The sequence below is a fragment of the Megascapheus bottae genome, chromosome 6 (assembly GCF_031878675.1).
Source record: "Megascapheus bottae isolate mThoBot1 chromosome 6, mThoBot2.hap1, whole genome shotgun sequence".
NCBI lineage: Eukaryota > Metazoa > Chordata > Mammalia > Rodentia > Geomyidae > Megascapheus > Megascapheus bottae.
In genome coordinates this window covers 74,755,011-74,824,109 of record NC_143514.1, presented here as the reverse complement: position 1 = coordinate 74,824,109, position 69,099 = coordinate 74,755,011, and the positions used below count along the sequence as shown (strand labels likewise).

The 69,099-nt window shown below is 54.2% G+C and overlaps 2 protein-coding genes across 4 annotated transcripts in view; both read right to left on the bottom strand.

Annotated features, from left to right (window-relative positions):
- Fam131c (family with sequence similarity 131 member C) overlaps window positions 1–9,407 on the bottom strand; it is a 12,145-nt gene extending 2,738 nt beyond the window's left edge. The window contains exons 1-4 of one of the 2 annotated variants that reach the window (XM_090333896.1): window positions 9,213–9,407; window positions 2,125–2,240; window positions 1,525–1,560; window positions 1,183–1,276 (exon numbers count right to left, since the gene is read on the bottom strand). In XM_090333896.1, the coding sequence (XP_090190022.1) occupies window positions 1,183–1,276; window positions 1,525–1,560; window positions 2,125–2,240; window positions 9,213–9,234 (268 nt within the window). In that variant the 5' untranslated portion in view covers window positions 9,235–9,407. The remainder of the gene's footprint in view (window positions 1–1,182; window positions 1,277–1,524; window positions 1,561–2,124; window positions 2,241–9,212) is intronic. The other variant, XM_090333897.1, reaches the window with a different exon arrangement.
- A 27,878-nt stretch (window positions 9,408–37,285) lies between these two features.
- Window positions 37,286–65,783, bottom strand: Epha2 (EPH receptor A2). Of its 2 annotated transcripts, XM_090335744.1 has the most exons (18): window positions 64,909–65,192; window positions 62,680–62,701; window positions 61,137–61,204; window positions 58,260–58,929; window positions 49,761–49,916; window positions 49,346–49,678; window positions 48,608–48,723; window positions 48,065–48,218; window positions 47,519–47,618; window positions 46,906–46,961; window positions 46,595–46,720; window positions 46,289–46,477; window positions 46,125–46,186; window positions 45,829–46,038; window positions 45,527–45,676; window positions 44,199–44,392; window positions 42,644–42,799; window positions 37,286–38,266 (listed from the first exon to the last, which is right to left on the bottom strand). In XM_090335744.1, exons 1-18 carry the CDS (start codon window positions 65,008–65,010, stop codon window positions 38,161–38,163), a joined length of 2,970 nt encoding a protein of 989 aa, XP_090191870.1. In that variant the 5' UTR covers window positions 65,011–65,192; the 3' UTR covers window positions 37,286–38,160. The 2 variants fall into 2 exon arrangements, with proteins under 2 accessions (XP_090191870.1, XP_090191869.1); XM_090335743.1 differs by lacking the exons at window positions 62,680–62,701; window positions 64,909–65,192 and adding an exon at window positions 65,624–65,783.
- Window positions 65,784–69,099: the final 3,316 nt, after the last annotated feature.

Genomic DNA, 69,099 nt, shown 5'->3' with positions numbered 1-69,099 from the left:
CCTCTTTCCCCACCTGGGTGCTCACCCCACAGCTGTCTCGGTTGTGCCATTCTCAGCTCCCACCTGCACCCTTCTCTGGAAAAGTACCCCAACTTTGGGTACTACTGCACCAGAAATGCTCTCAAGGTGGCAGGGTCTCCTCAGGGGAAATCAAGGACTGGACAACAGGGCAGTATCAAGTCCAGCCGGCTGTAATACCATGGCCATTGGTTCTGCGTGTGAGTCCTGCTGCAGTGCCAGCTGGGCAGGGGCAGGGAGGTGTCCCTCCACTTGGCTGAGCCATGGACCCCACCCCTGCCCTATGGTCCCCTATGTGGCCCTCAGGCCTGTCCCTGAATGCACAATTCCCTCCTCAGCTTCCAGGGAACATGCCCAAGGTGATGGGGGCGGGGCAGGCAGAGGCGAGGGAGATCAGACAGACAGACAGACCAATTCCCCAGACCCTCAAAGGTTCTTGAGAACCCAGAAATGCAATCCCTGGGAGCAGGAATCCAAGACATTGGTCACACCAGCACCCAGCCTCGAGTCAGGCATTTAGAAAAGGTTGAATCTGGGGAGGGAAGTGTGGTAGAGTGCTTGCCTAGTGTGCAGGAAGAGCTGGGTTTGATTCCTTGGTACAACATACACAGAAAAAGCTGGAAGTGCCAGGCGCAGTGGCTCATGCCTGTAATCTTAGCTACTCAGGAGGCTGATATCTGAGGATCGTGGGTCAAAGCCAGCCTGAGCATTAAAGTCCATGAGACTCTTATCTCCAATAAACCACCAGAAAACTGGAAGTGGTCCTGTGGCTCAAGAGGTAGGATAGTAGCCTTGAGCTGAAGAGCTCAGGGACAGTGCCCAGGCTCTGAAGTTCAAGCCCCATGACCAACAAAAAAAAGAAAGAGAGAGAGAAAGAGAGAGAGAGAGAGAGAGAGAGAGAGAGAGAGAGAGAGAGAGAGAGAGAGAGAGAGAGAGAAAGAAAGAAAGAAAAAGCTGGAAGTGGTACTGTGGGCTCAAGTGGTAGAGCTCTAGCCTTGAGCAAAAAGCACTCAGAGATAGTGCCTAGGCCCTGAGTTCAAGTCCCAGAACCAGCACAAAAATAAATAAATAAATAAATAAATAAAATCAGGTTGAATCTAACTGAGCCAATGTTCTCCTAATTGAGAGTTAGGGTTGGAGTGGAGAGAGACATTTGGAACCCACCCACGAGGGATGAGGTAGCCAGGGCTGCCACACTGTAGTTGCTGGAGCAGGCTCTAGAGCTGGACAGGTAGCCGTTGGTGGTCTGGAAGCACCTCTGTAGGAAAGGAGAGACAGAGTAAGAAGAAGGCCCAGATGGCCCGGGCCCCCCAGCGCACGGCCATTGCCAGCTCCCGGAGCCCTGGGGTGGGGTGGGCAGAAGTAGCCCAGGGAAAGCCAAGAGATCCTAATCACCCCCCAAATCCCCTCCCCCAGGGCAGGCAGGACTATGGGCCTGGGCACAGTGGAGGGAGAAGCAATGGTGCCATCTGGACTGGCCAGAACGGGGACAGTAAGTGCACTGACCTGCCAAGGGTCCCAACAGAATTCCATCTGTTTGTCCTAAAGCAAGAGGAGAAAGGGGGTCAGGCAGGGCCAGCTCACTGTGCCAGCAATGGCTGAGTCCTGGAGGCCGTGTGGGTGGTGTGGGCTTTGGTGCCCTGAAGGGCAGGGTCTACCCACCCACGGCTCATGTCCTGCCGCCCCTGGTGTATGGGGAATCAGGAAGGGCACAGTGATATTGGACACAGGGCTAGACTGAACCCCACTGATGGAGTGCTGGCTTCATTTCCTAGCTGGGTGCCTGGAGATGAGTGAGTTAACCTCTCAGGATGTCAGCTTTGCCCTCTGAGGAGGTGACAGTGACGTTAGCATCACAGGAGGGGTAACACCTAAACTATATATCTCGGGCAGACAGAATGCCCAGCAGAGGGAGCATAGGGCATATTGCTTTACAAGGTATCAAGCTGAGTGCCGTTGGCTCACACCTGTAATCCTGGCTACTCAGGACGCTGAGCCATGAGGATCATGGTTAGTCTGGGCTTTGTTCTTTGTGGGAACTGCTGGAGACAAGCCGGGACCCAGGGGACAGGCGGGAGGAGGAGTGATAAGTAAGTAAGCAGTCACCTTGCTTGCGACATGGTCTGAAGGGAAGGTTGGTGGGCAGCTGGAGGGCAGGTGGGCGTTCAGGAGCTCCGTGCCCTGGGGCATAGGGCAGTCCTTGTGGGCACTTGTGAACAGATCTGGAAATAAGAACCATGGGGGATGGAAAATTCAGATCTAATCAAAGCAACAAGGTAGGAGAAAAAAATAAATAGTGTGTCCAATACAGAAAGGCAGAAATCCACTTATCCCTATTTGCGGATATATTTGATTAAACCACAGATAAACCAGAACATTTATTGAACTGATAAATCCAGTAAGATTGCAGGATATAAAAGCAACATAAACACTGTCCATAAAAAATGTACTTATTATCTGACATGTAACTGCAACCTGTTTGTACATTATTCTTTTTTTTGTACATTCTTTTTTTTTTTTGCCAGTCCTGGGCTTAAGCTCAGGGTCTGAGCACTGTCCTTGGATTTTTCTCAAGGCTAGAGCTCTACCACTTGAGCCTCAGCACCACTTCCGGCTTTTTCTAAGTACGTGGTACCAAGGAATCGAACCCGGGTCTTCATGCATGCTAGGCAAGCATTCTACCACTAGGCCAAACTCATGGCCCTGTACATTGTTCCTATAATGACTTAAGAAAATACTAATCAACAAACAAAAATTAATTGTTTAATAAACCAATTAGTGTATGCCTATAATCCTGGCTATTCAGGAAGGTGAAGCAGTAGGATCACCTGAGCCCAGGAGTCGGAGACCATCAGTCTAGGAGAGAGAGAGAGAGAGAGAGAGAGAGAGAGAGAGAGAGAGAGAGAGAGAGAGAGAGAGAGAGATCTAAATAAGAGGAAGAAGAAGGGTTTGAGAATTGGCAAAGCCTAGCTCAGTGATCTGGTGTATGTCTAGTAATGGAGAAAGTCTTGGGTTCAGCTCCTAGCAAAAAAGAAAGTCAGGTGCCAGTGGCTCTCATCTGTAATCCTATCTACTCAAAGGCTGAGACCTGAGGATAACGATTTGAGGCCAGTCCAGACAGAAATGTCCATGAGACTCTTATCTCTAACCATCAAAAAGCCAGAAGTGGAGGTATGGCTCAAGTGATAGGATACCAAACCTTGAGCAAAAAGCGAAGTGAGAGGATCCTGACCCTGAGTTCAAGCCCTGGGACTGGCTGCCCCACACCTCAAAGATTTTTCTGGGTCATAAAGTATAGATCTTTCTCAAGGCTGGTGCTCTACCACTTGAGCCACAGCTCCACTTCTAGCTTTTTGGTGGTTCATTGGAGATGAGTGTCACCAACTTTTCTGCCCGGGCTGGCTTTGAACCCTGATCCTCAGATCTCAGCCTCCTGAGTAGCTAGGATGACAGGTGAAAGCTACCAGCTGTCTCATGCTCGTCTTCACTTTTAAAGCTTCATAAAATTAGTATGTTGTGCATAACCAGAGTTGGCTTCAGGCTGGGCCAGGGAACTCTGAGAAGGGCTGGCTAGTGTTGCTAGCCGTCCAGGACACCGCAGAGCATTGCAGAGCTGGGTAGGAAAAGGAGCAGAGCCAGCACTGAGGTGGCGGGTGACACAGAGGCCCCCAGGGACCCTACTTGGGCGGGGCCATCCCCTGAGATGGGGCAGGCCCGGCGCCCTGGCTCCCTGCAGTGCCCGGCCTGGGGTACTGGGTTCTCAGCCAGTGTTGCCTTCTCCCTCAGAGGACTTCAGCCCCTTAATGTCACAGACAGGTTGCCATGGAGACGTCAGGTAATGAACCAGCCAGGGTGAACTCACAGGCCGAGCTCAGCCCAGCTGGGACCCAGCCACGTCACCGCCACTGGCAACTGGAAAAACACAGTTTCCTGTAGGGTGGAGGCTGGGGAGAGCGCTAGCTCCTGCCTTAGTTTCAGATCCCCCTCCCAGACACCCTTGTCTTTGGCCTCAAGGACTGAGGCCCCTTTCTGGACCTGATCCCTCTCCCCCTCCCCTGATCGCTGCAGTGATGGGCCTCCAGGTGTCACGACAACAAGAGGAGGGCATCGTGACCCTTCAAGGAGAAGGGTGTCAATTAGGGGTCCCCTCCACCCGTGTCCTCAACCAGGGCATCCCTTCTGTGTGTCAAAGATGCCTTTGGCCTTCTTATGAAAGCTTCTCAGTCAGATTTATGGAGTAATCTTGTCGGTTCCTTCTGAAGTCTAACCTAATCATGTCTTGCTGCAAAAAAGTTTCCATCCTGGTCTTCTATGTTTGTCTCCCAGGTGAGCTTGCAGCACAATACCTGAGGCTGCTCTCACCATCCAGAGCTCCAAGCTGGTCCCTGGGGCTCTGGGTCCCAGCCCATTAGTCACCATAGTTATCGTCTATCCCCAGAGCGACTCCCAGGAGCAAGGGAGCGTGCCGCGGCCAGGTGGGAGCAGAGAGTTCCAGGCAGAGGGAGGGGAGGGAGGACCAGGCCACTCTTCCCCAGAAGCCCGGAGAGGGCAAAGGTCTTAGAACCACACTGCCATGGCAGGTGGGGACCACGCAGGCGGGGACCACTGCCACTGCTGCCCAGGCCGGAGCCACTGAGCCACTGGGTGCCAGGCCTGCATGGGACTTGGTCCACACACATCCTTGTCTGTCGCCAGCTGAGCCTCACTCCCCTCCCCCCACCTCCAGTGGATCTTCCTGGAGGGTGGAACAGACCTGTCAGCCATTACTCTGTCCTTCCCCAGGCTGGAGCTTGCCCTGGTCTCTGTCTGGTGACTCACTGCCCCAGAAGCAGCCCTCAGAACTTGGCAGAGGCCTAGTCTCCAGTGCACCCAGTGTCCTCACACCCTGGACATTCATGTCACCTGAGCCATCGCTGGGTGGGCTCAGCTCAGAGCTGCTCAAGGGAGTCTCTCTCCACATCCAGCTCCTTCCCACTTCCTCCACCATTCTGGGAAGTGTATTCTTTGAATATACTTCTCTAACCTCACTGCTTCCAGGCAGCCTTCCCGGATTGCCCTCAACTGTAGCAGCCCTAATGGTGGCCCTAAATGGACCAAAGCTGGCCTACAGAGGTTTGCTGTCTGTCGTAGGACTGTGCGCCCTCTCATCTCTCACCCTACAGAGTAAGTATGATGATACACACTTTGTAGATAGGGAAATTGAGGCCCAGAAAGTATCTGAGCTTCCAGAAGAAAATCTCAGTCTCCAATTTCTGCTCTCATGAGTCTTCAGTGCCCAGGGCATGACAGGTTCTCAGGGTGGACCTGGTCTGGAAGATAAAACTGGGGCACAGGGCTGGGCGTTTGGCCTAGTGGTAGAGTGCTTGCCTAGCACGCATGACGCTCTGGGTTCGATTCCTCGGTACTGCATACACAAAAAAAGCTGAAAGTGGTGTTGTGGCTCACATGGTAGAGTGCTGGCCTGGAGGAAAGCCTAAGGATAGTGCTCAGGCCCTGAGTTCAAACCCCAGGACTGGCAAAAAAAAAAAAAAAAAAAAAAAAAAAACCTGGGGCAGGACTGGGCAGCAAGTCCTGGAGCTGGAGAGAAGAGGCAGACACTTAGCTCCTCTCTCGTCCATGAAGATTGTTACTTGCTGTGATCACAGAGCCCCAGGCCAAACAAAAGCCACTTGAGAGTGAGACACCAGTGTCTCAACTACTCAGGAGCCTGAGATCTGAGGATCGCACTTCAAAAGTCTGTGGCACTCTTATCTCCAATTAACCACCAAAAAGCCCAAAGTGGAGCTGTAGCTTCATTGGTAGAGGGCTATTCTTCCAGCACAAAAGCTTGGGACAGCACCCAGGCCCTGAGTTGAAGCCCTAGGACAGGTGCCCCCCCCCCAACAACAACAACTTGAATTATTCCAGAAAGTTGTCATGAAGCTCTGGTCATATACAGAGACAGAGTTCCTCTATGTGTATGTGGTGGGGGGATCTAAGAAAGCAAAGGGCAGAGGCTTTCTACCCAAAGACCTGGATTCCAGTCTGCCTCTGCCTGCTCTGGCTGGTGACCTAAGATGAGGCTCTTCCCCTCTCTGAGCCCACTTTCTCCTAGAGTTGAAGCAGAACTAACTAGGTCAGGAGAGCAAAGGCTCAGCCCAGCCTGGCTCGCGGGGTAAGTTCCCAACAAATGACAGCTTAAAAATAGATAATGAACGCAAAATAGCTCCTGGCTATTACAGCCTTCGGTGCCATAATCTGGTCCCAATCACATTTTCTCTGGCCTTGGTACAAGTGCCTGCTGCCCACCCCTTCCATAGGGAGGCAGGAGGGGTCCAAGCTCCCTTTCCAGCCAAGAATGTCTGATCTGGAAGCTAATAAGAATAGCTAATGAATGCTGGTGGTGTGGCAGACACTGGTCCAGATGCTTTGCCTGAATCAAGCCACTGAATTCCCTACCCGCCCCCCCATACATACAACCCCATGACAGTGTGTGTGTGTGTGTGTGTGTGTGTGTGTGTGTGTGTGTGTGTGTGCACTGATATGTGGCTCGAACCAGGACCTTGCTCTCTCTCTCTCTCATTGGGCTTTGTGGCTCAAGGTTGGCACTTTACCACTTGACCCACAGAGCTGTTGCCCACTTTTTGGCAGTTGATTGGAGTTAAGCATCTTATGGACTTTCCAGTCCAAGCTGGCTTCAAGCCCTAATCATCAGATCTCAGCCTCCTAAGTAACTGGAATTACAGGCATGAGCCATTGGTGCCTGGAAATCCTATTGGCATCTTAGAGGTGAGAACAGAGGCCCACGTACAAGGTTAGGAGTTGGTAGACGTCATATAGCTGGGGAATGGTAGAGTAGGGCTTTGAACCTCTGTGGCCAGCTCCTGACAGGCCCAGCCCTCATGATCTCTCAGCCCACCGTGCAGAAGCTAGCTGCTGGATGGAGTAGTTCTCTGTCTTTCTCTCTCTCCTCTCTGGTGTGGCCTGAAGTTGAGGGATGGGACAGTTGGGCTGGGCAGCTCCAGTGAGGGGGCCACAGGCTCCAAGATCCATGTCAAGACAAGGTCCATAGTCCCCGACCTTCCCATCAGATTATGCATGTGGCCCAGGCAAGCCCCTGCCAAGTGGGAGCTGTTAGTAACACCTACTGCAGATGTGGAAAGCAAGTGGGATTCAGGCAGTAGGACTGAGGGCTGCTTTTGTGGTCCTGAGATTAGGAGACCTACGTTATGGAGTCAGCATGCCAGGGTTGAAACTCTGACTTTGCTGTTTCCCGGCTATGTGGCTGAGGAAACGTCACTGAACTGCCTTCTGCCTCTGTTTCCCCATTTTTAAAATGAACACTATGGTAGTATATAATCTGTTAGCTTTCTGCACCTAAACTTCTCAGACTAATACCTGGTAAGCTGTAAGCACTCAGATAGCATTGAGGATAATTAGAAGAGCAGGTAGCCTCTGGTGAGTGGGGCAGCCCCTCCCCCAACTGCTGGAACATTCTTCTCCCTATGTCCATATTAGCTTTTCCTTCCATCCTGCTTGCCTAGGTGCATGCTGGGACTTCAGGGGCTCCATCCTCTTAGGAGAAACAGATGGGAACACACAGCTAGATCTGGGATGGCACTAAAAAAGCCCCAACTGCAGAAGGAAGGGTTAAAAAGGCAGTGCAACCTCAAACAAGCCTGACAGGCTGGACACTGGTGGCACATACTTGCAATCCTAGCTACTCAAGAAGCTGAGATGTGAGGATGGAGGTGTAAAAGCCAGCTTGGGCAGCAAAGTTCATCAGACTCTTACTTTCACAATTAACTACCAAAAGTCCAGAAGTGGCTCAAGTGGTACAGCACTAGGTGTGAAGCGAGCAAAGGACTCGGCCCCGCCTTGCAGTGGGACCTGGCAGTCAGGCCTTTCCCTCTGGCTTGTCTTACGCTTGTTGGGTGGCAGGTGAACCCACTTGGGTGTGGGTCCCCATGGCTCCTGGCATGGCAGGGCCAGGTGAGAGGGAAGGGGCATGGCCCCTCAGGAAGCATCAAGTCACCACAGTCTGAGCTAAGCCCACCAGAGGCCGCCCAAAGCCTTTGGGTGTTTGTGAGGACCCCACAGATGCTGAGCATCTGGGCCTTCCACAGACCCTTGGCACTCTCCACGCTGGACGCTGCCCTGCCCTCTCAAGACAGGATGCTGGGCTGGATTGCTCCTGCTGAACAGGATGAAATGGACACACACAGTATGCACAGCAGTAAGATCAGCTCAGTGAAGAAATGGCCCACCTCACACAGCCTGACCCTCCACCCAGGACCCCCCTGCTGACATGTCCCAGAGAGCCACTTCCCCAAATGCCCTCCTTCCCTTAGGGAGCAGAGCCCCCAGAGTCTCTAGGGGACAGGGAAGGGGAGCTTTCTTCCTCAGCACCCTTACAAATACTGAGGTCCCCGATTCAGTCTGTGCAGTACCCCTGTCCCCTGCCCAGCTGCTTTCATCTGTCCACACCGGGGTTGTTCCAATAGATTTGGCCTCAGGCTTCAGAGCTTGAGCCTAAGATCACACCCCCTCCCCCAGCCCCACCTCCATGTCACAGTGGATGAAGAGATCAAGGTAGAAGGACTGCCACCAGATCTCTTTACCAAAATGTTGCTCAGGTCCACCGTGCCAGGTTCCGCCTCCTGGAAGACCTGACACCCCCTCCCCGCCCCCTGCAGCACTCACACAGAGTCACTGCGGCTCCTTGGTACCACCTTGGTGACAGCCAAGGGTACCAGGTCAGAGACAAAGACAAAGGCCCTGGGATTTGGGGGGCCAACGGTTCTGCTCCTCCCTGTCCCCCAAGGACAGGCGTGGGGATGAGGAGTCGGGGTGAGGGTGGGCAGAGGAGTCCCTTCTTGGTGACCTGTTCCCCACCGTAACCCCTTCTGGCGGTGGCCGGGCGTGGAGAGGGGAAGGCGGGAGGTGGGGCGGGAAGGAGGGTCTGCACGTCCTCCGGTGCCCTGGGCCTGCGGGGACCCAGGAGGAGCGGAAGGGCCCCCACCGCAGGGGGTGTGTGGCGGCCGGGAAGGAGGCCTGGTAGCGGGCCGGCTTCGTGCCACCTGCCGGGGGCGTCGAGGCGAGGCGGGTGCGGAGACCTGCCCACACCACGTCCCCCCGGGCGCACCCCAGCTCCCTCCGCGCCAGCCGGGGTGGTGGGCGGGCCCCGGCCCCCACCCTGCCGCCGCCGCCCTCACCTCGAGACACGCAGGAGCCCATCACGGGGCCGCGGGGCCGGGCCGCTGCGCCTCAAGTGCGTCGGGCCGCCGGGCGCTCATGTCTACGCGGGCCGGGGGCGCGGCGCGGGAGCCGGGGGCGCGTGGGGTCCGCGCAGCTCGGCCTCGGCTCCTCCCCGGGTCGTCCTCTTTTCCGCTGCTGCTGCTGCTGCTGCCACCACCGCCGCGTCCAGATCGCCCAGCTCCGGGCCGCCAAGGGGCGGTGACATCGCAGGGGGCGGAGCCCGGGGCCTGGGGGCGTGGCTCCGAACCACGGGGCGGGGCGAGATCGCGGGGGCGGGGCCTGGGCTGGAGAGGGACGGGGTCTAGCGCCATGGGGGCGGGGCCTGTGTCCTGGGGGAGGAGCTCGGGGCTGTGGGAGGGGGGATCGTGACCTGGGGGTTGGGCCCTGGGCGTGGGGAGGCGGATCCCAGGGAGGCCCCGCCCCCGTAAGCCCCACCCAGAACACCTGAGGAAGGAGGGTGGACCTCTGACCTCAGGCCTCCAGCACCTGAAGGTCAGGGGAAGGGAGCTTAAAGCAAACTAATTTAGAGACGGTGACTGGCGGGGAGCTGTGCACAGGACCAAGGCTCTGCGAGGCAGATGTCTGGTGACAAGAAGTCAGCGGGGCTGGGTGAGGCACCAGTGGCTCACACCTGTAATACCAGCTACTCAGGACGCTGAACCTAAGAATCACAGTGTGAAGTTCTCAGAAACCATGAGAGTGTTTGGTTTGCTTGTTGTTGTTGTTTTGCCAGTCTTGGGCCTGGAATTCTGAGTCTAGGCACATTTCCTCCAGGCCAGCACTTGAGGCTCAAGGCTCTCACTTGAGCCACAGCACCACTTCCAGCTTTTTCTGTAATTAATTGGAGATGAGAGTTTGATGGACTTTCTTGCTACTGCTGGCTTCGAACCTCCATCATCAGATCTCAGCCTCCTGAGCAGCTAAAATTACAGATGCGAGCCACTAGTGTCAGACGTCTCTGAGATTCTTATCTCCAATTGAGCACCAAAAACCCAGAAGTGGAGCTGTGGCTCAAGTGGTAGAGAAAAAAAAGCCTCAGTGTTCAAAGTCAGTAAGAGTACACACACACACACACACACACCCCTGACCTGAGGGTCAGCACCTTGGTCACCATCTCCTCACCTGGGGGACACCTGCTCAGGCCAAGGAAGCAGAGGTCTGGAATACTGCACCAGTGGTCATCTCTAAGGCAGAGCAAACTGAGGCACAAGTCCTTCTGTCTTACCCTGGTGGCCTCTCTCACTCACAGATGCACTAACCAGTCCATATTCTTGTGTTTGCACACACAGTTACATATCAGCTCCTGAGAAGATAAATCAGAGAAACTTATCTTCAATTTACCAGCAAAAATTCAGAACTGGAACTGTGGCTAAAATGTGAGAACACTAGCTTTAAGCACAAAAGCTTAGGGGGGGTGATGTCCAGGTCCTGAGTTCAAATCCCAGTACTCATATACACACATACACACACATACACATACACATATACACACAAACACATCAGCAACAACAACAACAACTTAAGGCTAAAAATAGATAATTGGGTCATGGATTTTTGCATCTCTATGGATTCAACCAATTGTAAATTGAAAGTATTCAAAAAAAACCAAAAAAAAAAAAACCCTTGGGGCCGGGAGTTTGGCCTAGTGGTTAAAGTGCTTGCCTAGCATGCATGAAGACCCGGGTTCGATTCCTCGGTACCACATACCTAGAAAAAAGCCAGAAGTGGTGCTGAGGCTCAAGTGGTAGAGCTCTAGCCTTGAAAAAGTCCAAGGACAGTGCTCAGGCCCTGAGCTCAAGCCCAGGACTGGCAAAAAAAAAAAAACAAAAACAAACAAACAAACAAAAAAACGGTGTCTATACTGATCATATCCAAGCTTTTGTTTTTGTCATTATTTCTGACATAACTCAGAACAACAATTTCACAGCATCTGCACTGAATTAGAAATCAGCTAAAGATGATTTGATTAAAAGTTATCTGAGGGGGCAGGAGTTTGGCCTAGTGGTAAAGTGCTTGCCTAGCATGCAACAAAGATCCAGGTTTGATTCCTTGGCACCACATACATAGAAAAAAGCCAGAAGTGGTACTGTGGCTCAAGTGGTACAGCTCTAACCTTGAGAAAAGTCCAAGGACAGTGCTCAGGCCCTGAGTTCAAGCCCACCAATAGCCAAAAAAAAAAAAATAGTTACCTGGAAGGAAGATGTGGGGTCAAATAGGACACTATTTTATCCAAGGGGCTACAATGTACCCTCCAGTGGTGGAGGTCTTGGCATTATTTTACGCCCCCTAATCCTGAGGAATGACAGCAAGAATGGGGACAACACAAATTGGGTACACTGTTACCTCACCTGTCTACACCCAGGCTGATCACTTTGAAGTGATGGCCATGTATGAAATGCCTATGATGAGCCTGTGAGAGCAAGAGTGCACGCCCCCAAGTGAGTGCTGTGTTTAGTCTCAGCGGCTCGGAGGCCCCATACCCTATCCTCCATTCTTGCCTTGCTGAGGTAGCTCTGAAGGACTGTCCTTTGGTTCCATGGATGCCAGCCTGCTGTACTCTCTCCTTGCCTGTGACCAGGCTCTGGCTCTGTCCTGGGAGGCCTGGGGCTACAGAGAAAGAGATGTCCCTTTTCTTATTCATGTCGTGAGCAAATGAATCTGAGTCATCATGATTTGGGAGCTCTGTCATAGCGGCTGAATCTCCTAGCTGGCAGCCTGCCAGCTCTAGGACAGAGGGGAGGGGACCCCTGCAGAGAGGGCAGGTGGAGGGGAGAGGGGAGAGGATGCCGGAGGACCCCATTATGTTTTCTTCAGCCTGAGGAGGTATGGGCGGGAGGACCAACTCCCAGGCATAGCTGGGGATGGGATGGGGGCTGCCTGGCTAACCCAGCCACTGGAGTTCATGCTGATTCAGTCCCATCATTGTCTGATCACCCACTGGTGATCAGACAGAAGTAGGGGTTTACCCAAAGTCACTCAGCATGATGATGGCAGACCAGAGCCTAGAACTCAGGTCTGACCCTTGGTCATTGCAAGGGCAGGCGGCTCTTCCTGTGCGTCCACAGTCACCTTCCCAGACCTTGGAATGCTGCTGAAGCCAATGATGTCCAGACAGCTCCAGGGGATGTGGCTGCCCTCTCCTAGCTCACCTTCCAGCCCATCTGCCTTGTGACCTTCTACTGTCCGCCCCTGGTGCCCTCCTGTCCTGTCTGCTCATGGCAGAGTGGTGAGGGAGAGGCAGTCTGTGCCCTTTGTGCCTCAGACTGCATTCTCTGGCCATGATCCTGGGGTTCCAGGCAGAGCCCCCCTCCTGCAGCTGCCCCATTTGTTCCAATTCATCAACAGACACTGGCCGCCCCGAGTGCTGTGGGCACTGGAGCATGCAGGGATGCCGCGGGGCCTGCTGGGAGGAGTAATGACAAGAAGCACAAAGGGCGGAATCAGAGCAGTGCTTGCCCTAGCAGTCCTGGAGTGGAGGGGGAGGGGGTCAGGACAAGGTGGAAGCCACAGGCAGCCGCGGGTCAGGTGAATGTGAGGTGTCCCCTGCCACCTGCACATGTGAGCACTGCAGCTTCTGCCCAGGGCTACAGTGAGCCTGAAGCTGGATATGGAAAGTGGGGTGGGCTATTGGCAGGCAGAGCTGGCAGAGCACAAAGGTTTGGAGGCAGGGAGATTGGGGAGGCTGCCCTTGCCTGGACAGCATGAACCCATGGCTCGCATCTGTAATCCTAGCTACTCTGGAGGCTGAGCTGTGAGGACTGCAGTTCAAACCCAGCCCGGTCACATATGAAAGACTCTCATCTCCAATTAACCATGAAATAATCTGGAAATGGAGCTGTGGATCAAGTGGTAGAGCACCAGCCTTGAGTAAAAAAGCTAAGACCACCCAGGCTCTGAGATCAAGCCCCAGTTCAAAAAGTAAAATAAGCCGCAGGTTATCTTTGGGATAAACTCACTCTTAGCACTCAGCTGGAAACTGGGGGCTTCAAGGTGGACTTGCAGGATGAATGGTCTTCCTCTCTTAACCTCAGGCAACAAACAGCTTGACTGAGGAGAGATGGAGAGGAGAGAGAGAAAGGAGAGGGAAAGAGGGGAGAGAGAGGAAGAGGAGAGGGAAGGAGAGAGGGAGAGAGAGGGAGGGAGCGAGAGAGAGAAAGAGAGAGAGAGAGAGCGCCTGAGACTTATGGAACTTATGGAACACAAAATGTGGTGGTGGAGGAGACACATCCCGTGCTGGGCCCTGGGGTACTGGAAAGAGATCAGCCGCACCCTGAAAGAAAGTACCCAGCCTGGGGAAGGAAGGGTGCACTGAGTTCTTCTCTGAATGCCTACCCAGGACCAGCCCACGGCAGCTGCTTCATGCCAGGGCCCCTTCCGCAGGGTTACAGTGGCCCAATTGCCCTGCTCCTCCTTTTCCTTCCTTCCTTCCTTCCTTTCTTCCTTCCTTCCGTCCTTCCTTCTTCTCTCTCTCTGTTTCTTTCTTTTGTCATGGGGCTTGAAATCAGAGCCTAGGTGATGTCCCTGAGCTGAGTGAGCTCTTTTGTACAAGGCTAGCTCTCTACCACTTTGAACCACAGTGCCACTTCCAGCTTTCTGGCAGTTCACTGGAGATAAAGGTCTGACGGAATTTCCTGCCCAGGCTGGCTTTGAACTGTGACCCTCAGATCTCAGCCTTCTGATAAGCTAGGATTACAGGCTTGAGCCACCAGCACCTGGCAGGCCTCAGGTTTTGTGTAAGCTGGAGTGGTCCCAGAGGCTCCACCAGAACGGTGGCCTGCCATGCAGATGGTGGCCATGAGGGGGCAGCAGGAGACAGTACCATTCTAAATGTTTTCTTCCTCCCTTGGCCAATCGACCCAGAATGTACCATGTTGACAACTTGGACCCTGCCAGGGTTCAAGGTTGTGCACACTGTGCCAGGAACAAAGTGCCCAGCCAAGAGGGAGGGGACTGAAACTCTGCCAGAGTTCTGGTCACTAAGTTCTAAACTACCCTAGGGCTGTGAACAAAACACCTTTCTCTCAGCACCGAGGGGTCCTTTCCCCCGTGAGGCTGCATCAGCCCACAAGGATGAAATGTTTCTAACTGGCACAAAAATCTCCATACTAGGCTAGCAGAAATCCTGAACTTGGATATGACAGGTATGGAGACTGAGGCCTGGGAGAAGAAGGCCTCAAGAGCAGAGCTGGGACTAGAACCTACAGCCAGCCCCATGCCCTGTTCTAACTGCCCATGCTAAATGCTACTTATGGACACCTGGCTGTGCCTGGGGTCCCAGTAGCTAGACTCCGAGTCTTGGGGGACTCTGAGAAAGTCACAATGAACATTGTAGGTTACTCTCAGTTGTGGACTTGGGTTGGGGGCTTCTAGGTGGATTAGGATGTCAGGTTAGTGCCCTCCCTAGACAAATGGCCAACCCAGGTGGGACAGGAAGGGGTGGCAGGGAAACTTGGAGGAACAGAGGCTGCAGGGAGCTCTTAAGTCAGATGGAAGAGACACAGCCATTCTTCCAGGCCCTTGTGGTGAACACTGGGAGAGGAAGGGCCCAGCTCTCCAGGCTGAGAATCAATTGATGCTCTAGGACTGTGAACTACACAATCACACACACCCAGCAAGGAAACCTGGATGGCAGAGGGGCGGGGAGTTCAGATGTCTGAGTTAATAACACAATAGCACACAACAGCAGAAACCCTGAGGGATCTTGCACTGTGTCCACATGTGGGCAGAGCCTTCAGTCTTAACCTGCGGGGTAGCTCCAAACCTAGCAACTCCAGGGACCTAAGGACAGGTGGCCCCACTCCTTCCTGCACAGCACCTGTAAGGGGCTCACTGTGCAAACAATGCTATGCATTGGGTACCAACAGGCCCAGCCTGGCTGTCTGAGATCAAAGCTGGTGTACAACAACCATGGCCCACACTTGCTTTTTTTTTTTTTTTTTTTTTTTTTTTTTTTGTCTGTCTGTCATGGGGCTTGAACTCAGGGCTTTAGTGCTGTTCCTAAGCTCTTTCACTCCAGGCTAGTGTTCTAGCACTTGAGCCATAGTGCCATTTCTGGCTTTCTGGTGATTAGTTGAAGATAAGAGACTTAAGGACGTTACTGTCTGGGCTGGCTTTTGAACTGGGATCCTCAGATCTCAGCCTCCTGAGTAGCTAGGATTGACAGGTGTGAGCCACGGTGCCCCACACCGCTTTTATAAATAAAGTTTTATTCAAACACATCCATGTTTATTCATTTACCTTCTTACTATCTGAGGCTACTCTGCCCTACAAGGTGGGCGTTTGGCAAAAATGGTAAGACCACCAAAGCAAAAAGTATTTATTCTCTGGCCCTTTATAGAAAACATTTGGCCAGGTGCTGGTGGCTCATACCTATCAACGTAGCCAGTTAGGAGGCAGAGATCTGAGGATCACAGTTCAAAGCCAGCTTGGGCGGAAAAGTCCTTGAGACTCCAATAAAGTATTCAGAAAAAAGCCAGTAGTGGAGCTGCGGTTCGAGTGGTAGAATACTAGCCTTGAACACAAAGAGGCTCAGATACAGTGCCTAGGGTCTGAGTTCATGCCCCAGAACTATCGTAAAAAAGAAAAAAAAAGAAAATGAAAAAAGAAAACCTTTGCCAGTCCTTAGCTTAGAGTCTGGCAGAAGGGACAGATAAGTGAAATAAATAAGCTGATAAATGGTAAGAATTCTGGAGGTGGCATTACAGGGGAGAGGGATTGAGCCAGAGGAAGGGTGAGATCCGTTGACTCTGTTGGCCATTTCTTCTTACCTCCAACTGGTTAGGGCAGGAAGTGGGCAGTGCTGGGGCTGGCCCCACTGACGGTCCAGCCTGAGCCTAAACTCTCTTTCAGGGCTGAGGGCCCTGCTGCAGTCTACCCGTGGAGCTCATGCCTGAGTCTTCTCTCTGCTCCTCACCTGGCCTCTCGGCCAGTCGTGGGCATTTCCTGGGGCGGGGGGGGGCAGGTAGGCAGGTGCAAGAATTACTTTCCTTTTAAAACGAGGATAACAGGAGCCCTTCGTGTTTGATGAATTGGCCAAGGCCCGGCTCCAGGTCTCTGCAGGCAGAGCTCTGGCTGTCGTGGGAAAGCCCCAGACAGTATTTAGGACACCAGCTTCTAACCCGGGATTCATTCGGGCAAGTCTGTCCCCTCTGGGCCTCAGTGTGTACATCTGTAGCCGAAAAGGTTGGGTAAAACATCTGTAAGAGCTGCCAGCTGCACGCCAGGGCTCGCCCATCCCTCTCCAGGCCTCGGTTTGTCTCTGTGAAATGGGGAGATGAATGCCGGGCCCTCCCATACCCTGCAGCTGCTCCCAGGCCCAGGAGATCACAGGTGGGAAAGCTTTGAGCTGGGTGGAAGAAAGGAGCTCTATAAACCTAGGGGGTTATTATGCTGCTGATCCGAGTGGGATCAGGCACAGGCTGGCACACAGAGGCCCTCACGAAGCATGGTCTGACCAGCAGGGGGCATTGTGGGGAGCCGGGTACAGCCTGAGACTGGAATCCACTGTTCTCTGCTGAGACCTAGACAGGCTTATAGTCAGGAATTCAGGCCTCACCGAGTTCCAGTCTAGCGATGGGGGTGGGCAGACTGGGGACTCAAGCAAAGCATCCTTAACCTAGAGGGAGATGGGGGCTAAGGAGGGCGCTAGACAGTGACTCAGTTGTCCCATTGCTACAGGAAATTGAGAAGAGGCACTCAGCCTGAAGAAATCAGAAGCCCGGGCTAAAAGAATCAAGGGATAAAATGGGAAAATGAAATCTGGCAGCTTCTGGGGTGGCTCTGATGCCTTGGGAAAGTTGCTTTGCCTCTCTGGGCTTTAGTTAAATGAGAAGACTAAAGGCCTTTCCTTCTCATGTTGCTATGAGGCCTGAATGCTCTAGAAAAATGCTCCGAGAGAGTTCTAGAACCGGACCTTCATGTCCTGTGATTGAGAGCCCTTGGTGGAGCCATGACTGATTCAAGCTGTCAGGCACAGTTGAGATTGCAGAGAGGGGAGGAGAGTGAGGGAGGTTGAGTCACATTGCTCCAGCCCCTTCCTCAGCTGGTCTGGCTTTCTCTTAGCCTCATTCTGCTTTCCTGTCAAATGGGTAAAAACAGTTCCTGTGTCCCGGAGCTCAAAAATTCCCTGAAGTGACACTGAAGAGAACAAATGGCCCTCCCACCGTCGTCTTCTGTAGTCCTCTTGACATCCCTCGAGTGGCTGCAGCTGCCTCTGTCTCCACAGCTACCAGGCCTTTGGTCCAGAAAACCAGACTAAGAGGAAAACCCCCAGAAAAAACAGCCCAGTCCTGCCCAGCCCAGCCATGCCAGCTCCTTCCGTCCCAACCAGAGGAAGGGGTAGTAGCCCAGGGCATGCTGGGAACGGAGGTAGTGTCAGGGTGCCAAGAAATCCCTCTGCGGTGGGCTAAACAGCAAATCCCAAAGCACCCCCTCCCACTCCTGCAGAGGAGTCTGAGGCCTCCCAAGGGGGAGAGGACCTAGGGGGTCCCCCAGGCTGGGCTTTGAGACCTGCAGGGAAGTCAGGGGCCTAGTGGGGGGAGCCACATGGTTTCCAGGACTAAGGATGGGGACTTCCACAGCCCCGGTGGTGCGAGGCAGGAAGTCAGAGTGCTCTAGGGATGCAGGTGGAAGCCTGGTTCCTGGTGTTGCATGCCTGTAATCCTAGCTACTCGGGAGGCTGAGATCCGAGGGTGGTGGTTCGAAGCTGGCTGGGGGAAGGGAAGTCCATGAGATGCTTATCTCCAATTTAACAACCCAAAAAACTGGAAGTGGAACTGTGGCTCCAGGGGCAGAACTCTAGCCTTGAGCAAAAAACAAAATAGAAAAACACAAGCTCAGGGACAGTGCCCAAGCCCTGAGTTCAAATCCCAAGACTGGTGCAGAGAAAGGGAGAGGGGAGTTTCAGGGTTCTGCACCTCAGTGGCCAAGGTTCCTCCCGTGTCCCTTGATCTTTTCAACCTCACAACCACCTAGAAACGATGTGGGGGGCCGGGGGGGGGGCACCAGGCTGATGGGGAAACTGAGTGTGCCAGGAGGAGAGAATGGATCACCTGATCAGCCCCTGGGTGTCCCTTCGGGTCTAGGGGCATTCCAGGGCCTTGCTGAGAGGGGCAGGCTGGAGCCTTCCAGTTTTGAGGGGCGAGCATGGTGGGCATCATATCAACACTGGACACAGGGTGAACGGCTCTAGAGACCCTCTCCCTTCCTCTTCCCCACTCAGCCGCTGTTTAAGGAGGGGCTGGGGCTGGGCGTATCAAGTGATTGATTGTCTCCTAACTGAGTCTCTGAAGTTTTAGAGCACTCTCTGTCTCTCCCTACCTCCCCTCACGCTCAGCTCTTCTCTCCTAACTGCTCTCTAACTTTCTTCACCACTGGCTGGGGCCAGCAGTTCTGGGACTATTTCCCCAGCTGGGACACAGCTTGCTGAGCAGGAAGGAAAGAGCCTGGAGGCTGGGAGATGTGTGGGTCACAGGAGTTCCCCTGGGGCTGTTTTGGCCTTTGGGGCGATAGTGGGCTTCATTGGGCCTACATACCTGACTTAGGGAAAGTTTGCTGCTTCTGTTATTGGACAGTGGCCTTCCATGACCCCATCTCTCCCACTCACTTCTCAGGAGGGAAAACCGGGCCCAGAGAGGGTGTGGGACCTCTCCTGGGTCACACAGCACTCCTGTCTAAGATGTTTAGGTTGGCGTCTCCCCAGGGTGGGTCCCTTTGGGGCAGGCTCCACTGTGCTGTCTCCTGAAGGAAACCGCTTGGCTCAGCAGCCTGGGCAGCAGAGAGGAGGAACTCGTTTGGCTACGTGACCGGCAGGCCCTGGAGGCTGAGCCAGGCCCTGTGCCCAGAAAACAACCTGCTGGGGTGGGCACGGGGCGGAGGCCTCCCCGTCTAGAGAAGGAAGCAGCAAGAGGAGTGGACTTCCTTACAACAGAGCAGGCAAGAGGAGGCTGGGCTGCAAACCTGCCTTTGAGGGGGTGGCTGGCTGGCTTGCTCACTGTGTCTCTAACAGGCTGGGGTTCTAGGGAGCACAGGCTCATGGGTGGGCGGTGAGGCCCGTGGGCACATGTGGCCCCAGGGTGATCCATATTGGATTCTGCCCACTCATCGGCTCTGATTTATGGGGATTGGGGCAGACAACCAGATGCGGAGGTGAGCTGGCCCTGCCAATCGGCTGCTTGGCTCCCAGAGGCACGTAGGGGCACAAGGCCCAAGAAAAAGGGGCTGAGCTTCCTGGGGCCTCCCTGAAGCAAGGCAGAGACCCTCTGGGGAGGCTCATGAATCTGTCCCCACAGTCTTACAGGGTCACAGCTTGGCCAGTGATCACAGGGGGACCCTGAGTGCCAGGCTCACCAGGCAAAGGGGAGTGGTGGATGGTACCACTCAGGCAAGGTGGTCAGATGAAGCCAGATTGGAGGCTGGAGGCCAGAGGGAAGTACAGAAGGCCCAGATGAGAGAGGCCACACTTGGGCATCAGATAGGAAGAAGAGGGTCCGGCTGGCTGGAGGCCAAATGGAAGATTGGGAAAGACAGGAAATAGAAGCCAGGCCGGCTGGCTCCAGGCAGGACCTTTCTTCCCAGCTGGGGGCACCGCTCCCTGACAGTGGAAGTGTCCCATTCACCTGTTCTCTGAACAGAAAATGAAGTGAAGTTGGAATTTGGCCAGAACCAGGAGAACCTACTGCTCCTCTTCTGGAGTCCACAGGACTGCCTGCCCTGAGCTGAGGGTGCCCAGCGCCTGGCAGTGAACACACTGAGAAACTGGAGCTGGAGCTGCAGCTGCAGCAAGGAAGCGGGCAGGTCTGGGGCTCTCGGGGCATCCCTGCAAGCTGGGCATGGGGAGGGGGGCAGAGCCTCTGCTGTGGACCAGAAAACGGATGTTTCCACATCATTATCAGCCAGGAGAGGCCACTGGTTATCTGACCCATGGCTTAAGGAAATGAACTTAGGGTGATGACTGGAAGAAAAGGCCTTGCTGGGTTACAAGAACTACCCAAGACTGGGTGACCACGTCACACGTGCATGGGCTGAGGAGAAGGGGGGATGGGGGGTAGCACCAGTATCTCCTGGCTTAGCTGGGTCTCTCTTGACCTCAACTACCTTGTCCATGAGGGTTTCAGTGCTGCCTGCCCCTGAGGATAGCTGGCAGGAATATAAGACAGCCCGGTGCAGGGGCACATGGCACATACAAAGTACCTGGTCCCATCAGCTACCATGAGACACTGGTCTCACCCAATCCCTGAGAGGCCGGGGCAGTACCTATTAGGCAGGGGGAAACTGAGGCTGAGAGGTTACAGGAACTTGTCATAATAATTACCTTGGAATACTAAGCCCAGGTTCTCCATATCGTGGAAGACAGGAGTGCAGGGCCCAGGCTTGAGAGAGGGGGTACAGGTCCATCTCTCCTGCTTTCCCCTCCTGAGTCAGGCCCTGAGGAGTGCCAGACCCCAAAGATCATTCCTTCTTGGTTCTAGGGCTGACCTTCTGGGGGCAGTCTAACCTGAGTCCTTCCTGTCTTAACCACAGCATCCTCTGGTCCTTCTGCCCTCTGATCTGCTTGTGGGATCACCCTCAGCGATACCCCATCCCTGCCCTACTGGTGAGAAAAGAGAGCTCACCAACCCCTTTCTTGAGCCTCCGCCTTTCGGCCCAGGATGCTCTAACTGTGCCAGCCTGTTCCCCCTACCCCCTCTTAGCAGGGCTGCCATGAACTTTCTGGTTCCAATAAGGGACAGAGCCACTCTCCTCCAGGCTGTCCCCTCTGCCCAGAGTTCTCAATGCCAGGCCGAAGCCAGCGAGCCTAACCTGAAGCACCTGGGCCTGGTGAGATGAAGCCAAGAGCCAGCTCATCACTTGGGTGTAAACAGCAGCCTAGTGGGAAGTTGGCAGCGGCCTCCTCTGCCCTTTCCCAAGCCCCCGCCCCAGAGCCCTGCCCCGGGGGACAGAGGGTGTCCCAACTTGTTGGAGGAGTTTACATCCCACACCTGTGCCCACACTGGGTGTGGGGGATGGATGGCAGCCACAGAGCATCTTTGTCCTCCAGACCCGGCTCCTTCCTTCTCCTCTTGGTTGCTGGGGAGGCCCCCATCTCCCCGGCCCACCCCGATGCCGAAGCCCTAGACACTCATTCCAGGCCCCACCAGCAGATAGACTGGCAGGGAATTGTGGGAGCCGGAGCATGGCCTTAGGGACCTCTTGATTCCCTGTTTCCTGCAGCTGAGAGGGTTGTGCCTTGGGAGAAGAGTAGAGCTGAAAGGTCTCCTGAAGGGCATAGAAAACAGGCCTCCACAAGCCCTGGCTTGAAAGATGGGGACTCGGAGGCTAGAGCGCCAGTGGCAGGAGGCCTTGGGCCCCCGCTGCCTTGTTTGCCGCTGTGAGATCTCATGGTAGAACGGTGGAATGGATGAATCAGAGAGGGTAAGTGAGCTGGCCAAGGCCACCCAGTCAGGAAACAGATCAACCGGAAGCCGACTCAGGTCACTTTGAATCCTAGACCTGGACCCATCATTACATGCATATCTAGACCCCTGTGTGACTTCAGGGCTCTGTCCCCCCTCAACGCATCTCCACCCACGTGGAACACAATACACACCACAGCCCAGCTGCCTGCCTGTCCACACTCAAGTCCCCTTACTGAACGAGGTGCCCAGCCCCCACCCCTGGCAGATACACACCCTTCCTCCTGTGCTAGCCTCACACCCACCTCCGTCACCAGCCCTCCTCCAGGGCTGCAGGAGGCAGGATGGCACATGTCTTCCCCCACCCCCTCAGCCCCGTGCCCTCTCTGCCTCCCCAGGCCTGACAACTACACTGGGATTGGGTGCTGTGGAAGAACTGGAGAACCATAGAACATCAGCCCCCAGGGGAGCCCCCGGGGCCCCCGAAGGTGGAACAGGCCCAGAAGCACAGGCATCCTGGCCCAGGGTTGGGGGAGGGGCTTGTGCCCAGGCACAAGTTGGGGGCCAGCTGTATCCAGCCTGGGCATCTCCTGCTTCTCTCCCAATAGGAAGTCTGTGAGGCAGAGGCAACCCCGGCTGCTGAGAGCCCTGGAGTGCAGACAGCACCTGCCCCTCTCCACTCCAGACTTGACGGACTACTTTTCATCTGACCTCATGAGAATCCTTAAACGTGCATATCTTTGGGATGATTTTCTTTTTCTAGAAGGATAAACTGAGTCCCAGAGAGTTAAAACAGTAGTATTTGATCTTTAGTATATGGTAGGGTTTTGTTTGTTTTCTTTTTTAGTGTTGGTCCTAGGCCTTGAACTCAGGGGCTATTCCAGAGCTTTTTTTCCCAAGGCCAACCATTCTACCACCTAAACCCCTGGGGACTGTGAGAGAGCTAGACCAGAAATAATACCACATCACAACCGGGCACCGTGGCTCAGGCTGTCATCCTCCACAGGAGGCTGAGACTGAGGATCGTGGTTCAAAGCCAGCCCAACACTAAGGTCCATTTAGAGTCTTATCTCCGGTTAACCACTAGAAAACCTGAAGTGGCAGAGTAGCTCCGTTGTTCCAGGGGTAGGGCAATAGCCTTGAGTTGAAGAACTCACGGACAATGCCTAGGCCCAGAGTTCAAGCCCCACGACGGACAGAAACAAACAAAAATGACCACAATTATGTCTCAGTGCTGACCAAAAGAAAATAAATGCTGTGCAAGTCGCAAAAAATGACCAAACCATCCTTTATTTTGTGAGATGAGTGTTTTTCTTCCCTTCCAGATAAAAATCACTAAGATTGACAGTCAAAATATCTCCCCCCACCCCACCCCTTTACCAGGCGCCAGCAGCTCACACCTGTAATATTAGCTAGTCAAGAGGCTGAAATCTGAGGATCTGCATTTGAAGCCATTCTGGGCAGGAAAACTTGGGAGACTCTTATCTCCAATCAATCACCAAAAGAGCTGGAAATAGAGATGTGTTCAGTGGTATAGAATGCTAGCCTTGAATGAAAACGCTCAGGGACAGTGCCTAGGCACTGAGTTCAAGCCCCATACTGGACAAAAAAAATTAAACCAAATCATCACCCCCACCCTGTGACAGCATAGCAAAGCGCCATATCCTCGTACCCCAAAAGCATCCATTATAAACCCTGGTGGTGTAAAGTCTTCTGAAACCCTCATGCACAGAAGCCCTGGTTTCTGCAGGGGTGTATCTTCCTTTGTTCCAACCCAACATTTAGCCCCAGCATCCAGGTGTGCTTCTGGTGGTCCTGGGCTGAAGGACAGGACAGGATTCTACAGTTGAACAAGTCCTGTCTTGTTGATGTCTGTAGAAACAGAGCCAGGAAAGCATCAGCTTCCCATGACACTCTGCAGGGCCAAAGAAGAGCCTTAATCTCCTTCTGCTCCCAGGAGCCTGCTTCCAGTTTCCTGGATGGTGGCTGGAGAAAGTTAACTCATTGCTGGCCCAGTAGCACCACCACCACAGCCTGTGTGTTCCCTTGACTCCTTGCCCTGTGCCAGCAAGGGCACCAGACACCTGTGTGGAAAGGCTGGAAGGCAGTAACAAGGAGCAAAGCTGGAGACGGGCATGGGTGGCTCATGACTATAATCCTAGCTACTCAGGAGGCTGAGATCTGAGGATCACAGTTCAAAGCCAGCCTGGGTAGGAAAGGCTTGGAGTCTCTTATCTCCAGTTAACCACTAGAAAATCAGAAGTGGAGCTGTGGCTCAAAGTGGTACAGTACTAACCTTGAGCAAAACAAATCTTTCAGGGACAGCATCCAGGCCCAGAGTTTAAGCTCCTTGAGTTCAAGCCCTCACCCACGCTCACTCTCCCCCACACAAAAAATAAATGCATAAATAAATCATTGAAGGGACCTGTTCCCACTTGAGACTATTGCCACATTTTTTTTTTTGCTAGTCCCGGGGCTTGAGCTCAGGGCCTGAGCATTGTCCTTGGGCTTTCTCAAGGCTAGAGCTCTACCACTGGAGCCTCAGCACCACTTCCGGTTTTTTCTCTCTATGTGGTAATGAGGAATTGAACCCTGATCTTTGTGCATGCTATGCAAGCACTCTACTACTAGGCCAAACTCCCAGCCCCTATCACTACATTTTTGCTATAAACCTTTCAGTAGATAGAGCAGCTCTCCAACCTTCCTTTTTGGACCCTGTTCTTTCGAATGGACATTGGCTGACCTGGGAGTGCAGGTGAGGGCCAGAGGGAGCCCCAAACCTGTCCCCAGTCTCCAGATCCCTGGCCGGGCAGGATGAAGCACTGTGTTTGCCCATGGCCTAGAGTCTGGGGTTCTAGGACTCTGTGTCCTTCACCTTGCTCTTCCTCACTCTCTGGATCAGGGACTGCATCCAAGCCAAACAGGATGGTCAGGACAGGAGCCGGAGGTGGCACAGGAAGGCCCAGCAGAGCCTCGGGCCATCTCTGGAGGATCCCTGTTGGGAAGGTGAGGAAGAGTCTCTGTGGCTTTCTTCAACTCTAATCCCCCTCTCTCAGACGAGGGGAGGTGGCACCCCCTACTCTGCCCCAGGCAGGAGAGGAGGAAGGAACAAAGCCTGGGACGGACCTTTCCAGAAAGAAAGCGCTTGGCATGGAGATCAAGGAGCATAGAGGCCCTAGCTCCTTCCGTCCCCTCCTGCTTCTTTCATAGTCTACTTGCAGTCCCCCCACGACACTGTTACCTGTGTTTGGTGCCTGAGACAGTAGAGGTGAAAAGTCTAGGCAAAGGTGAGAAGGTGCTGCCAGATACCAGCGGCTCATATCTGTGGTCTTAGCTACCCAGGAGCCTGAGATCTGAGGATCAAGGTTCAAAGCCAACCCAAGGAAGAAAAGTCTGTGAGACTCTCATCTCCAATTAGTCAGCAAAAAGCTGGGAGGGAGTCTAGATAGGGCCGGGAGTGTGACCTACTTGTAGAGTGCTTGTCTAGCATGAACGAAGCCCTGGATTCGAGTCCTTGGTACCACATACATAGAAAAAGCCAGAAGTGGCACTGTGGCTTAAGTGGCAGAGCTCTAGCCTTGAGCAAAAATGCTCAAGGACAGTGCCTAGGCCCTAAGTTCAATCCCCAGGACTGGCAAAACAAAAAACAACAACATAGAAACAACTGAAAGTAGAGTTGTAACTCAAATGGTAGAGCATTAGCCTTGAGAGAAAAAGCCAAGCAAGAACACAAGGTTCTAAGTTTAAGCCCCAGTACCAGCACACACACACACACACACACACACACACACAGATGACAATATAAGGGTTTTCTCCTCAAGTAATAGAATAGGCAAATTGACTAAGTCTTTCGTGTGTGTGTGTGTGTGTGTGTGTGTGTGTGTGTGTGTGTGTGTGTGTGTGTGTGTGTTTTGGGGCTTGAACTCAGTGCCTGGATGCTGACCCTGAGCCTGTGATTAAAGCTTCTCTACCACTTAAGCCACAGGGTCACTTCTAGTTTTCAAGTGGTTACTTAGAGATGAGTCTTTTGAGTCTGGGCTGGCTTTGAAACATGATCCTCATATCTCAGCCTTGTGAGTAGAAAAGACTATGAGCCTCTGGTGCCTAGCAGCTAATTTTTTTTTGGTGCCAGTCTTGGGGCTTGAACTTAGGACCTGAGCATTATCCCTGTTTTTTTTTTTTTTTTTTTTGTGCCAGTCCTGGGCTTGAGCTCAGGGCCTGAGCACTGTCCTTGGACTTTCTCAAGGCTAGAGCTCTACCACTAGAGCCTCAGCACCACTTCCAGCTTTTTTCTATGTATGTGGTACCAAGGAATCGAACCCGGGTCTTCGTGCATGCTAGGCAAGCACTTTAACCACTAGGCCAAACTCCCGGCCCCATCCCTGTTCTTTTTTGCTCAAAGCACACTCTACCACTTTACCACTTCAGCTTCTACTTCTGGCTTTTTTTTTTTTTTGGTGGGTCAGGGGGCTTGAACTTGGCCTGGGTGCTGTCTCCAAGCTCTTCAGCTCAAGGCTATCCTTGAGCCAACCCCCACTTCCCATTTTCTAGAAGTTAACTGGAGATACGTCTCAGGTCCTTTTGTGCCCAGGCTGGCTTTTGGCTTTGAACCTTGATCCACAGATCTCAGCATCCTGAGTAGCTAGGATTATAGGTGTGAGCTACCACGCCTGGCTCTGGCTTTTTTTTTTTTTTACCAATCCTGGGCTTGATCTCAGGGTCTGAGCACTGTCCTTGGATTTTCTCAAGGCTAGAACTCTACCATTTGAGCTTCACTTCGAGCTTTTTTCTATGTATGTGGCACCGAGGAATTGAACCCAGGTCTTCTTGCATGTTAGGCAAGCACTCTACCACTAGGCCAAACTCCTGGCCCCTGGCTTTTTGCTTTTTAATTAGAGATAAGTCTCATGGAATTTCCTATCTAGGCTGGCTTTGAATTGTGGATCTTCTCTAAGTAGCAAGCAATTTGACTCTGTGTGTGTGTGTCTCTCTGTGTGTGTGTGTGTGTGTGTGTGTGCACGCACATGCGCTCATACTGGACCTTGAACGTACTTGCTTGGCTTGCTCATGGCTGGTACTTGAGCCATACCTACAAGCTGGCTTTGAACCTTGATCCTCTGAATCTCAGCCTCTTGAGTAGCAAGGAGTTAAAGTGCCTTATGCCTCTAACGTCAGCACTCAGGAGTCTGCAGCAGATAGATCCTGAGTTCCAGGCTAGACTGGTCTACATAGCAAGACCCTATTCTCCAAAACAAAAGAAAAATGAACTACATACTACATTGTGAATAAACTTGAAAACTTTAAGTGAAAGAAGCCACACATTGTATATTTCTCTTATTCAAAAGGTCCAGAAAAGGTAAATCTTAGACACAGAAAGTAGATTCATGGCTGCTGGTGGAGTGGGGGAGATGATAAATGACTAGCAGGCAGAGTTTCACTTTGGGGTGACGACATTGCTTTGGAATTAGACCGTGGTGGTGGTTGCACAATTTCTGACTGTGATAACTGAAGCACGTTATATCATTTGTGGGATTTTTTTCTCCTTCTGTCATAATGGGGACTGAACTCAAGGCCTCAATATGCTAGGCAATTGCTCTATATTATAGTATGAGAATTATATCTCAATTTCCATTTTGGGTGGTGGTACTTGAGTTGAGGCTCTTGCTAGGGCAGGTGTTCTACCCCTTGAGCCACGTCTCCTACAGTTCAAGCCACACCCTCTACCGCTTGAGTCGCCCCCTTTGGCATCTGAGCTGCCCCTCCGCTTCCTCAGAGCCTAATTTTCTATACCTGACAGGTTGATCCTCCAGGTTTCCCATGGGGCCCTCGGGAAGTTTTCCTCAGGGAATAAAATAAAAATGGCTGCCACACAGCCAGGCTATGATGGCTCATGCCTGTAATTCTAGCTACTTGTGAGGAGGCTGGTTCAAAGCCAGCCTGGGCAGAAAAGTCCATGAGACTCTTATCTCCAAAGAACCACCAGAAACTGGGAAGTGGAGCTGTGGCTCAAAGTGGTAGAGCACTGGCCTTGGGGTTAAGTGCTCAGGGATGGGACAGCCCTTAGCCCCAAGTACGGACCCCATGTCCAGATCCCCCCTCAAAAGGCTGCCACAATTGAGCCCCAAGCTAGACACTGTGAGGAGGACTCCAAAGCCCTTGATTATCTTGCCCCCCCTTTTTTTGGTGGGGTTTGAATAACTGGGGTTTGAACTGTAGACTTGGTGCTAACTTGGCTGGCTTGCTGGGTTGGAGCTTTACTCATTGACCAGCCCAGCCTTTTTTTGCTGGGTAATTGAAGATGGAATCTCACCAACTTTTCTGCCCATGCTAGCCTTGAATCATGATCCTCTAGATCTCAGCTTCCTGAATAGGAAGGCGTGAACCATCATGGATATTCAGCATATTTTTACGGTTACAAAATTACAGACCCAGAGGGAGGATGGACTTTGTCCAGGGTCACATAGCTAGGAAGAGGCAAAAAAAAAAAAAAAATCATGAATCACAGTGCTAAGCCTGCCTCCTCCCTGCTGTATACCTGGGTTTCTCCAGCAGCCCCAAGCCTTTCTGGAGGCTGCAGCTGTAGTGACAGCAGCTCCTGAAGGTCCCCTGTACATTCAGCTCCTACTTAGAGCTGGGTGTGTGGGAGTTCATGGAGGACAGTGGAGACAGCCTGCCTGGGCTTAGCCACACTCACTTCCCCATCTGTGAAATGGGCACAGCAAAAATGAGCTGATGTAACTGGGTGCTGGTGGCTTATGCCTGTAATCCTAGCTACTTAGCAAGCCAGCGCTGGCAGACAAATCTGTGAGTCTCCTATCTCCACTTAACCAGCAAAAAGCTGGAGGTGGAGGTAGAGCTCAAATGGTAAAGAGCCAGCTTGAGTAAGAAAGCTTAAGCCAGAGTTCAAGCTCTGAGTTCAAGATCCAGCACTGACACATACTCACACACGACGTCTCCAGACAGTCAAATGTCTCCTGGTAGCAGAGGGACAAAATTATACATGGTTAAAAACCACTAAGTCGACCGGGAGTTTGGCCTAGTGGTTAAAGTGCTTGCCTAGCATGCACGAAGACCCGGGTTCGATTCCTTGGTACCACATATATAGAAAAAAGTCGGAAGTGGTGCTGAGGCTCAAGTGATAGAGCTCTAGCCTTGAGAAAGTCCAAGGACAGTGCTCAGGCCCTGAGCTCAAGCCCAGGACTGGCAAAAAAAAAAAAAAAAAAAAAAAAGCCACTAAGTCAAGGAGATGAGGAGGTGGAAAGACTACAGGGCCAGAAGGCCTCTGTAGGCCACTTCCAGGAGTTAGAGGATTGGAGGATTCAATGGGGGGCATGATGAGAGGGAATCGGACCCCTGGCCCCAGGCCCAGGCAAGCCCAGGCTGGCCCAGGAGTGGATCTGACCCAACTCTGTACCACTTTCCCCCACGGCTGCCTCTGAAGCCCCTCCTGTGCTCCCCAGGGCCTCCCTCTTCCCCAAGGCCTGGGCTACCCCAGGATCCACCCTTGGACCCCATCCAGACTTAGCTCCCAGAGGGACTCATCCTGGTGCACCGCAAAATGTTCCTTCAGAATGGTCTCCGGGGTGGGTGATCTCAGAGCCACTGACCAGAATCAAAACCAGCCATAGTGTTCTTCCTCCCCCTGTCCCTCACTAAGGACGGGAGCCCCTGAGATTGAACCATCCCTCCCTGTTCCGGAGGCTTGCCTGTTCCATCTCTGTGCTCTGGGTCTCTTGGTCCCTCCATTTCTTGGGAGTCTCCTGGGCTTCTGACTTGTCTCCCCACATAACCCCAATGTCCTCCATTTAGTCTGCCTGTCTGCCACGGCCCTCTGCCCTCATCTCCTCCCCCCTCTCAGCCTCATGCTCTAGCTCTCTAGCCTCTCCACCATTATCCCCAACCCCCCTTCTGAGACTGTCTCTTCTTCCCCAGTGGCTCCAGTGGTTTGGACGAGCTCAGTTATAACTGCCACATGACCTCCCTTCCCTGCCACAGGCACACGCACACCCCCACGGTCACACACCAACTCACAGGGATACACACACACACACACACATGGGGCCATGCCTCCTCAGGCATGCACAGACTCGTATATAATCTCAGCTGGGTTTCTTTGAACCTGAGGAGGTTCTGCCTCTCTCTTTCCCCACCCTCCCTCCCCACCCCAGCACCAGGTCCCAAGGGTGCAATATGCAAAGCCCTATGGGGGGGCGGGACTTACAGAAGGCCTGCTCTGCCTAGTCTCTGAAGAGACACCCCCCCTCCCGCCCCAGTCAGGAGGCTGGTTCCCTCTGGGATCGAGGGGCTGAGGAATGGGGCCAGGACCCCTCTCTACCTTCCCAAAGGGGACTGGCCGTCTCCTTCCTCCCCTCACCCCTCTGTGTTCTTGAAAGATAGCCAGGACCCCCTTGGAACTGGGAACCTGGATCCAGCCAACTCAGTCACCATCGCCCTGGGAGACCTTGGCATGTGCCTCAGTTTCCTCCCGTTAACCAGAATCCTGATGTCATTCTGGCAATGTTGCTGGACCACAGTGGGCACTGGGCAATGACCGGTATGAAGAGTCTGTGGACGGCCTCCTACCTTCCTCTGGACTCTCAGCCCCCCACCCCCACCCCAGACAGAGCCCTGGGCACCTCTGTAGTTAGCCCCTACTGGCGGCCTGTCTGCAGGAGAGCTTCCCAGCAGACTTGGGGGGTCGGAGGGAAGGGGGAGCAGGCCCTCTGCCTTCTAATTTAGATTCTTGGGTTTATGGCAGGAAGCACGCAAGGCTAATGCTGTAATTAAGGCGATTCCTGAGGCTGCAGGGAGGAGGCAAGGAGAGGAGTCCGCTAAGAGGCTGTCCCCCCTCCCACCCCTGACACAAGTCCCAGCCTGGAGTTTCAACAGCCCTAGCTCCCAGCTCTGAAACTCCATTTTGCCTCCTAGGAAACCAGAGATGGGCAGTTGCATGAGAAAGTCACACAGCACCTGGACTGTCCTGCGGGCCCCTTCTGCTAGACTAGGGGGAGGGGGAGAAGGTACAGGGACATCCAGACATGTAGCCACACATCTCTTTCTGTCTTTCTCTGTCTCTGTCTGGTTTGTCTGTCTGCCCCCCTCCTCCCACCCCCTCTGACAGTACTCAGGCTTGAACTTAGGGCTTGGGTGCTGTCCTTTGATTTTATTTTTTTCTTTGCTCAAATTAGCTTGTACATTCAAGGCTAGCATTTGAGTGACAATTCTACATCTGGCTTTTTTGTTGGCTAATTGGAGTATAATCAAGGACTTTCCTGCCTAGGCTGGTTTTGAACTGGGATCCTCAGATGTCAGCCTCCTGAATAGCTAGGATTGTAGGCGTGAGCCACCAGTGCCCAGCTAGACCTGTGGCTTTCTAGTTCTAATGACTCAGGCTCCCTCTCTCCTCCCTTTACATCCCACAGGAAGGGTCTGGCCAAGGCTCTGTCAGAAGGAGCAGATCTCAACCCAGGGTCAAAACCAAGGCATCAGCCTGGGCCCCCAGTTGTAGCCTAAGTGACGTCCAGAACTGTGCTGGGTCCATCCATCTGTGGTAGCCAGAGGAGACCTTAGGGTTCAATAGCTCCATTGTCCCTCCCATCCATGGGGTGGGGTCACAGGTCTGGAGTTTAGATTCTGGCTGTGCTGGTCCCAGTGTAAGATCTTTTACCAAAACTCGGGCTGTCACCGGGGAGACGGATCCTGTCCCTGCTCCGGGCTAGGCTGGAGGAGGCCCCACCAGAGGACGGGTGGCCTTCATGAGCCCTGCTTCTTACCGATGACCAGCCTGGCTTTGAGGCCTTAGGCCTCCCCTGCCCTCTCTGGGCTTCTGCCTCCTCCATGGTATCAACAGGGAGCTGGACAGTCAGGGTCTCTCGGGGGTATTTCACAGCCAATACGGAATTCCAAAGCACAGGGCAGGCAGGGCACTGAGCTGTTTTACTTAGCCAATTTGGGACTTAAAAAAAACATGGTCAAGCACAAAGACTCAGAAGCAGCTGAGTGAGGCAGGGAGCGAGGCACGTGGCATTCTGTGTTCTCCTTCCTTCAGCTGGGACATCCTTGTGGTAGCCGGCTTTGGGCTGCACATCAAGGTCGACAGGGGGCGTTGCTGAGGAAGCGAGGGCGCCTCACCTCACAAGGGGCCCAGGACTGCCTTGAGCGCCAAATGAGCCTCACCAAGAGAGCCCTGGGGTCTGGGTCTGGGTGGCAGATAGGAATCAAGGCAGGGCAGGAATGGGTGCCAGATGTCCCTCAAGCTGGGGAGAATGGTGGCTTTGTTTTACGAAACTGAGCTGCCCTGGACTCTTTGCATGATCAGGCCATGTGCCAAGGACAGAGAAGCCCACACAGTGGGGGCAGGGGCTGAACCGCCACTTGCTCCATTAGACTGTGGGGTCTCTGGTGAGCTATGTCCTCGTCCCAGCTTGGGGTCAGACAGGTAAGCCGATGATGCCAGCCTGGAGCTGGAGGGCAAGACAGTGGTTGGGTCAATGCTGAGGCTAGCAGAAGTGCCCCACCATGAGCTGAGAGGGCGTGGGGATCATCAAGAGGCTCAGAGCTGTGTGGGGGGTCCATGCATCTTGTCAGTCTCCCCACCACTTCAGGAGAGGCCCTATGAGAACTCAGTAGCAGAGGAGAAATGACAAGTCAAGCCTCAGACCCTAAAACCCCCCTTTTCCCTCCTCCCAGCTGAGGGGAGAAAAGGGGGTGATCTTGAACAACTGTCTCCAAGCGAGGCCTCCTTCTGAGGACCTGCCCAGGCTCAGGTCTGGGCTTGATCCTGGCTGACAGGCATTGCACTCAGCAGGTGTTTAATAAATGCTCCCTGATGGGTAGGGACTCCCAGCCTCTCCCTGGGACTTTCATCTGGCTCCTGCTAACATTGTCTCCTGCTGGGGGGGAGGGGGATTGTCCATGGTCCCTTAGTCCCCAGGTCTCCCTCTCCTGATCCCGTTGGTAGAGTGGGTCACCTGAGACCCTGTGCAGGTTCTGCCCACAGCCTCTTCTCAGATGCGAGTGGGGTGAGAAGGGAAGCCTGAAATGTCTTCATCTCTTTATCTCTGTCTTCCTGGCCCCAGCTGGGGACAGGGGAAGGGCCTCTGGGAGTTGTGTCAGGGCCTCCTACAGACCTGGAGGCCAGGCTGGGGTGGCAGGCTCTGGAATGCACACCCTCTGGCCCGCCCCTCCCTCCCACAGACACTGTTCCACACAAAGCCTGGGCCCCTGTCAGAGCTGGGCTTAATAGGATTGGATAGGGGGTGGGGAGTGGGCCTCTCTGGTGCGGGCCCTGCTCCGCACACACACAATGGGGCCCTGTGACGTCACGAGGCTCCCCGCTGTGATGTCAGGAGCTGCCACAATAGCTCTTCCCAGACATCTTGCCTGGGGGCGGGGCAGATGGCTGGGGACAGGGCAGTGGGGCGGGGCGGGACACCTGGTTCAGGCCTAGGAGAGGTTGCAAGGGGCTGGCCCACCCTGAGCCACAAACCAACCCCTTCTTTCTTAGGGGAGAGGGTCAGAGGTCACCTGTGTGTCAGCCCAGGCCCCCACTCTCCAACAGGCTGCTGTGATGGGAACAGGAGAACAGTGGGAGAGGTGGCTGTCCCCACTGTCTGCTGAGATTCGTGAGAGGACCTGGGCCCTGGAGGGAGGAGCACAGGGAAAGTAGGGAACTGGGAGGACTGGCGTCTGGATGAGTCAGAGCACAACGGGGGAAGGAGGCAATGGTGCTCAGTTCATGGCTGGGGTTGGCCAGGGTTGGGGCTGGGGGGTGGGAGCCAGCCCCTCTCTATCCGCCAGCACAGTCCCTCTGCTGCCTGGCTCTGCCAGACCAGTGTGGAAACAGCACCAGCCGGCCCGGGGCTGCTGACGCCGCCACGGAATGTGATGAAGTTGCTGAACCTGGCTGCGCCCAGCGGGGAGAGAGGGGGCCCCAGCCCCGGCTGGGTGGGATGCGGCTGCAGCTTCCCAGAAACTCGGCCTGATTCTGGCTGAGCCTGGCCATCAGATCTTGGGTTGGAAAGCCAGAGACAGAGGACTGGAGTGGGGCCTGCTTGCCTGTGCCAGGGCGGGGAGGACAAGCCTGGGTGGCTGGCCCTAGCAAGGACTCGGTTCCTAGAGCCCTGGGGCCACAGGCAGACATTCAAGAGATGGGGCCACTTGAGGGACATGCCTTTCCTTTCCAATTACCAAGGTTGCCAAGTGTCCTTCAGCCGTGGGTGTGGTGGAATGAGCTGGCCCTGGCCTTATGGCGCACTCTGTCAACTGCTGCCTGTGGTATCTCCTGGTCACTGGAACCTGGCAGAGAACTTCAGGTTCCCTGTCTGTAAAATCTGATAAAGCCAGGCCCTGCGGGCCTGAGATCCACCCTCACATACAGAACAGAGGGCTCCAGTTGGGCTCAGTAACTCACATGCAATACTCCATTGATTCTCCAGTGTCAGGTTCCAGCCACAGAGGGGGACTACTCGCTATCCACTCCTGTCTCCCAAATCCATGTTAAGATATGGAATCGTCTGTCTCCTCAGCACTCTCTAGGCCCGGCCTAGGCACTGTCTCTCAGCTTTCTTCCCCTCAAGGCTGGCACTCTACCACTTGAGCCACAGTTCTACTCTTGATTTTTTGAAGTGGAAATGAGTGTCTCTGACTTTCCTGTCCTATTTGGCTTCAACCCAAAATCTTTAGCTCTCAAACGCCTGAGTAGCTAAGATTACAGGTCTGAGCCACCAGCAACCAACTTCATTTACCTGTCTGTTGGACAAATATTTACAAAAGACCCACTAGGGGCCGGGCAGCATTCTGGAGAGAAGTGATCCATGGCAAATGTTCCATGCACGCATTCATTGAGCTCAGCTCCAGCAACATCTACTGCATCTCAGACCCAACTCAGGCTAGAATTTGCCAAGGGCAAGGTGTTTGGTGAAACCATTCAAACTTCCTCCTACCCAGACCCTCACGGGCTGAGGTCTGTAGGGTGCTGGTGAGGTCTGTAGGGTGCTGGCCTCAGTGTTCAAATCTGTAAAAATGGACTGGCAACAGGACTCACCAGGAAGGGCTGTGGGAAGGATTAAGTAACACAAGCAAGGTACTCCTGTAACCCCGAGTTGTTGGCTAAGGTACTCCTGTAACCCCGAGTTGTTGGCTAACGCCTGTTCTGCTCATGTGCAGTAGATTGGTGTGTTTTCTTTTTTTTTTTTTTTTTTTTTTTTTGCCAGTCCTGGGCTTGAGCTCAGGGCCTGAGCAGTGTCCTTGGATTTTCTCAAGGCTAGAGCTCTACCACTTGAGCCTCAGCACCACTTCCGGCTTTTTTGTATGTATGTGGTACCGAGGAATCGAACCCGGGTCTTCGTGCATGTTAGGCAAGCCCTTTAACCACTAGGCCAAACTCCAGGCCCGATTGGTGTGTTTTCTTTCCACTCCTGATGTTAACTTCCCATTGCTCAGGGACTCTTCCCTCCTTTCTCTTCAGCATAGACCTGTATGGATTTGTTTACTAATACTTTGCATTATAATAGATGTCATGTGGTTCATTTCAGACATTTGTATTTAGGAACCAACATCTGGGGTGGGTGTGCTCAGTTACAGGGGTGTCCTTACCATCCAGGCCTTTTCAGGGGACAAATCTGGGTTTTCATTATTTAAAATTTTCATCCAGACACAGATGGCTCGTATTTGTAATCCTAGCTACTCAAGAGGCTAAGATCTGAGGATCCCAGTTCAAAAACCAGCCCGGACAGACAAATCTGCGAGATGAAATCTGTGAAATTCTTATCTTCAATACACCAGAAAAAAAAAGCTGGAAACATGGGCCGGGAGGTTGACCTAGTGGTTAAAGTGCTTGCCTAGCATGCATGAAGACCCGGGTTCGATTCCTTGGTACCACATACATAGAAAAAAGCCAGAAGTGGTGCTGAGGCTCAAGTGGTAGAGCTCTAGCTTTGAGAAAGCCCAAGGACAGTGCTCAGGCCCTGAGCTCAAGCCCAGGACTGGCAAAAAAAAAAAAAAAAAAAAAAACAGAAACTAGGTGTGGCTCAGGTGGTGGAGCGGCAGGCTTTGATGAAGAAGCTGAATGAGAAAGCAAGGCCCTGAGTTCAAGCTCCAGTAACTGCACAAAAATAAATTTAGAAAGTTTCCAATCCCCAACCTGGACTATATAGTCAGAGCTTATCTCAAAATAAACAGCAAACTTGAAGTTTCTCTCTGTTCATAGTGGGATGCTTCCCAAACCGGAGGCAAGTGTATACTGACTGGACCATAGAGGGGCATCAGCTGTCCTGGCAGAGGGTCTGGGCACTGCAGGTTAGCCTTAACACCCCAGGGCAAGCCAAGCACTTTCCTGGCTTTGCCAGTGTCACCCCACAAGTCTCATCAGTCTCCGGAGGACACATTCCAAGCCTGCTTCCACCAGTGACAATGATCACGTCACACTGTGCCACCCTATGCTTAAAACCTTTGGTGGAGCCAGCACTGGTGGCACACATGTGTAGTCCTGGCTACCGAGGAAGCCGAGATCTAAGGATCGTGGTTCAAAAGCTAGCCCACGAAGGAAAATCCTCGAGACTCTTACCTTCAGATAACCAACAAAGAGCCAGCCAGTTAGCCTTGGGCAAAAACAACACCAAGGGCAGCACCCAGGCCCTGAGTTCAAGCCCCAGGACGGGTACCAACAAACCAAAACAAAACCACCCAATTATGGGGCTTTTGCACAACCCTGTGGTTTCACACCCCTGTTCCTACTGTGCCTGGCTCACCCCTCCACTGCCTTACTAATTACTTCCTCTTGAGGCCTTGGCCCTCCTGTCTCCTCCTCCAGGAAGCCTTCCTCCTGGGCCCCATACTCACTGATCATTCCCTGGTTGCTTGTGTCCCTCACCTTTCCTAAGCCTCTGGCATGCAGGGCAGTGACCTGGAAAAGCAGAAGATGCCTGAAATTGCAACTCAGACTTCCCTTGAGGCCTTTGCTTTGTGACTTTGGGCAAGTCACTGTCCATTTCAGCCATGAGAAAAGTATCTGGCTTGGGTTTCCCTTCTGGCTTCTCTGTTCCTAACTTGCTGTGTGGCCTGGGACAAGCCTGGTCGCTAGATCCAGCCTCGGTTTTTCTCTTCTGTAAAATGGATCTGCTCACGCAGTGCTTAACAGTGCTGAGGTGTCAATAGACAAGAACCCATAAGCCGCACCCAGTGGTTCACGCCTGTAAGCCTAGCTACTCAGGAGGCTGAGATCTGTGGATCACAGCTCAAAGCCAGCTCAGGTGTTAAAGTCCATGAGACTTATCTCCAATTAACCACTATAAAACTGGAAGTGGCCCTGTGGCTCAAGGGGTAGAGCACTAGCCTTGAGCTGAAGAGCCCAGGCTCAGAGTTCAAGCCCCATGACAAACAACAACAAAAAGAACCCATGAGAATCTTTTGTAATCAACAGAGCCTACCTGGAAGGGGGCGGAGGGAGGCTGACAGCTGTTGGGGGGGGGGTAGCTTACCTCCCAGCCCCTGCCCCGCCCCCCACTCCACTCTCAGGTGACAGCAGCTTGCGAAAGCAGCTCTGTTTAAATAAATACTCCAGGAAGCCCTCCTTTCTGGCACCCCACAAGAGAACCCTCTTAGACCCCATCACACATCCAAGACTGAAAGCCAGAATCAGTTTGAACCATCTGCAACTTTATTCCAGAGCAGAAATAAGTCATTTTCTAACAATAAATATAAAAAAAATAATAATAAATTAAGGTTCCAAAAAAAAAAAAAAAGCCCAACAAAACCAGTCATTAACACTGACAAAGTAGTGAACAGTCATCTGGATGGGTGAGAGAGGGGCGGTCTGGGTGGCGCTTCCTGCAGCCAGGGCCCCCACCCAGCCCAGGAATGTCTGACACAGGGCCTGCTCTGCTCCCCCAGCTCTGGTGGGGCCCTGTCACTCACTCATTCTCTCCACAAAGTACAAAATATATATTTTTAAAAAACCTCAACACAACCAAGCGTCCCAAGAGGGCCCAGGAGAGCAAGACAGCCCATGAGAGCCGAGGACTGGGGCGTGGGGCGTCTGAAGAAGGCACTAGTGGGGGTTAGGGAGGCACAGCACCACTGTGAATCTCACCCAACCAAGTTCATGATCTGCCCTCCAAGAGCAAGACGTGGGGCTTGAGGTACCCTATTCACACGACCTTGGGCTGACCCCCAGCGCCTAAGTGGCTTCCTGTGACAGGAGGCAAAGGAGAGACCATTTAGGAGATGCCCCATGCCACAGAGCATGCTGGGAAGTCAACGTGTGTCTGCTAAGTGCTTGGCTGGGTCCCTTGTAGAGGAAGAGGCCCTGGCCCGGCACCCCTAAGAGTCTCCTCAGTTCATTTCAGGGTGTTGTCCAAGGCCCCCAGCAGAGGCCTGCGGATGGCATCAGAAAGGAACGACTGGAAATAAATAAAGTCTCTGTGACCCAGCTCAGAGCTGGTCAGCGGACCTCTTCGTTTCTTCAAGTATTCTTGGCGAAGAAGGAGTGGGGGCTCTAAGGTCCCGTTGGGGTTCAGATAGGGATCCCCACTGTGTTCACCTGGTCCTTGAGTCCCAACAGGCTATAGGCGATGCGCTTCTGATGGCCAGGCAACCGTACCCCAATTCTCTTGATGTCACTGAGGGTAGGGAGGGAAAGAGAGTTAGGGCCAGAGCAGGGACAGGGACTGGGCTGGCTGGGGTGTGGGTGGCATGGGTGGTGTGGGCAGCTGTGGAGGGGAGGAGGATCAAGGCGGGAAAGTGTGATCAGAAGGGAGCTGTGGGGTAAGAGAGCTCTAGTCAGGCCAGTGAGATTTCACACCCTAGACAAGATTTCACACCCTAGATGTGCCACCACTGGTCAGGTTAGGAAAATAATAAAAGCGCCCATTCTGAGTCTGCTCTCGCTCCTTCTCTCTCTGGTATTGGGACTGGAATTCAATGTCTCACACCCTCATTTGGCTTTTGAAATTTTTTTTTTCCGTCAGTGTCTGGGTCTGGGCACTGTCCCTGAGTTCTTCAGCTCAAGGCTATCGCCCTACCCCTTGAACCACAGCACCACTTTTGGTTTTCTGGTGGTTCATTGGAGATAAGAGTCTCCAGGACTTCGGTGCCCAGGCTAGCTTTGGACACCATGATCCTCAGATCTCAGTCTCCTGAGTAGCTAGGATGACTGTGAGCCACCAGCACCTGGCTTGCCCACAAAGTTTAAGGTCCCTAGTGAGAGGGGCAGTGGGTCACTCAATCCAGCACCAGGTCACCTGAAGGTGACTTCTGCATGGAGGTTTTCCCTCAAGGAATCCTCCATTGATAAGATGGGGTAACAGGTGGAAAGAAGAAAGTGGTGTTTGACAAGGAAGGGTTCTCAGACAGACAGACAGACAGACAGGCCCAGGAACCACAGCCTCCTCTCCCATCCCCCAGTGCAGGCTACCCCTGCCCCTTCTCCTCCACTTCATCCCCTTCAGACCTCCCAGAAACCAGCCTGCAACCACGACAATATTTACTGCTAACTTTGGGAGTTTTCTCTCCACTGTCCTCACCACCAGCCCCAACCCATGAAAACACCCAGGTTTTTATGGGCCGGCTCTTGGCTGTAAATGCCATTAATTATATGGTATGAGCTCCTATTTGCAATTCCCGAGACATGACTTTCCCACAGGCTCCGGAACCCTGCGGGAAGTGCTGAGTGCACAACAGGGAAGAACAGATGCAGGTGAGGCCCCCCGTCTTGCTCCCACAGCAACAGGAAAGCCGGAAGTTAGCTTTGGAAAGAACTTCCTATCCAGTCACCTGAGGATATTTGCAACCTATAGAGCTGCATGCAGGGGTCACAATGTGGAGCCTGGATAAGCCTTTGGGAGCTGGGAGGTGGACTGTGGGCAGGGAGAGGGCAGGGCTGGCAGAGAGAGAGGGGTGGGGAGAGTGAAATTGGAAGACTGAGGTTCAAATTTAGCCTGAGCTGAAAAGTTTGTGACACTCTACCCAAAAAAGCCAGAAGTGGAGGTGTGGCTCAAGTGGTAAAGCATCAACCTTAGGTGAAAAAAGCTAAGTGATCCCGTGCTGGTAATCCTAGGATTACACCTGTAATCCTAGCTGTGCAGGAGACTGAGATTGGGAGACTGCAGTTCAAAGTCGGCCCAAGCAGGAAAGTCCATGGGACTCTTAGCTCCAATTAACTATGGGCAGGACCCAGGCCCTGAGTTCTGCGTTCAAGTGCTAGGACCAGCATGAGAGGACAAAAAAAAAAGAAGTTTGGCCTAGTGCTAGAGTGCTTGCCTAGCATGTACGAAGACCCAGGTTCGAGTCCTCAGTACCACATACATAGAAAAAGCCAGAAGTGGTGCTGAGGCTCAAGCCTTGAGAAAGCCCAAGGACAGTGCTCAGGCTCAAGTTCAAGACTGGCAAAAAAAAAAAAAAAAAAAGATGAGAAATGGGGGTGGAGAGCATGGGGAGGGGCTTTGGTGGGATTCTCCTGAGCAGCCTGCTCCTGCCCTCTCTTTCAATGCAAAAAGCACCCCATGGCTGTGACCTACTGCCTGGATCGATGCAAGGCCACCATCCTGTTAACCCTTATACAAGAGCAGCGAGACCTAGGACTGAGGGCACTTGCGTACTGCCTGGTCTTTTCCATGGGTACACATGGTACCAGCCCTGGCAATGGAAAATTCAAGGCCACACACCCAGTGAACAGGCACTGTGCACTGGTTCCAGGTACAAGGAGAGGAGTGGAGGGTGCGGGTCCCAGAGACGCTTCAATCAGACCATTCAGTCAGTCAGCAAGTGTCCTTCTGGAATAGTGTGCAGGACTTGAAGAACCACCAGCCCCTGCCCACAGAACGCTGCATGCTAGATAGCCTTGACATTGGACAGTCTGTACTATGGGGTTGGCTGTCAGCTCCTCACCAAACATTTAGAATTACTAGTCTAGCTAGAACCCTATCGAAGCCCAGAAAAGCATGGGAAAGCAAGTTGGGGAGAGATGCTGTCCTCACAACCACAGAGGAGCCAGCACTCCATCCCATGGGGAGAGGTCAAAGAACTGGGGTCCATGGCGAATAGGCAACACAGATTTCAGGTTTAAAAGGACATTGAGGGCCGGGAGTTTGGCCTAGTGGTTAAAGTGCTTGCCTAGCATGCATGAAGACCCGGGTTCGATTCCTCGGTACCACATATAGAAAAAAGCTGGAAGTGGTGCTGAGGCTCAGGTGGTAGAGCTCTAGCCTTGAGAAAGTCCAAGGACAGTGCTTAGGCCCTGAGCTCAAGCCCAGGACTGGCAAAAAAAAAAAAAAAAAAAAAAAAAAAAAAAAAAAGGACATTGAGCAGGGCACCACGGGTGGCTCATATCTGTAATCCTAGCTCCTCAGGGGCCTGAGGTTTAAGAATTACAGCTCCAAATGAGCCTAGACAGAAAAATCACTGAGATTCTCCTCTCCAATTAAGCACCAAATTAAAAAAAAAAAAGCCAAAAGAGGAGCTATGGCTCAAGTGGTAAAGTGCCAGCCAAGTGAAAAAGCTAAGAGACAGTTCCCAGGCCCTGAATTCAAGCCCTAGTATCAGCTCCCTGCCAAAAAAAATTGTTTTGAGATCCAACTTATTGGGAAGGAGTGAGAGGAAGAGGGAAGAGGAGGAGGGAGCCATGAATGACTTCCTGGCTTTATCCAGCCATGTTAAAAACAAACCCCACATGCACATACAGCTTGGGTCTATGCAACAGCCGGGCCCTGGGCCCCAGGTCCCTGCTCGTGGGAAAGGAATTGGCAAGGAGCACCCCGGGCTATTTTGGGATGCCTCTAAGAACATGTGTTTCCTGTAAGCACTCTTCCTTGCCCTCAGCTCTGGTCACCAGAAGAAAAGCTATGCTGTCCTGAGAGGGAGGGAGGGCGAACCTGGAGGGGGCCAAGGAGGCTGGCTTAGATTCCCAGGGAGAGGAGGGGAGGGTGACCATAGTCTGTGGACCATGGAAAAGATGAGAGACTCAGATTAAGGCTGGACAGGTCATCTGCACTGCACTCAGCCAACCCCCACCACGAGAGCAGGCACCTGCTAGCAAGTGACACAAGAAAACCTTGGACCCAGGGCTGTGCCTAAGATTCCCTGGGACCCATCTCTCCTCTTCCTGTCTCCTCTGATTAGTTGTCCCTGTGTGATCTCCATCACTGGCCATCCCCTGGGGCAGGCCGTGGCTCAGGCCAGCAGATCGAAAGCCCCCCCTCTCCTCAGTGCTTTGCTGAGGGACACTGGAACAGACTTAGGCACAGACCCAAATCCCAGAACCTCTATGACCCAGAATTTTGGGAGGTCCAGGTCAGCCCTCCACATGGTTCCCAAAACCTCCCCACCCCCAGCCCATTTCAGCTATGACCTGAGACCCTGCTCACACTGCACCACGGGGACACATAGCTATTTTTAGAGGCACAAAAGGCTAAAAGGATGATGCCTTTTCCCTCCGGGACGGGAGGGTGTCCTTGCCAAGGCTGTACTGGGAAAGGGTCACATTGCCCGCGCTGGGGAGGGAGAAGAGCGCCGAGGGACAATCCAGGGCTGCCAGGGGCAAGCTGCAGGGCTGGGTCAACTTGGTGAGGACAAGTGCCAGGAGTGGCTGCCCCTTGGCTCCTGGGAATCTACCAGGAATCCTGGAAAGACACTGCCCAGAGTTGGCCATGAGACCTCAGGCAATGACTCTGATGACTGGAGCTGGAATCTCCCATGCTGCCCCTGGATTGTCACTAGCCCTCACCTGCCCAGAGGGGTCACTCCCAGGCCCTCTGCCACTCCCGCACAGGGATGGTCCATGGCTGGCGTCCCTGTATGGCCACCATGTTGTTATAGTTACTCTTATTCTCTCTCTGGAGACAGAGGCAGAAAGGGGAAGGAATCCAAAAGCACAGGCTGCTGGTCTGCATCTGCCCTTCCTATAGAGGTCTATGGAAAGCTGGAGAAAGGGAGGGAGAGATGGAGAATTGGGGGTGGGATGATGCAGGACTCAGGGCGGCCCCCAGAGCCAGACTACTCACTCATTGGTCATCTGCACCACCTTCTCGATGGCTGTGTAGCCAGCCGTCATGAAATGCTCTGTGTACTGTTGCATCTTAATGGATTCCAGCCACTCAGACACAGTGCGGAAGGGCACTCCCTCTGAGCCGCTGGTACTAGGTAGCCGGATGGACACCCTGTAACAGAGACAACCAGCCGTCGGGTGAGGGGCTGCAGTGCCCAGCCCACCTGGGCCCCCATCCTGCTAATGTGGGCATGATAAGGAAGCCAGTCCTCACCCGGGGCTTGTCAGAAGCACCTGCTCTCGTTCCTGTTCTCCATTCCTATCGAGGCCACCTCCAGGAACCCCAAATCATAGAACCCCGTTACAAGCACAAATTCTAGACACTAATCAAGACCCAGCCCAGCTATTCCACAGCCCTGAGATATTTAATCATCCTGTGTCTTGGTCTCTTTATCTATAGAAAGGGAATAATTAAGCTGGGCGTGGTGACTCATGCCTATAATCCTGGTTTTTCAGGAAGCCAAGATCAGAAGGATTTCAGCTAAGGATAAGCCTGGGTAACAAAAGCTAGCAAGACCCCTATCTCAACAAATAAGCAAAGCATGATGGTTCATGCCTATAATTCCAGATCTCTGAAGACCAATTGAGGGTTCAGGTCAGCCCCAGGCAAAAACAAAAAAACAAACAAACAAACAAAAAATACCACAATGGGCCCAGATCATGGCCTAGGTGGCCTAGCATGCACACAGCCCTGAGTTCAATTCCTCAGTACCACATACATAGAAAAAACTAGAAGTGGTACTGTGGCAGAATGCTAGCCTTGAGAAAGCCCAGGGACAGTGCCCAGGCCTCAAGTTCAAGCCCCACAATTGGCCAAAAAAAAAAAAAGCAAGCTAGGTTCAGTAGCTCATGCCTATCTGTAATCCTAGCTACTCAGGAGGCTCAGATCTGAGGATCTGAGGATCAAGGTTCAAAGCCAGTCCGGGCACAAAAGGACTCTTATCTCTAATTAACCTCTAAAAAATGGGAAGTGGAGCTTGATTCAAGGGTAGGGTGGTAGCCTTGAGCTGAAAAGCTCAGGGACAACTACCAGGCCCAGGGGTAGGGTACCCAGGGGTAGGGCAGTAGCCTTTGGCTGAAGAGCTCAGGGATAGTGCCCAGGCTGAGTTCAAGCCCCATGACCGCCCCCCCCCACACAATCACAAGATACTATCTGAAAGGAAAAAATATATCTAAACCAAAAAGGGACTGGATACCTGGCTCAAGTGACGGAATGTCTTCCTAGCAAGGGTAAGGCCCTGTTTCAATCCTAATACTGTAACAAGAAGTAAATAAAGAGAAAGGAGCTAATCCTGGTGGATATGCAAATGAGCTAGACGGTACAAAGTGCTGACCACAGAAGGCTGCCTTCTTGTGCTGAGTCTACCCAGCGTCCCTTCCCTGTCCACGCACAGCTTGTACGTCAAGGCTCTGGCTACCCCCATTTCCCCAGCTGTTCCCTCCGCTCAGGAGCTTGGGAGTACACAGCAGGAAATGTGGGGGTCACCACGGGCACAGGGCATGGGACTCACCGGGGATCAAAGTCAGCCAGAGTCTTGAGGGAGTCAGGGGCTCGGATGAGCTTGTCAAGGATGCTGACGATGTCGGCAAACTTGGGGCGGCGGGCACGCTCCTGCTGCCAGCACTGCATCATGAGCTGGTAGATGGCGGAGGGGCAGTCCATGGGCGTGGGGAGCCGGAAGCCATCGTTGATGGCCTTCATCACCTGGCGGTGGGGGGAGCATGTCAGGAAAACCTTGGCAGAAGCCAGGGAGAACTGGCGCTCGGACCCTGGGGGACACTCAGTGCAGGGAGATGGGAAGGGACAGGGAGGTCCAAAAACAGACAGGATGGGCCTCTTAAAAATCTGACATGGGCCTAGCACCAGTGGCTGACGCCTATAAATCCTAGTTACTTGGGAGGCTGAGATCTGAGGGTCCCAGTGCAAAGCCAGAGTAGTGAGAAAAGTCCATGACATGCTTATCTCCAATTTTCTCCAATTAAGCACCAGAAAAGCTGGAAGCAGAGCAGTGGCTCCAGCGGTAGAGCCCAGCACTAGCCTTGAACAAAACTCAGATATGGGGCCAAGAGTTTGGCCTCGTGGTAGAGTGCTTGCCTCGCATGCACAAGACCTGGGTTTGATTCCTTGGTACCATATACATAGAAAAAGCTGGAAATGGTGCTGTGGCTCAAGTGGTAGAGCTCTAGTCTTGAGAAAGCCCAAGGGCAGTGCTCAGGCCTTGAGTTCAAGCCCCAGGACTGGTCAAAAAAAAAAATCTCAGTCAGAGGTGAGGCCCTGAATTCAAGCCCTACGACTATCACAAAAAGAAAAAAAAAAGTCTGACATAGGACTTTAGAATTGTCCATAGGGGAGGGGGCCAGGAGTTTGGCTTGCCTAGCATGCATGAAGAAAGCCCAAAGACTGTGGATCAGGCCCTGAGTTCAAGCCCCAGGGCAGACAAAAAAAAAATTGCCTATGGGCCAGTGCTGGTGAGGGAGGCTGTTTCCTGGGTTCTTCTGCTCCCCAGAGCCCCCCGGGAAGTCCTGCCACACCTCTTGGCTCAGCCTCTCTCTGGTCTCTGGATGCCTCTTAGCTAGGGCTCTCTTTTCTGCCTTCTCTTCACCCCACTGCTTTACCACATCCTGAGACATGCTCTGGGTAGCCTCCTAGGTTCCAGGCTGGGTGAGGCACGAGGTACACACACACACGTGCACACATGCATGCACTCGGGCACTAAAGGAATCTAAGAGCAGTCTCTGCCCGATGAAGGTCAGCGTCCCACATTCTTCTGCTGGGGCCTCGGGCCTGGACTTGAGGACAGGGGTTTTCACTTGGGTCCCTGTGACTGAGGGGACCTACCTCGTGGTTCGACAGCTCCCAGTAGGGCCGTTCACCGTAAGTCATCACCTCCCACATGACGATGCCAAAACTCCACACGTCACTGGCGGATGTGAACTTGCGGTAGGAAATGGCCTCCGGAGCTGTCCAGCGAATCGGGATCTTGCCACCCTGTAGGGAGGAACCAGGTCCAGTTACCACTGTCCCTTCTAGCCAGCCCCCCCTCATTGTGGCAGCCAGGCCTCTGCCCCTCTGAAGTCCCACCCTGCCTCCCCCAGTCCCCATCCCTGTGCCCAGCAGGGGCAGCCCCTCCCCCAACTCACGCTGGTGGTGTAGGTGGCCTCGGGGTCGTCCTCCAGCACTCGGGACAGGCCGAAGTCGGACACCTTGCACACCAGGTTGCTGTTGACCAGGATGTTGCGTGCGGCCAGGTCTCGGTGCACGTAGTTCATATTGGCCAGGTACTTCATGCCTGCAGCGATACCCCGCAGCATGCCCACCAGCTGCAGCACGCTGAAGTCACCATCCTTCTCCTGCAGAGCACAGACCCTCAGCTCCAGCCAGCCCTGGACGGCCCAGGCCCCCGGCCACCAGCCTCCACCACTGCCTGCTTCCTTACCCGGAGGAACTTGTCCAGGGCCCCGTTCTCCATGTACTCTGTGATGATCATCATGGGTTTGTCTGTAGGGTGGGGGCACAGGTGAGAGGTGGGCGGGCCTAACACAGGACCACCTCCCCTCCTCTACCAATCACATGATCACCCAAGGGTCTTTCAGGACTCACATTTGGAGATCACGCCCTCCAGGCGGATGATGTTGTGGTGGCTAAACTGCCCCATGATGCTGGCTTCGCTTAGGAAGTCTATCCGCTGCTTCTCCGTGTAGCCTGCTTTCAGTGTCTTGATGGCCACAGGCACCTCTTTCTTCCCCGAGGACGCCTTCAGTGTCCCCTTGTACACCTCCCCAAATTCTCCTGCGGACAGGCAAAGTAGAGGAGTTGCCCTTGTGAGTCCAGGCTTCAAGCAGGCCCAGCCTGGACCCCCCTCCCCATCACCAGCCTTCTGCTGTACCACAGGTACGCCTGCCTCACCTGCTCCAATCACCTTCTGCCGGGTGACACAGGATGGGTGGATCTCGGTGGTGAACTTGAGCACAGCCTGGTTGGGGTCTTCATAGGTGTGGGGGTCCACGTAGGTTTTCAGGGGCTTCAGTTGCTCTGGGGGAAGGAGGAGGGGTGGGGTCACAGACAGCTTGGGAAGAGGACCCCAGGAGACATGGGCCAGGATGTGAAGCAAGGACCTTCCAGCTTAGCCCCAGGAGCCCTGGAACGCCCTGGCTGCCCCCATCTCCACCGCCAATCTGGGGGAGTCCTTGGGAAGAGGGGAAGGGGCTGCCTCTCACCTGACTTGGAGAAGTAGACATCCTCCGAGGACTGACGAGCTCGCAGCTTCCTCCTCCTAGAAGGACCACATGGGAACACACACAGGGAGGTCAGCACAGATCGTGCTCATGCACACATGCGTACACACGCGTGCACATCCCACTCCCATCTCCCACTCTGTGTGCTCTCTGGCCAGAGGAGCCAATGGAGCCTGGTCCTGAGAGGACTCTGTACCCAGCACTCTGCCCGCCTCTGTCTATCAGCAGAGGGCGTGGGGAAGGCTGCGGAAGTGAGCAAGCCAGGACTCACGCTGGAGGATCTACGCCCCATAATAGCCCCTTAAGTAGCCATAATGAAGGCTTTGCTCATTAGAGCTTCCTCCCCATGCAGTGTCCAGAGCGAGTGTGGACAGAGTTAACAACAAACACAGACACCACGACCATCGCCTACCGAGCCTCCGGACACACCCAGCTCTTCCCAATCACACAGTGGTATGTCCACACATCGCCCTGGAGACAGGGATCTGATAGGATCCAACTGGACCAATGTGATCCATTTCTCAGATCAGGAACTGGCCTTGGCCTTCCCAGTCCTACCTAAGCCCCTGGGAGCCCAGGTTCAGCTCCGACCAACCTGCGGTGGATGAAAAAGCCGACTCCTGCCAGCACCAGAAGCATGGCGATGCCAACAGCCAAACCACCGATCAGTGCCATGTTGCCAGATCCTTCGATGGCTATTGGAAAAGAACAGCTGATCACAGGGAGCCGCTCCCCCAAATCATAGTAACACCCCCTGCTAAGCCTAGCTAGGGTCCTCTTAAGGTATCAAAGACACCTGGGCATCTACAGCTACTGGAGTGCTTTTAGTGAGAGTCTGGGGATAATTATTCCTGCAGTCCTGAAGGTTTCACACAGCTATCCCAGGTGTGGGGGGGATGGGGGGAGACACTGGCTCTGCAATGCATGATTCAAACTCAGACCAGCCAGTTCCTCCCACAGCCTGTCTCCCTTACAACTCTGTCCTTACAGGCAGACATCCCAGAGCCTCCGTACTGACCCTCCCTTCCAGGATGACCAAGGAAAGAGAGGTATGTAACACATTTGTGAGCTTCCTCCCTGGGTATGCCATTGCTCCGTTTCAGGGCCAGGGTTTGACCCAGGTTCCAATCCCCCAACTCACACAGCGTCTGGAACTCATGCAATTTGCTGCCGGCCCCCTGGCCCTCCTGTGTCAGTGCCTGCACCTGCACCAGGTAGACGGTGTCGGGAGTCAGGTCCTCCAGGGTCACAGAGAAGCCCTCGGTGCGACGCACGTTGTAGCTGTTGGCGTCTCCCTGTGGTGGTGCAGGCAGAGGAGTGGTGAAGGCAGGGCAGGGGCCTCCAAGCCACCTCATCTCCCCTCCAAAAAAAGTCTAGCAAGCAAGTGGCTCCCCAGGGTTGGCTAACTGCATGCTCTTCTTACAAAAGAAGACACTGAGGCCCTGAGAGGCCAAATGGCTCACCTGAGATCAGATACCAGCAAATGCCCAACTCAAGACCCAGCCCCAGGGCTTCTGATCCCCAAGAAGCCAAGTCCCCCCTTCCCCTGAGGAGGAGAAATTCTTTCACTTCATATCTCCTTAGCACTGCCCTGGCAGACCCCAGACCCATTTCCTCAGGTGGCCGTGTGGTATGGCAAACACTTCTGTGGCCCGCCACGGTCAGCACTGTCCCCATGAGTTACCTTCTTGCGGTAGGTCACCTCGTACTTCCACACCCGGCTCTGCTGGGGTGCAGGGATTGTCCAGGTGACACTCAGCGAAGTGGTACTGCGGCCCTCCAGCCTCACTTTGGGGGGCTCTGGGTAAGATGAAGGGGAGAGGAGGAGCATAAGGAGCCGGCAGGGGATGCAGGGTGTGAACTTCCGGCTCCAGAATGCCCCCCACCCCTGCCTCATCCCTCCAGGGACTGGCCATGACATTCACTCGCACAGGTAATAAGACTGAAGTAACAGCTGGTGCCACTGTGCTCCATGAGAGGCCCTGCTCTAGGAGCCTTAACACCGATACCCTGCCCAGCCCCCAACAGCTCTGGTATGACCTGTGGACACCCAGAAAGGAACCTGGAATTTGTCCACAGTCCTAGAGCTCAGAGGTAGCTCCGGAGCCGAGTACATGTCCCACAATGTCCCCCCCATCCCATCCCGTTTTGCTTTAATGTTTGGGGTAGGGCCTCATCGTTTTGAACCTTGACAGTATCTATATTTCCCATGTACCACCCGCCATACCTGGCTTACTTTTTGCCTGGGCTGGATGCCCTCAAACCACCATGCTCCTGAGCTCTGCCTCCTGAGTAGCTCTGCTGCTTCTCTTTGGGTGCAGCCAGGCCCTGACTGCCTGTTCTTCCTCACGTCCTACGTGGACAGCCTCCACTCCTTCCCTTGCCAGCAAGGCACCGTCACTGCCGCCGTCCTGGGCCTCACCTGTCTGGTTGATGCTGACGCTGGCAGTGCGGAAGCTGCGGCTTGTTACCAGGCCCGAGACACCATTGCGGGCCTCCACGGCAAAGGTGTAGTTCATGTGCGGCTCCAGGTCGCTGACGGTCACACTGGTGTGGGTCAGGGCGTGTGGGGGCTCCGAGTAGCGCACGCTGGCCTCGCAGGGCCCACAATCTCCAGACTCTGGCCAGCACTGCTCGCAGGTTACCCGGTACACAATGTCCTCGCGGCCCCCGGTGTCCTGGGGGGGTGTCCAGCGCAGCTCCACCTTGGCACCCATGCCCACAGCTGTGAGGTAGTGAGGGGCAGAGGGTGGGCCTGGAGGGGACAGAGGACAAGCATCAGCTACCCAGTCACAATCTCACTGGCCACCCCCCTGCCTGGACTCAGCGAGACTCACGGGTACAGGGCATGGACAGCGGGTCCTTTGGTGCCCGGAAGTAGCCCTCTTCACAGTCACAGGAGGTGGCACCCTCCGGGGACGGCAGTGTGTGCTCGGGGCATGCCAGGCAGGAGCTCTCAGACGCCTCGGACTTGAAGAATCCCGGAGAACAGGCTGCCAGATGCAAGGGTACAAGGTCAACTCGACCTGTGCCTCCCTGCTGGCTGTCAGTGGCTCACTCCTAGCCTCTTAGGAGGTTGAGATCTGAGAATCATGCTTTGAGGCCAACCAGAGAATGCTATGGAGAGTCTTATCTCCAATCAACCACCCAAAGGCTGGAGGGCAGGTGCAGCTCAAGTGGGAGAGTGCCAGCTTTGAGTGAAAAAGCTAATAGGCAAGAGTGCAATGCTTGGAGATCAGATTTGGAATTAAAAAAAAAAATACCCCATTGTGGGGACCCCTGCCAAGTGAGGGAGTCCATCTCTGTGTACCTGGTTTCTCACCTAGCCAAGGAGAACATGCATGGCCAGCAGCCAGCACACGCTGGGCACCAGAAGAGCCTCCCCCATGTCCACGCCACTGGGCCTCACTCCTCACAGCCTCCCACAGGAAGCCTACGCCCCTGAGTTTGCCACTTGAGATCCACGCCTCTTTTTTCAGCTTCCTAAGAATCTTACCACCCACCCTGTCAGCTCAGCGCCTGAGTGACTGAGCAGAGTATTTGCCTGGCTTATCACCTTTGATCTGTGCACTTCAGGGTAGGGACAGTCCGCTGAGCTACTGCTGTTTGTTGATTGACCAACGAATTGATCAGCCAACTTTCCTAGTTCAGGATGTCTCCTGCCACCTTCCCCCCACCCCCCGCCCTACCATGGGTTCCTTCAGCCCAGACCCGACCGGGCTTCCTGTTCCGGGGCTGGTCCACCAGGAAGCAGGAAAGGCCAAACCTCCAGCATTTTCCCTGGACCTGTTTCCACCACCCACAGGACAGCAGGAAGTGGCTCTCTTTCCCCAGGTCCAGCTCAGCCCAGCTGGCCAGGAGTGCAGGCACCTGACTCCAAAGACTTTTTCTTCCTACCATCCGTCCTATCCTGCCCCTGCCCCCAGCCCCTTCCTGGCTCCACAGACAGGAAACTGCTCAGACACAGGCTCCCTGTGCAGGACTATCCACAGCTTGGTAGCTGTGGAAATGGCCAGAGTGGGGACACCCTGGGGTCCTCCCTTCCAAAGTTTATAACTACTCCCTCTAGTTTTTTATTTGCTGCTCCCAGGGTTTGAACTCAGGACAGAGAACTTAATCCATGCCTCCAGCCCTGCTTTTTCTTTCTTTTTTTTTTTGGTGGGTCATGGGGCTTGGGCACTGTCTCTGAGCTGTTTAGCTCACGGCTGCAGCCCTACCCCTGGGCCTGGGCATTGTCCCTGAGGTCTACAGCTCAAGGCTACCACCCTCCTTTGAGCCAAGCCTCACTTCCCAGTTTTTTTCTAGAGGTTAATTGGAGATAAGAGTCTCAGGTCCTTTTGTGCTGGAGCTGGCTTTGAACCTTGGCCCTCAGATCTCAGCCTCCTGAATAGCTAGGGTTACAGGCGTGAGCCACCGCACCCAGCTTTCCAGCCCTGCTTTTTGCTGGTTATTTTGGAGATGGAGCCTTTGAGGACTTTTCTGCCTGGGCTGCCCTTGAACTGTCGTCCTCTAGATCTCAGCTCCCTATAGCTCGGATTGCAGGTACGAACCACCAGTGTCCAGCTTTCCTTAGCTTAATCTTAAGAGCATCCTCAGCCACCTCCAAGCTCAGTGCCACATTTATGGGTGTTTGTTCTCTGAGCCTCTCTTCTGCCTGGTCCCCGCACAGACCCTGAGATGAAACCAAAGCCCTTAAATCACAGGGAGCAATCCCTACCCAAAGAGCTGGGCAAAGTGGGTGGAGATGGGAAATGAACTTAAGACAGGAATCTGAGGAGTCACCCCTGGGGCTTAGCAGAGCTGTAAGAGTTCAACAGGGTTCAGATTCTGAAGGAGAGAGGGGTAAGGAAAGTCACGGCCTACAGTAAGCGAGGAGCCATCTGTGCACAGGGCAGTAGGATGAGGCAGGGAGTGTGGCAGTGGAGAAGGACCCTGAACGCCAGGCCTACAAGTCTGGATTTCGTCCTGTGGGCCATGGGAGCCATGGAAGGTCTAACATTAGGGACACTGACAATTAGATCTGCACACAGGGTGCCTGAGAGGTGAGGCAGTCGGTCTCCTGACAGCCCTCCAGGGGAGCCCAAGTACCTTGACCCAAAGACCATGACAGAGCCAGGCCTGTTCACCCTGAGGCTGGAGTGCAGGGCAGGGAGTTCCTTTCAGCGAGCAGAGGTAGGAGAGATGACAGTGAGGGGGGCTGGCTTCAAAGACAGCCAGTCTGTAAGGTGTTAGGTAATGAGTCAGGCAGCCGCCACTTTGTGGCCTCTCAAGGTGGTACATGCACACAAAAACACATCCTGCCTCAGCCTGAGAGATCAGACACAGGCAGACAGGAGGACTGCTGAGGAGGACCCCTGAGCACGACAGCAGAGGCCCAGGGTGAGCTCCTGATCTGCACGGGAGAAGGGCAGGGGCGGGGGGGGGGGGAGCCTGGAGCACAAGCACAATGAGCACCTTCTGTGTGCATCCATCTATTTCCCATCATGCACCAGTTACACATAGGAACTGCTGGCATTCACTCTACATTGCCAGTGAGACGAAGGCCCAGAAGGGCCGAACAACCGCTCCGTGACGAGACACAAGCAGGATGCCTGACATCGTCTCTCCTTTCCCACATCAGTCTGGAGCAAAGAGACATGGAAGCTCTGCGAGAGACTGGAGAAGTCCTGACCTGCTTCAACCACCAGAACCATCTGAAGACTCATTTCAGAGCTGTGGGAGGGGGAGGTGCCCCACCCCAGGTTTCTTCCAGCCAGGCATGCCTGCATCGGCCTGGGAGAAGTGTAGACCCCAGCCCAGGAGGCTGTGGGATTAGCTAAAGTGGTCTCCCAAAGCCTCAGATGTCTTTCAAGTCTGCTGGCGGATTTAAGAAATCCATGTGTGTGTTTGCATATCTGCGATAATACAAAAATAGCTCTCTCCTCCTCGCAGATTTTCAAGTGAAAATGACATTCCAGGAAGCTGGGCCATGTTTATTCTGGGGTCCCCACTCCCCCCTCAGCTTGTTGGCTGAGATGCCTGCACCCTAGCTGAACTGTTGAGGGGTTTAAGGGCAGTAAGCTTGACCCCAAGAACCATAGGGGTACCCTCCCATCCCAGGCAAGGGCTTAAGACACCTGCCATCCCCTGTGTGCCCTCCTCCCAGGGGAGAGGGCGCCCATGCCCCTCAGCCCCATGCCAGGAGGAAGTGGGGGAAGAGATGGGTTCCATTCTTGTGCCCCAGAGCCCGGGGGTGGCCCACCCGCTGCAGGCAGGAAAGAGGGAATTTGGAGATTTCCGCAGCGGATGCACAAGATAATGCATGGAGAGTCAGCATCAACCAGGCATGCGCTAGCCTGCCAAGAATGTGCTGCCCCAACTGCTGGGAGGCTGGGGGGGCTCCCCCAGGTACTGCCAGAGTTTAAAGTGCTCAAGGGGGGCCCAGAATCCCTGAAGGGGACTCCAGCAATCCTCCAATCTGGACAGATTTCCTGGCATTCTGGGCAAGCAAGTAGAGACAGGAGTTAAACACACAAACACATCCATGTACACAGAACACCACTGTCCCTTTGTCAACAAGCAAACTCCTATGCATCCTTCAGTGCCCAGCTTATTAAGTTCCTCTAGGTAGTCCTTCCAGGCTTCCCAATTCTGTCAACCCACTAGGTATCAGTTACTCAAGTTCATGTTTACCAAACACAAGTGAGTGCATCCTACGTGTCTGGCACCATGTTGGGAGCTGGGTGGTGAGACAGATAAACACCTTTTCAGCTCCAGGGGAGAGCACAGCCTGACGTGGCATTCATGCTTCATTTGAAACTATCTCTGTGAGGAGATATGAGGAGCCTGCATGAGACTGACAGTCCCCGGGAGCAGAGATGGGTATGACTTATCTGTGTACCATGGCCCAGCACAGGGTCTGGTAGGAAGCAGTTGCTCAGTTAATGTTGCCTGAACCAAGGTGTGTGAAGAAATGAAGGAAGGAAAGAGGGAATGGGAGTGAACTGGGAGTCCCTGGATACCATCCACTTGTACACCCACCTAGGTGGCCTGAGCCTGGCCCCAGGTCTCTGGACTCAGCTGCCTGGCAGGCCTGAGCCACTTCAGCAGAACTGGGGCACCGTGGCTGCACCTAGGGCTGTACCCCGGTTTTTCCAGTTCCCGATGCCTGCCCCTCAGGTGGCAGCGTGGGGTGACTCAGGGACAGACGCCCTCTGCTTGACGCAAGTCCAGCACCCCAGCACCCGTGGGGCCCCTCCCTGAAGTCCCAGTCACCTGCTGGGCCGTGAGGTTAAGAGGTCACGGTGACAATTCCGCAAGCCAGGCCCAGTGGGTGGCCACAGGCCCCACCTCAGCCTAAGGATGCCTGGACTTTGTCTCCAAGCCCTGACAGACAGTGGGCGGGCGCAACTTATCAAGGAAGCCAAGGAGGGCAGCTGATAACTTTAGGCCCAGTGATTTCTTGTTGCCTAGCAGGTTTGGGGGTCCCTGCAGAAGGAGGGACTTCACACACATACACACAATCCTCTACCATGTCAGGGAGCACTTCCCCTCCCCCTCCTGCTCTGCTCTACCTCCCCCCACCACACCACCACCTTTTCCCACCACCAGCTTTTATCTCCTGTTTGTTCTCCCTGCCTCCTTCCTTCCGTTCTGGGGACCCATTTACCTTCCGGTGGCAGTGGAGGGAGGAGCCCGCCTGGTGGAGCTCAGGGTCTAGAGCCAAAGGTGGGGCAGGTGAGCCAAGGAGGTCATATCTACCACCTGAACCAGGGTAGGGGTCAGAGTGGGAAGGCACCTGGCCCCTGAGGATAACAGAGAAGGCCTCCTCAGGGGGGCTTGAGAGTCATAGCCCTCTATGTGTAATAATACAATAGTATTCAGGCAGACCTGCTATAGACCAAGAACACCTGCCAGAGGACTCTTCTGGCCAGAGCCACCCCTGCTTAGGGGAAGGGTCACCTGGCAGCTGGGGACCTTGGGCTAGGCCTGGGCCAGGGGCTGGGCTCTGTCACTTTCCAGAGGGGAAGAATGAGGCTCAGAGGGGACTTCCCATGGTTACACACACCAGGAATGACTATGCCTGGGCACTGGAGGCTCACACCTGAAATCCTAGCTACTCACGAAGCTAAGATCTGATAACTGCAGTTCAAAGCCAGCCTGGACAGACAAATCCATGAGACTCTGATCTCCAATGAACCAGCAACAAGCTGGGTGTGGAGCTGTGGTTCGAGGGCTAAGAGCGTCATCCTTGAATAGAAAAAGCTAACCTAGAGTTCAAGTCCCACGACAGGCGTGCACACACACAAAGCCAAGTAAGAGTGTGAAACCTAGAGTTCAAATCCCAGTACCAGCACACACACGGGGGACAGTGTATTGTCATGCTTTCATCCTGTTTTCCTCTTAGTCTGTTTCCTCATCTGTAAAATGAGATAGTGCCCTCCCCCGTTCTGAATACGGTACTCTGGGATGGGGTACCCCGACACACGGAAGGGTGGTGAAACTGGAGTCCTGAGGGGACATTCCCCCAAAGGGAGAGAGGTCCCAGACGCTGGACTGAGCTTCCCAGATGAGGCCGCCAGCCACCTGCTTACCTGGCCAGTGCACTCCCTGGGCCAAGGCGCCAGCCGGGGCCCTGCCAGCTCAGCTGCCAGCGGCAGGAAGCAGAGACAAAGCAACCTCAGGGGAGGGACGGCGGTCAGCCTGAGTGACTCCACTGTCCACTGAGCTGAGCTGGGAGTGCTGGAAGCTGGCTCATTCCTGACATAGCTCTCAGAGTGCGGCTGGGCAGTGTGCCCACCTGGCGGCACCTGGGAGGTGCCTCCCTTCCACAGCCCATTTATTTAACTCTTTGCTGAGCTCTTCTAGGCTTCCTCACCACTGCCCAGGGGGTGATCTTGATCAAATGCTGGGGGCCCGCAGGGTGCCATGCCCCCTCTCTGGGCTCTGTGAGGAATCTGGAGCTATATCTTGGAGAAGGCTGAGCAAGGAGGAATGATGCCTTCCTCTGTGCCAGCTTTTTTGCCCAACCATCACCCCTGCCACTGATGGATGCCCCTGCCCTCCGCTAGGACCCACCCTCCCGAGGCTGCCCTGGGTCTTGGGGCCAGGAGCTGAGTCAGGGATTCCAAAGGAACTGCTCATTTCCCGCTCCATTTCCTGACCTGCCACAGCCTCGTGCAGCCAAGGTACAAACCCTGATACAGCCACCTCCTAGCTGAGCCTGTTTCCACCTTTCTGAGCCTCGGTTTCCTCTTCTGTTCACTGAGGCTAGCAGCAGAGTGTCCAGATAAAGCACTGGGAGAAAAAGCAAATCACCCATGCTCTCCCCACCCCTGTTGTGGACAAGAGTTCCTGAGTGTGGAGCAAGCCTAGGGGTTCTCAAACAGGGGAGCCCCAAAGAGGAAAATCCAGAGCAATAGGCAGCTGGCCACTGAGAGGGCCCTGACAGCTTGGGAATGCTTCCTCCCACTGGCCTGAGTCCTCCTCATGCCAGGCCTGCCAGAACCCCCAGACAGAAGGGGCTGCCCGCTGCCTGGAGACACCCCCTCACCCCCCCTTATCTCTTCAGGGCCCGAATCACATGTGGAAGGCTTCCACTGTTCCCCCCGCCTCGCATTCTTGTGGAAGGATGTCATGCTGGAAAGGCTGCTGGACAGACTGACGCACCCCTCACCCCCGCCCCAAAGCCACTGTCTGAGGTCACTTAAACACGGGCTGCCTGGGAAGGGGCTCACTCAGCAGAGGGAAACGGGAACATGGGCGATGATGTGGAGGCCACATCAGCATCCATCTCATGGCCAGAAAGGCTTAGAGGTCTTGTAGGGCTCACGGTCTGCAGTAATGAAGTGGTGACCATCAGAAAGGACTCTGAGCAAGGTCTTAAGAAAGGACTTTGGTAGACCAACTCCAGTGACTCACACCTGTAATCTTCACTACTCAGGAGGCTTAAGATCTAGAGGATCATAGTTCAAAGCCAGCCCAAGCAGGAATTTAAAAAAAAAAAAAAAGCCAGACGAGAGTTGTTGTTTAAAGAGTGGAGTGCTAGCCAAGCAAGCAAATCAAGGGAGCACGAGGCTCTGAGTTCAAACCCCAGTACACTGAGTTTGTCACGGCTGGAAATCACAATGGAATCTGTTGGTAAAGGTGGATTTTTTCCATTTTACTCATCAGAGGCCAAAGATGAGGAAGGACTTGCCCAGTGTCTCTCGGCAGGTATGTACCTGGGGGGCCCCCAGCCCCCAATTTCTCCATACCCACTTTTTTTTCTGATTCTGGTGCTTTAACTCTGGGCTGGGGCACCGTCCCTGAGCAATTCAGCTCAAGGCTATTGCTCTACCACTTGAGTCACAGCACTACTTCCTGTTTTCTGGTGGTTAACTGGAGATGTCTCACAGACTTTCCTGCCCAGGCTGGCTTTGAACTGTAATCCTCAGATCTCAGTCTCCTGGGTAGCTAGGATTACAGGTGTGAGCCACTAGTGCCTGGCTCTCCACACCCACTTTTTATCTCAGCCTAGAAGCTCCCAGTAGAGAGGGGACAGGTCCCTGCATTCCTCCGAGGTCCCGCCCCCACAGACTCCAAGAGTCACCACTGCTGTCATTCCTAAGTGTCCTTAGCCCCCTCAGAGGGAGCTCCAAATGCCTACGCCTCTTCCACTCCCTTTCTGGGGCTCAATTTGTCACCCATCAAGCCCCCAGAGAGAGTGTGGATTTGTGGGCACCCTGGATATAGAGGGGCTGATTCTAACCTCAATCTCTGGGTCTGATTCAATTAACTCTTCATTAACCAAGAGGAGTCTGGGGCCCAGAGAGTTTGTGGCTTGCCTAGGGTCACCCAGTGGGTAAATAAGGGGAACTGAGTTGGTTCCCAGGACCAGATCACAGTTGTTGGCACAGAGCAGATACGGAGAAACTGTTTGTGGGATGAATTAAAAATAACAGCTCCACTTAAAAGTATTTATGTGTCAGGCACTGACCTAAACACTTTACGAGTATGAAGTCATTTGATTATATCATAACCACCCTACAGACAGATACTATGTTCAGCTCCATTTTACAGTGGGTGAAACCTGGGCACAGTTAAAGGAGATGGCCATAAATTAACAGTTACGTAGCTAGGGCTGGAATTGAACCCAGGCAGTCCTACTATATCACTTCTTCATTCATTCATTCATTCTCAATGAATGAATTGGTCTTCACTAAGGAGACTCATATCCACAGTCTGTAGCTTTAACCATCAGAGCCACAGTGCCTATCAGAGCTGAGGGGGAAAATGAGGCTCAACCAGAGTTACACTCTCCCCTCACCTCAGCACTCTTTCCCTGCCATCCCAAGAACCCCCCACCACTCACTCACCCTGGCAGGCATCCTCCACCTTCTCATAGCCCTCCTGGCACAGGCACTGCCCAATGGGTACCAGCCACTCGCCATCCACTGCACAGTGCATACGAGGCTCCTCGCCCCCAGGGGGCACGACAGCATGGTCCACGCAGGTGCCAGCCACGGTGGCCAGGGAGGGTGCATCGGAGCCCGCAATGGTCTCAGGGAAGCGAGCCAGGCTCTTCAGCAGCTCAGGGCATTTCTTATAGTAGACACGGACAGACAGCAGTGCCACGCAGGCACCCAGGTCCTGGAAGGCCAGGTAGAAGCCCTTGCGGCTGAGAGGCCCCACAGAACGCTCCTCCACGTTCAGCTTCACATGGCGTGCCTCGAAGTCACTGCTGACCGTGATCTCGTCAGGGGCAATGGTGTCGATTTTGGTGAACTGGCGCTTCTGGAAGTTGGTGCCATAGTCCACATCTGACTCGGCGTAGTAGAGGTTGAAGGTCTCCTTACAGGAGCTGGCACCGCCTGGGAAGCTGTTGCAATCACGCACCGTAAACTTGAGCTCGATGAAGATGCGCTCGGCCTCCTCCCGGTACACCCAGTTGGTGCGTAACCAATTGTCCTGGTCACCGGCCACCACATTGCACACCGAGTACATGTAGATGGGCACGTCGTTCATGATATTCTGCATCAAGTCCCACTGTGCGGGGTGGGGAAGGGGACAGAGATTACTGTGGGTAGACACCTGGGGGAAACTGAGGCCCAGCTAGCCAAACCAGGCACCAGGAAGAAGATATTTCACAGTTTTTCCCATTCTACAGAGACCTGGAGAGGGACAACTGGAAGCAGGCAAGCCAGGATCTACCCTTGGGGTTTCTGGTCCTATCTGCATATCTCTATTAGACTAGGCTACAGGGAGTGACCTCTACCTGGTCACTAAAGCTCTCTGAGCTTCAAGGTCCCTATCTTACAGTGGAAACAGATTTATCTCACAGGACTCTGGGTGGGGGCTCAAAGGCAGAATGTCTGCAAGATACTAAGCACAGTACCCAGAGGGGGGGACAGCCATGGAAGGTGGTTGGTATTACATTCTTTTTGGGGGGGGGGCTGTGGAGCTTGAGCTTGGGGGCTTGGGCACTGCCCCTGAGCTCTTTTTCTGCTCAAGACTACTAGTACTCTCCCACCTTGAGCCATGGCTCCACTTCCCATTTTCTGATGATTCATTGGAGATAAGAGTCTCATGGACTTTCTGCCTGGGCTGGCTTTGAATTGGGATCCTCGGATCTAGGCCTCCCGAGTAGCTAGGATGAGAGACGTGAGCCACCAGAGCCCGGCTTGCATTCTTATATCATTGACATTTCTGATCACCATGTATCATGTGCGTCCATGTATGTATGAAACCAAAGCAACCGATGATCTTCTCACATGTGGGCTTTGGAACAGATCGATGGTCATTTAGCCGCCCCCCTCCACCTCCTGCAGAATATAGCTCAGCTGCCAGGAAGGTTCCCCCCTCCCTTCCCATTTCCATGTCCCCTCTGGCACAGCACTTGGCACAGACAATGCCTACCCTAGCTCCAATAAAACACGCTGACTTCCTCCATCTCATTCAATCTGCATCTCCCACACACACACCCCAGGGCCTCCCTGACACACAGTAAGAGCTCAGAAAGTCTCCACTAAATCAAAGAGCAAAACTAGAGAGGATGAGGAAAGTGGCCTGGCCTGCTGGTATGACATTGGCTGGGACTCATGTTCCTACTCTGTACTAGAACTGGCAGAGTCACATAGCTGCCTCCCAGTGGGAGACTCTGGGGTCTTGGAAGTCAGCTTAGCTGGGCACTGGTAGCTCATACCTGTAATCCTCGCTACACAGAAATCTGAGATCTGAAGATCAAAGTTCAAGTCAGCCCGGGCACAAAAGTTGATGAGACTTTTTTTTTTTTTTTTTTTGCCAGTCCCGGGGCTTGAACTCAGGCCCTGGGCACTGTCCTTGAACACTTTTTGTTCAAGGCTAGCTCCCTGCCACTTTAGCCACATTACCACTTGCAGTTTTTTCTGTGTATGTGATACCAAGGAATCGAACCCAGGGCTTTATGCTTGCTAGGCAGGCACTCTACCACTAGGCTACACTCCCGGCCCCTGCTGAGACTCTTATCTCCAATTAACCACTAGAAAACTGGAAGTGGTGCAGTGGCTCAACGTCGTAGAACATTAGCCTGGAGCTGAAGACCTCAGTGACAATGCCCAGGCCTCGAGTTTAAGCCCCAGGACCGACCCCCCCCCAAAAAAGAAGTCAGTTCAGAGCACACCCCAGGCCCCATGCAGTGGTGAACAGTGACAGGCTACCACACATCTCAAGGACACAGGTCCAGGATTAAGTCAGCATTGTCTGGGGGAAGGATTGAGGCCTAGAAATCATAGTATCTTCTCTAAGACCACATATGAGTCATATGCAAAGTCAGGGAAAGGATCCAGCCTCCAGTCTAGGGTACCAGTTACGGCATGGCAGCTGGAAGGTGGGTACTAGGTGGAGGTGATGCAGATGGGCACCACCAGCCAGAAGGAACAGCAGTAGCTGAGGGGCAGGCAGAAAGGGATTCACTGCTCCTTATCTCTCCTTCCCCCTTACTTCCTGGGATGAGACCTCTAAGAGAAGGGGCCTTTGACCTCTTCCCTTCCAAGAAGCCTAAACAGGGGTCCATAGGTTCCTCAGGGCACCAAAGCTCCCCTTCTGCTAGGGCCTCCCCAGCTAAGCCACCTCTGGGCCATTTCTCCACTGTGCAGCTCCAGCCAGCCCTGGCCTCGGCTGCTGACTTCTAGCTGGAGGTGGGAGGCTGAGCTTTTGATCTAAGGGGACCAGCTGCCCCATACCCATGCCTTTCCCTGCTCCCAAGGCTGACTTACCCCTTTGCCATAGGGGTGCGTGAGCCAGCCAAGTTCCCCTTTCGCTGCAGCAAAATCCAACAGGACAACTGTGGAGAGACAGAGAGAGACAAGTGAGCCAGGAGGGACCGTCTTCCCCCCTCCCCAGCTTCCCTGGAGCCTCAAGTGGCCATGTCCTGAGAAGGGAGAAGATTTAGCCTGGCACGGGTACTCACACCTGTACTCCTAGCTACACAGGAGGCTGAGATCAGAGGATCACAGTTCAAAGCCAGGGCCTCTTATCTCCAGTGAAGCACCAAAAAAAGTGTCCCAAGTGGAGGTGTGACTTGAGTGGTAAAAAGGCCAGCCTTGAGACAAGTGATGGTAAGGAGTTCAAGCTCCAGTTGGCTCGGGTCCGGCCTGGGCCTCTTGTCTGCAAGCCAGGACTCCACTACACACGCCCACCGGCAGCACCCAGCAGGAAAGATGGGGACAGGATTCAGCCCAGTGAGAGAAAAGCAGCTGGGCAGAGCCGCAAAGCCAGCAGGGAGTGTGTGTGTATGGGGGGGGGAGGTGGAGGTATTATGTGACAGGCTGCCTCATCTGCTTCCTCGAAAAGGCCCCTTGGGAGCACTTTCACACACACGTGGGCCCTGGAGACTCCGGTGTCTCCTTTTTACACATCCCCTAGCATCAAACACCTTGACTCCACATGGGCCACATCCCCCCCCATATGTACACACACGAGTCCTGGCACTGAATTTAACAGGCAAAATGGCTGAGGGGGAGGGGCACCTAGGAAGCGACTTTCCCATCATAAAAACCACCCAGCAGGGTAGGGTGAAGCCTGAATCCACAGGGGCCTCTATAGGAGGGGCCTGAAAGTACACACAGCTGGTAAGGTTCCCTTTTAACCTGGGAAAGTTGCACCCCATGGTCCTGCCAAGACTGCCTGATGGAAACCCTCTTAGGGAGGGGACTTCCCAAGCCCAGAGGGACCAGGTGCCAGGACGTCCTGCCCCCCCCAGTGAGGAGGCATGAGAGCCAGGCAGAGGGACCCACTTCCAGGAAGGGCTTCCCTAGACCTGGCCCAGCCCCCAAACACCTCCCATGGGTCCTGCCCTGCTTCTCTGCCAAGCTCAACAGCTGCAGCCAAGACTCCAAACTCTGTTCTACCTCCATTTTCAATTCAACACTCTTGTGGACTCCACAGGGAACACTGGAGGAATGGGGGAATGTCTAGGTTGGAGACATGGCAGGTGGGTTGGTGGGTCCTGGCCCTATGCGTAGTCTAAAAATCCTTTCCAGGTGCTAGTGGCTCATACTTAGCAATCCAGGAGAATGGGATCTGAGGATTGAGATTCAAAGCCAGCTCCGGCCGGGAAATCCATGAGACTCTTACCTCCAAATAACTACCCAAAATCCAGAAATAGAGCTGTGGCTCAAGTGGTAGAGTGCTAACCTTGAGGAAAGAAGCTTAGCAACAGCACCCAGGCTCTGAGTTCAAGCCCCAGAACTAGCACAAAATAATAATAGAAATAATGATGATAATAATACCCTGAGGATTGGTGTGAAGCGCTTTCACCCTGACTGTGACCAGGCCAAATCTCTCTAGGAAGGGTCTGGCAGCCCAAACCAGGGAAGAGGAAATCCGATGTGGCACCTGGCCCACGGTGGCACCGGCTGTGGAGTGGAGGAGGGTGGCTGGAGGGGTGGCTGGGGGCAGGGATTTGTTCAGACATGTCCAAGGCCTGGGCTTGGAAGACTCATTGACCCCACTAGCAAGTGGAATATTCCAGCTACACAGGAAGGAATCTGGGGGGTTCCTGGCTCCAGCTGGGAGGGTAGGAGGTCACTGGTGAGTGTTTCTGATAGTCCACACACACACACACACACACACACACACACACACACACACACACACACACCATCAGGCAGGGAGCTGATCTCTGTATTCCTGAAAGAAAGGGCTCTGAAGGGTTAACTTGGCAGGAGGCTGCGGGCCTCTCCACTTCCAGTGTGAGTCTCCCTCTAGAAGTATCACAGGACTCAATCTGAGAAGAAAAGAGGCCTTCACCCAGGAATGGGCCTCCCCCGGGACTCAGCCACAGCCCCTTCCCAGGAAATTCCCTAGAACCAACCACCAGGAACCAGGCAGCCCAGCCGGGTCCCCCTCCACCCCATCAGGGCCCTGAGGCACACAGCGATTTTCTCCCATTTCCTCCAGGCCTAGCTTCCCTGAAAAGGGTCAACCTAGGGTCCTATTAGCCTTCCCCCCCTTCCCTGCCCACACCAACATAGGGCTTCCTGAAAGATGGACTTACCTCGCCCCTTCCGTGCCCTTACCTGCTATGATCAAGGAAAAAAGAAAACAAACAAACAAAAAAAAAACCTGCCTGAAGCCCCACCCTGAATGTCCCCTCGGAGTCCACATTCTCTCCAGACTTGTCCCCCACTGTCAACTCCCAGACACCCCTAAGTTTCCTTTCTTGACTAAGATCAGCTCATTCCTAAGAAGGCGAGGAAGTGGCAGGCTCACAGAAGGACTGGAGAACATAACAGGTCCTTTGCAGAAAGAAGCAAGAGGCCTCAGGCCTTGCCGTGCTCCTCAGCTTCCCTCAATCCCTTCCCCGGCAGCCTCAAAGCTCAGTGGGCAGGTCCTGCCGTGCCCAGCCCAGCTCACTTCCCAGCAAAACCCATCATGCCACCAGGACTCTTGGCCATGGCAGTCCAAGAAGCCAGATGGTCAGGTCAGAAACTCTGTTCAGAGTCCTGGGAAAGATCAGGCCTATCTCAGTGTCTCTGTTTGTAAAGGAGGGAAGATTCAGTGGCTGCTGAGGCCCTAACAGGTTTCATCTGGGTTTCCAAACCCAAGGGTGTGGGCAGGAAAGGAAGAGTAGTCCGAGCGCAGCTGGGTGAGGGAGTAGAGAGGGCATGGGTGCCTCCTGTCCACCCCCAGTGCTTCTCCAGGTGGATCCAACGCTCCCAGCCTAAATCTCAGTTTTCACTTTGCAAGGAAGGGAAATCAGCAGCTGCCAGCGGGGCCACAAACCCCCTCCCAAGCCACACCGGGGAGTCCCCAGGAGTGGAGAGAAAGCGTGTTGCATCACTCCAGCACAACCGACGTCCCTTTCCTCCTCCAACACACGGGGACTGAGCTAGTCACTGCGGCTGGGGGAGAGACGCCCACAGAGGGACAGGACATGGCAGTTGGGGCTGAGGTTGGGGGGGGAAGGTTGGAGACGGGGCCTCTGCAAAGCGATCGCCTAATCCCCACACAGCTCAGGAGAGAGGCCTGTGATTCCAGCTGTCTCCCCTTCTCTCCAGCCACCGTCCTCAGGAAGGGGGAGGATCGAAAGGGGATGTGTGAGGAGGTTCGCAGAAATCTCAAAAATCCCTGCTGCGCTCTCCTGGCTTCCAGAGCTCTCAGGTGGACCCAAGACCCTGGCCCGCCCGGGGATGCGACCCTCTGCCCTCCACCTCCAGAGCTTTAGCCCCTCTTTATCCGCCCCACAATGCAAAACTTTCAGCTCAGTCCAGAGGCGGAGAAAGAAGGAGAGGCTCAAGGAAAACTTCGCGCCCAGGTTTCCCCTGCGCTTCCCCCTGGTGGAGCCCGCGGGAGCCGCGCTCGGCCCGGCCAGCGGCGGGGGAAAGAAGCTGCTACCGTGGGGGAAGCTGCAGCCAGCCTCGGCTGGGTGGGTGCACAGGGAGGTTCCAGCCCGGGGCAGGCGCCCCCGTTCTCTCTGCCACCCCCTAAGTGAGGCTCCACGTCCGCGCACCCGCCGCGGCCGCCCAGCTCCAGGAAGCCCAGGGCGGCGGGGGGTGAATCAGCCCCCCACCCCCGGGTTCCCTGACTCCTGGTGGCCCTAGGGTGACGGCTCCACACCTTGGGAGGCCGCACCTCCACCTGCCGCATTTCCTCGTTCTGAGTCACCCCTTATTCAGAGCACTTGACTCGGGGACTTCCTGTCCTCGCCCGTGGCCCCTCACCGGTCCCCAGCCGTGGGAGAGAGAGGGGCGCGCGGCCAGGACGGACCCCGGCCCCTCCCGGGCTCACCACCGGGGACTCCCTAAAGATCAGCGGCTTCGGCGGCCCTTCGCGCCCACCGAGAAGCCCCCTTCCCCCAAAAGCGAGGCCGCCACCGCAGTGCCTTCCCCACGAACTCGGGGCGAGTGAGATCGGCGAGCTCAGGCTACCGAGAAGCGGATGCGGCGGAAAGCGCTCCCCCCGCCCCCGGCGTCCCCTTCTCCTCGCGACCCCTCGCCGGGACACGTTCCCCGAGCCGCCCCCCCGGCCGCCGCCGCGTGGCGCGCGCCGCGCCCCCTTCCCCGCGGCGCCCGAGCCCCGCGCGCCGGAGCTCTCGGGAGTCGGTGTCCACGCCGGGTCCCAGCCCGCGCGTCCTCCCGTCCCCAGCGCGCCCCGATGGGCTGCACAGTGCCCCAAGCCGCGCTCGCGGAGATCCTCCCGGCCTCGGGATCTCGGGGACCCGGGGTCCCGGGGTCCCCGCCGCGCGCGCGCGGACACTCACCTTCCTTGCCCTGCGCCGCCACGGCCACGGCCAGCGTGCAGCCCCACAGCAGGGCGAAGCAGGCACTGGCTGCCCGGTGCTCCATGCCGCGCGTCCCGCTGTGTGCCCGATCCCCGGTGCCTGGCTCCCGCTCGCCCGCGCGCCCGCGCGCCCACACGCCGGCCTGGGTGTCCCGCTCCCGCCCGCCCGGCGCGCACAACCTGCGCCCCTCCAGCCCCGAGTCCTTAATGGAAGTTGGGTGAGAACTCGCTCCTGTTCATTCATGTCCCTCGCTGACGTCACCGAGGCCACGCCCCCAGGAATGTCTTTTAAAGGGGCCGGGCTGGCACCGGGAGGAGGGGAGGAGGGGGAGGAGAAAGAGGGAGGGCCAGTCCGAAGAGTCTGGAGAGCCTCTGAGAGCCCTCTGTCCCCCAGACCCGGCTTTGAAACGCCAGCGCCCCCACGCGCTAGTCCCCGGGGATCTCTGAGCCCCGGATCCGCAGCCCAGCCGCCCTGAGCCATTCCGACTCTCACCCGCGGCCTGGAGACTGAATTCGATTTTGGAATCTAGGCCTGGGCGAGAATGGGGTGGAGACCCAAGGACGTTTTACCTCTTAATAACAGTTCTAGGAGAGTATCTCTCTCTCTCTCTCTCTCTCTCTCTCTCTCTCTCTCTCTCTCTCTCTCTCTCTCTCTCTCTCTCTCACACACACACACACACACACACACACACCCCTAGGACCTCTGGGGATGCACCAACCCACAGGAGGTCCAGAGCATCTCTGTTTAGAAACCTCAGGCTTTCTGTGATTCAAGTGCGGCTGGCTGTTAGATGGATCAGACATGTTAATCTCATTTTAGAAGCAGACATTGTCATCATCACTTTACAGGAAGACCAGAGCCAGGCACTGGTGGTTCACACCTGTAATCTTAGCTACTCAGGAGGCTACCAATGTAAAGATCACAGTTCAAAACTAGTCCTGGCAAGAAAGTCTGGGAGACTTTTAGCTACACACACACACACACACACACACACACACACACGTCAGAAGTACAAGTACAGCCTCTATGACTCAAGTGATAGAACACTATCCTTGATCAAAAGAAGCTCAGGGACAGCATCCAGGCCCTAAGTTCAAGCCCCAGCATGGGCACACAATAAAAAGAGGAAACTGAGGCTCCAACAGTTCACAGGACATGCCCAAAGGTTGCACAACTCACAGGTACTAGCGGCAGGATTAGAATCCAGGTGTTCTCTGCTTTAACTACACTGATCTGTCATGGTGAAGGTTAGCCAGGAGCTACTGTGCAGAGAGGCCCTGGCCCTCACCTCCCCCGACGCATGTGGCAGAATGGGCTGGTGTGTCTGACATGCTGGGAAACACCTGCAACCCACCTGTGCCTTCAAGAGGCTTTTCTCCAAGGGTCCCATAGACCCAGACAAAACTGTCTGGTACAAAGGAAATCTCTCTGCCACCCACAGCTGCTGGCTGCCCAATCACCATGCCTGTCAGTAGGAAAGGCCTGGTTTTCCAGGGCCTCCCTCTGCCCATCTCCTTTTCTCAGATTATCTCCTCCCCCCCAGCAGCCACAAGGTACCCAGTTCTCCTGGCCCTGTATGGAAGGGTATCTTGGCCTTGGTACCTGCCCCTGAGAAGCGGGTCCAGACATCTCCCCTGGAGGAGGAAAGGAAGGGTTAATTACAGGTGTTGGGGTTAATTGTGGCCTTTGATCAGGATGATAGAAAGGAAGCTTTGGTCTTCTGAGAGTGTGTGAGTGCAAATGTCCACGAGAGTGAGGGTGTGTTCTAGCAGAGGCTGTGTCTGAGTGTGTGTGTGTCTGTGTAGACACTGTTGGTATATGAGTGAGTAGATTTATGAGTGCATGTATGAGCATGTGAGCCTGTATTTGAGTGTGGATTTGTGTGTAAATATGAGAGTTGTTTGAGATAATTTGTGTGTGTGCACACGTGTGTGTCATACTTTACAATAGTGGGGACACAGGCCATAGAGTCAGCCTCAGCTAATTAGTTTTTAGATTTTGTCTTTCTTTTTTATCACTTTGTTTTGTGCCAGTACTGGGAGTAGTGGGACTTGAACTCAGGGGCTAGGGCACTGTCCCTGGACTCTTGTTCAAAGCTGGCATCGTGAGCTACAGTGAGCTACAGTGCCACTTCTGATTTTTGAGGGGTTCATTGGAGATAAGAGTCTCACGGGAAGCTGGGAATGTGGCTTAGTGGTAGAGTGCTTGCCAGCAGGCATGGCAAAAAAAAAAAAAAAAAAGTGTCATGGGGACTTCTTTTCTGCCCCGGCTGGCTTTGAACTGTGATCCTTGGATCACAGCCTCCTGAATAGCTAGGATGATAGGTGTGAGCCATAGGTGTCCAGCTGGTCGTGGGACCAGTCACTTCACTTCCCCAAGTCTCCGTTTGCTGATTTGGAAGATGTTAGTCCTGCTTGGGAGAGTTAGCAGGAGGATCAAATAAGGTCATGCCTGAAAACCACACGGACAGGACGGCAGAAAGCTCTAGTCAAATCTCAGTTGTTATTACTGTGACATGTGGTTGGGCGAGAGGAAGTCACATCTGGGGAGGGAGGGGCTTGTGGTATGCCAGGGCTCCGAGGGTGAGCACGTGTGGAGCTGAGCATATGCATGCATGTAGCACATGATGTGAGTGCGGTGTGGTGAACCCACAAGACCTGGGACGCTGTGTGCTTTATGCACAACTCCATGCGAGTTGTTTGCAAGATGCTGTTTGGATGTGAGTTTCCTACCATTTTCAGACTGTGACTGTGTCATTAGAAAACACACTGGGTCAGACAAGGATGTTTGTCTGAAGGAAACAGACAGTACTTGACACCTAGCAAGGATTTAACAGCAAACGTTTGCTGGAGGAATGAAGGTATTGGAAAGTTCTGGGTTGCACTGAAGTCTCTCTGGATTTGTGTCGGTTATTCCTCTTCCACACATAGGTGTGGTACAAAAGGTACACATGCCTGCACACATGCCAGAGGTTCAGGCAGGTCTCAATGGCCTGGAGTCCTGTGCCAGCAGTCCATGCTAGAGCCCACCAGCCCTGGTGGTTTGTGGGGGTGGCTGGAGTGTGAGGGTGGGGTCCGCTCTACTCACCCACCTGGTGATAGATACACTCTTCAAGCCTTCTAACTTGACTCAGGTTCGGGATGACTAGATGCTAAGTGGGAAAGTTCTCCAGTGAGTCTTATAAAGCCGCACCAAAACATGGTATTTATTGTGACATAATCAGCTCTAATGGAGATGGAATTATCCTATAAAGGCCCCAAAGAGCCCTTGGGGCCTGAGTGCCACTGCAGCAGGCTAGGCTTCTGGTTCAGGTGGGTGGAACCTGTGTGTGTGTGTGTGTGTGACTATTCAGGGGATGATCTTCCTTATGACTTAGCTGGGCACAAGCAGACAGCCAAGATGATTGTTAAAGTCTTGTCTTCCCCCCTTCCCCCGCCCCGCCCCCATCTTTGATC

Bases quoted from the DNA above. Each gene is read 5' to 3' on its own strand.
- Epha2 (XM_090335744.1), bottom strand. From the start codon at position 65,010: ATGCGGCAGGTGGAGGTGCGGCCTCCCAAGGTGTGGAGCCGTCACCCT. The intron at 61,205-62,679 runs GTGAAAGCGCTT...GTCTCTCCACAG, and splicing joins TTGGCCTGGTCACAGTCAGG to TTGTCCTGTTGGATTTTGCT. The intron at 42,800-44,198 runs GTGAGTCCCATG...TCTCTGTTACAG, and splicing joins CTGGCTGACTTTGATCCCCG to GGTGTCCATCCGGCTACCTA.